At 43.2% G+C, this 72089-nt stretch overlaps 1 pseudogene across 1 annotated transcript; it reads left to right on the top strand.

Moving 5' to 3' along the window:
* The first annotated feature begins 48801 nt into the window (after positions 1-48801).
* On the top strand, positions 48802-49266 carry LOC310827621 (large ribosomal subunit protein eL32 pseudogene; annotated as a pseudogene). Its single transcript has one exon. The product of its transcript is annotated as a large ribosomal subunit protein eL32 pseudogene (transcript).
* Positions 49267-72089: the final 22823 nt, after the last annotated feature.

The following is a 72089-nucleotide window of genomic DNA, read 5'->3' as shown; positions in this document are numbered from 1 at the left end:
TTTTTTTGGAAGCCCAGCCAGATGGGCGGGGTATAAATAAATCATCATCGTCATCATCATCATCATCATTATCATCGTTATCATTATTCAAAGCCCACCAAAATATTAGGTTTGCCCCATAGATAGATGTCCCTTCAACAAGAACCCACATTCTGCTTCCCTAACACACATCCCACTGAGCCTAGGAGCCAGATCTCATTTCTTCTTGCAACCTTACTGATGTAAATTTTGATTTTGCCAAGAATAGGGTGGATGGAAAGAAATTGAATCCTTTTTTCTTTTACAGGGATTTTTTTTTTACAACAGTTGGTCTTAATGGACAAGGGGATTCACATAAGTGGACATAAGTGGCTTCAAATAGGATCCTTCCCAAGCTGTTTAGGGCTTTAAAGATAATAATCAGCACCTTGCATTGCATCCAGAAATGATCTGGAAGTCAGTGCAGCTGACACAATAATTGGGTCACATGATCTCAGCCCCAATTGAGTTTTTAGCAGGAGAATTCTGAGCCAATTGATGATAATTGGGTGATTTTTAGGGATGGCCTAATACCAAATAGGGGGACGCGGGTGGTGCTGTGGGTAAAACCTCAGCGCCTAGGACTTGCCGATCGCATGGTTGGCGGTTCGAATCCCCGCGGCGGGGTGCACTCCCGTCGTTCGGTCCCAGCGCCTGCCAACCTAGCAGTTCGAAAGCACCCCCGGGTGCAAGTAGATAAAAGTAGTGGGAAGGTAAATGGCGTTTCCGTGTGCTGTGCTGGCTCGCCAGATGCAGCTTGTCACGCTGGCCACGTGACCCGGAAGTGTCTGCAGACAGCGCTGGCTCCCGGCCTATAGAGTGAGATGAGCGCACAACCCTAGAGTCTGTTAAGACTGGCCCGTACGGGCAGGGGTACTGTCAGAGCCACCCGAGGTCCCAGCTCACAAGAGACCAAAATCCAGTCCAAGTTATATATAAAAGGTTTTATTGAAGAACATTGTTGTCGTTACATCCAAGCTCCGTGGCTCAGCATCTGTTACCCTTAGATGTTTGAAGTCCCCTCTGAGTCAGTCCCGCCCCTGCACCAGCTTAAGAGGCTTGTACTGCTCCACCTTTTCCTCTCCTTCCTTTTCCGCAGGGTCTTCCTGCCCCCCTGTGCTCCCTCCCTTCGGGACTCCCCCGAGGCTGAGTCTTCTGACGCCTGCTCCCCCCTCCTTCGTGCTTTGGGACCAGGCTCCTCCTCAGGGCTCTCCTCATTTCCGCGCGCCTCCACATTTGAACTTGGCGCGCGTACGTTGCCTCTGACCTTCCTTTCGACCGTTACGCTACTCTCGGTACTACACTCCTCCCCTTCCGGCAGGACATTCTGCTCCGAACTCCTTCCCCTCTCTGCTCCCTGTTCTGCTCCTTCTGACACACTGGTAACTCCACCCCCTTCACTCCGTTCCGACGGAGAGGCCGGTCCTGATCTCCAACCCCCACTGGGGATTCCCTCTTCGTTCCCCTGCTTCTGACTGCTTCCCTCTCTACTGCCCCTTGGCCTGACCAGGGGGGCTCCCTTTTGGGAATCCTCGGATTCACTTGACGGACTCACTGACAACCTCGGGTCATCGTCGTCCTCTTCCTCGTCACCCTGGGACCCCTCCCCCTCGCTCTCTGTCCCTGAAACCCTGACAGGTACCTTTACCTTTAATACCAAATAAGGACACGGGTGGCGTGGGACTTGCCGATCAGAAGGTCAGCGGTTCGAATCCCCGTGACGGGGTGAGCTCCCGTCGCTTGGTCCCATCTCCTGCCAACCTAGCAGTTCGAAAGCACGTCAAAGTGCAAGTAGATAAATAGGCACCGCTCCGGCGGGAAGGTAAACGGCGCTTCCGTGCGCTGCTCTGCTTTCACCAGAAGTGGCTTAGTCATGCTGGCCACATGACCCGGAAGCTGTACGCCGGCTCCCTCGGCCAATAAAGCGAGATGAGTGCCGCAACCCCAGAGTTGGCCACGACTGGACCTAATAGTCAGGGGTCCCTTTACCTTTACCTAATACCAAATAAGAGGAACTAATCTTACCATCTTATGAAATGGTACTTTGTCTTTAAAGTGATGCTGACTAAACCTTAACAGGCATGGTGAAGATGGGCCAGGTCTGTCTCATATCATCTTCAGAATAAAACAACTTTATGGAAGCCTGAGTTTCCACAGATCCATCAGTAAGTTTTAAATACTTAACAGCAGAAGCAGCTCTCTAAAGCTTAATGAAATTAACGTGCTAATGAGTTTTTAATTTGAACTCTATTTTTTCTCACTTCATTTCACAATATGCTTCTAATTATCTGCCATCAGTGACATCAGGAAATATTGAATGCAGAAATTGTTCGTAATGTCTTCTAACTTGGTAGTTAATACAGGCTGACTGACAATGAGAACATATGCTCAGGTCATTTTTTAGGGTGCATTCAGATGCAAGGAGCATTGTGTTAGTTTTCCTAATTATATGTCTGATGTAGAAAAATAGTTAAAGAAGCTGAAAACCAAGACCAAATAAACTAAATGAAGACAACATTTTCCTCACTTTTGCCTTTAGTATGCTCTCCTTTTAATTCACTTCTCCCATTATTCCCCTCCTTTAAATCCTCTTTTTCCTTTCTGTCAAATAAATCATTTTTCTTTCCTCCCTGCACTGTCCATTACCCTATTTCCTCAATTTATCCTATGTCTATTTTAATAATTGTAACCAAGTATCCTTTTGTAATTGTAAGCAAGTATTTTTATTTATTTATTTATATAGAGAGAGAGAGCGCGACGCAGGTTGCGCTGTGGTCTAAACCACTGAGCTGCTTGGGCTTGCCAGTCAGAAGGTTGGCAGTTCGAATCCCCGCGATGCGGTGAGATCCCGTTGCTCGGTCCCTGCTCCTCCCAACCTAGCAGTTCAAAAGCATACCAAAAAGTGCAAGTAGATAAATAGGTACCACTCCGGTAGGAAGGTAAACAGCGTTTCCGTGCACTTCTCTGGTTTTGCCAGAACTGGTTTAGTCCTGCTGGCCACATGACCCGGAAAAACAGTCTGTGGACAAACGTCAGCTCCCTTAGCCAGTAAAGCGACATGAGCGCCACAACCCCAGAGTCGTCTGTGACATTTACCTTTTTATTTATTTTTATATAATTGTATCCAGGTAATTTTAAATTGTATCTAGTTTTTGCTTTTTTCCTCTTGTAATTGTGTCTTTACTACTTGCAAATGTGAATCCTTACTGTGACCCTTATTGCAATTGTGACATGTGGTGTCTTTGCAAATGGAATCGACCCCTTTGTATCCTTGTGCCTTATCAGTGTTTGTTCAACTTCTCAATGATTGTAACTACTTTCAGGAGAATAAGAATTGGAACCCATGTATTCAGATTGCACCACTTTATTGTAACCATGAAAGTATAAATGTTATTTTTAGCCTCAACCAAATCACTTCCACTCAGCTCCCTTTCCATCTTTCGCAAAGTGCCAGACAACCAGATCCGTTTCCTTTGACCATACGGGGAGAGGAATTCAAATGTTAGATAAAACTCCAATTATTCTGGACAACAGCCATACGACAAATTTGTAAAATAACCAAGCTAATATTAGAAATCACCCCAGAATTGGCCCTACTAAACATTTTCCAAGACAACAATGCCCACTTACACCACAAAGAACTCATAACCCACCTACTCTCAGCAGCCAGAAACATCATAACCAGACACTGGAGAGACCTGTCAGGAATAAGCATGGACCAATGGTACCAAATAGTATGGGAAACAACCTTACTAGAAAAATTAACCAATAAACTGAAACTGACACGGGGACAAATAGAAGACGCCTTCATCTCGGTATGGCTCCTCTTTATCACATACACAACCCAACAGGACAATGACAATAATCCACCAACAGCATACAAATCAATATGGCTAACCTGATCCAAAACACCCACCCACCCCACTCACACATGAAAACAAAGACCACCACAGCCAGTCACAAACAAACAACCACACCCTAGGCCAACCCCAACCTCTCTCACCACCAAAGGAACACAAGCGAACAGCAGAGAACCAGCACAAGCAACGATGACACAAAACCCCACGTATATTAAGTAAAATAGAAACATCACCACCCGACCCCACCCCACTCATCTTTCCCTGCCTCCACCTCTTTTCCCCATTCTTCCTAATGTCTCAACAGATGAAACAGATTTGGGGAAAAAAGAAAAGTTGCATGGGGGAAAAATACAAGAGAGAGACATTGCACATACCTTTGTGAATCAAGAAAATCTTTAATAAAAATACATATTATTTTTTTTTAAAAAAACTCTTATCCAGGGGTAGGCAACCTAAGGCCCGGGGCCCGGATGTGGCCCAATCGCCTTCTCAATCTGTCCCGCGGACGGTCTGGGAATCAGTGTGTTTTTACATGAGTAGAATGTGCCCTTTTATTTAAAATGCATCTCTGGGTTATCTGTGGGGCATAGGAATTCGTTCATCCCCCCCCCCCAAAAAATAGTCTGGCCCACAAAATATAGTCTGAGGGATAAAAATCTAGGATCCTGAAATATTTTTGGCCTCACGTCTTGAACAAACTCTGTCTTGTAATGTTCCACTTCTTTTCATTTCTGAAGCATAGCAAATGAACTGAAGCACAGCTCTGAAGTATCCTTTGGTAAATGATTTGTTGTTTTAGATGACTGCATGAGGATATTGAACCACAATATGAGCTTACTGAGTTAACACTGTTAAAGGTTTATTCTTCTTAATGAAGGGCTATAAAAATGAACGTGGTCTTTCTTGAGTGCTGTATGCACATTTCTTTTCTCTCTTTTTTAAAGAAAGGGCAAGACTGCTCTTGGATTTAATCAAGAAATAAGTGGTCTCTGAAAAGCTAACCCTGTTAAGTTTAATTACCAAAGTGTTTTTTTCAGCTGTAGAAAATTGAGCTACGGGTGTTTGCTCTTTGGCGTGGTGTTAACGTGGTTTGGAATTTTAACTTATCAAAGAAAAGAAATTCAAGGGGCGGGAAGTGACATTATTCAAGAAAGTGACAGATGCACACTTCATAAAAATGCCATGAAATGCAAATCGTGTCCTCCCTCAAAAAGGGCACCTGTTGCGGTGCAACCTAGCAACCAAACCCTGTGTTGTGGGTGGGTGCGATTGGATAGCCACAACACCCTATTGGTAGGTCCCCCGATGCTGGGTTTAATCAGGCCAATGGGACGCTAGCCAAGTGGATTGAGAGACCTATATATGCTCATGCATGTGACCCTGAGCTTCCTCTTTGGGCCAGTGCATCAGAACACCTGCCCACCTCTCCCTATACTGTATTTAGGGCTTGTGCTTGACCTTGCTATACCGTCGTGTGTCGTTGGTCGTTGGGACAGGGGCACGGCAGGAATTTCCCCCACTTGGCTGATTGGCTATTGCCATTTGGGTTTTGCCTGCCGTGTAGCAAATCGTCACAACTTGTAAGGTTGTGGATAGGCTCTGGTTCAGGTGATAGGGATGGGAGAACGCTCTTGCCATCCCTATGTGAAGGGTATTCCGTTAAAGGAATCCAGGGACTCAATGGTTTGGTCAACCCTGAGTGGGGTTGTGCCCATGTCTCAGTCCAGGGGGACTTCTGGGTGGTGGACTAGCCTGTTCCCGACTTTCCGCTGTTCCAGGTCTTCACCCTTGGCTGACCTATGCTGGAACCCTGGGTCAGCGCTACCTGCCATGGTGCAGGGAGTTAGTCGAACCAGAGCCTATGCAACCACTCACTTGCTGTAATCAATGAAGTTGTCACGTAAATTGTGCCAAAAAACCAAACCAAAATTTGAGTCTTGTCTGAATTTATTTAAGGGGGAGGTTAAAAGGTCTAAACACACAACTCCAGGGCATCTGCAGTTTTTTTGCTCAGCCTCTCAGCAATCATCAGCTATCTTACTTTCATAGCTGTTATCTTGAGCCTAAAATAGATATCTGCCTATAACGATCAAGGAGGAGGCTTGACCTTTCACAGGATGGGAGAAAGCCTACACAATGTGGATGAGTCATTCCCAGATTTAGATACTTTTTTTGGCATTTCTTTTCACACCAGTTACAGATAGGTAGCCGTGTTGGTCTGCCATAGTCAAAACAAAAAAAATTCCTTCCAGTAGCACCTTAAAGACCAACTAAGTTAGTTCTTGGTATGAGCTTTCGTGTGCATGCACACTTCTTCAGATACACTGAAGAAGTGTGCATGCACACAAAAGCTCATACCAAGAACTAACTTAGTTGGTCTTTAAGGTGCTACTGGAAGGATTTTTTTTTCTTTTCACACCAGTGAGGTTGGGCCATTCTGTCATTGCCTTCATGGCAGCTTTGCAGAGCTCCATTGAAACTGTGCTCAAGAAGTATTGTTTATTGCCTCTTACCTACAATTAGAGGGAACTCGGGTGCGAATTAGGCATAATAAATTAAGAAACATTTCAAAATTTGGTTTTGAAAATTGGTTTGATGAATAACTTGGAAAAGACCCTCTGGATCTTAAGAATAATGGTATATCAGTTTGATAAAGTTAAGAATTTTGCACTGCACTTATTATAAGAGCATTGGAAAAACCTCACACTAGAAATAATAATAATAATATCCAGGAGTTACATGGTCCAGGTTGCATATAGCCTCTCACATGCTTTTTGATGCTTTGGCTCTCAGTTAAAAGAGTTTACAAGACTCGTGATAAAATAAAACTTTAAACAGGTTGATAGGCTCAAAAAGTTGACATTAACTCAATAAAATTTCTCACACAAAATTTCTAATATGATCCCGGGGTGGGGTACTAATACAGGATAAACAATGAAAAAAGCAGATAAAAGCCTTACATGTAAAAAAAGTTCATTTTAAAATTAAGAACAGAAAAGGTTGTATGAATTGGTCCTTGATATATAAGTTCCAAGGAGCTTTATGTTCAGTAAATAACAACCACAACTGAAAATGCTTTGGAATATTTTTGCCATCCTTTTCTTTACCGTTTACCAGTAATCCCAGGATGAAGATGCTAATTCCTTCAAATTCACTTATAATGGAACATCTGGTTTCCCTAAATAACATGTGCTCACGGCTCGTCCTTTGAGATGTTTGCATTGTGTGACTGATGAAAGCTGAGCTGAAATGTCTTCTGCTGCTCCCTCTGCACCCTTTTTTCTCATTTAATTGAAGCGCTTATCGTGTAGAACGGACATACATAGAAATTTAGTAATTTTGCATTACTAATGCTGTAAGCCCAAGAGAGTATTGGATACTGAAACAAGTAGTAATAATGAAGCAGTGTATATATTCACATATACGCTCATCGACCTGGTGTGATACAGCTGTGAAAAAGTTGCTAAAGATCATAAGGAAAGGAATTTCATATTTTTTAACAAACAACAACAACAATTTATTCATACCCTGCCCATCTGGCTGGGTTTCCCCAGCCACTCTGGGGAAAGATTAAGAATACATTGAAACATCAGTCATTAAAAACTTCCCTAAACAGGGCTGCCTTCAGGGCTGTCTTCTAAACATCAGATGGTTGTTTATTTCCTTGACATCTGATGGGAGGGCGTTCCACAATGAGGGCGCCACTACCGAGAAGGCCCTCTGCCTGGTTCCCTGTAACTTCACTTCTCACATTGAGGGAACCACCAGAAGGCCATCAGCGCTGGACCCCAAACGACAACTGCCAATGCCATAACTCAGTTATACAATTATGCAACTCTATGGTGAGGCTGCGTTTGGAATACTTCAAACCCCAAAAACACATAATTACATATTTCTGCCTTAAAATAGAAACACAGTAGCTTTTAAAGTGCGAGTAATAAGTATTTTGCTAATCTATTTGATGCTGGAACACAATCTGTGTATCCTGTGGGCCTAACAGAATCTCTCCTGAGGAACGTTTACTGAAACTATCTCCTCAGGAAGTCATTATAATCTATGCTGATTACCTAAGTCACGCACTGTTCATCATGGGGTCTACTTAAGACATTCATAAACAAACAAACAAACAAATAAATATCAACTGCCAATATGATTATTTTGTTGCTTTCGGAGGAGGGGGAAGATACCAAAAGGATATGAAAGCTTTGCCATTATTCTCCTACCAGAGAAGAATGGAAGATGATGGACTATGCTGAAATGGCTAAAATGACCGGAAGAGTCAGAAATCAGGAAGACCAAAATTTTAACAAGGAATGGGAAATTTTTTATAACTTATCTTAAAGAACATTGTAAACAGTTAAAATCATTGGTGGGATTGGAATATCACTTGTAGTTTAAGGATGAATTCTGGATATAATGGAGATGTAAAGGATTTGGATTGTCATAAAAGATGCGGGAGGAAATGATTAATAATAGGACCCACAAAGGGGGGGATGGAAGTCCAGGAGATTTCTTGGAATCTTGTTTTTATGATTTATGTTGGATATTTCTCTGAAAAGTTTTAAATTGAAAAACCAATATATATATATATATATAAAGGCTTTGCCATTATTTAATGGCTTCATCTAAAGAAATAATGGAAGCATGTTCAGGTCTTGGAATTTCAATGGTGTGGTTCCAGCTTTGCGTCCTGTACTAGAGTAATGACACATCCCATCATGAACGATTTTCAGGGATGATGAGACGTGTAGTGCAAAAATAATGGAAGCCCCACAGGTTTCCACAACTATGGCCCTATAAAGCAGGTCATGGGAATAGTGCATGCATATTAAGTGATTGTGTTGAGAATATAACGAGGTGTGCTACAACATTTTCCACTGGCTTGGAAGTCCAGTTTCACCAGCTGAGACACATATTGAAATGTTGTGTCAGAATGAATGGCATGCCACAAACTGCTCTGGTGGTAGAAAATGCTTCCTTCTCTGTGTATTTTTGGTCTTTGTGGAAGCCGCCCAGAGTGGCTGGGGAAACCCAGCCAGATGGGTGGGGTACAAATAAATTATTATTATTATTATTATTATTATTATTATTAACCCTCACCAATCTGCGAGGACTCTAGGTATGAGAGGGATCGCACGGTATATTAAGAAGTACTCCTGGTTTCTTTTACAAATGTAAAAAAACCAGAAGCATTTTTGTTAGGGATTGTAGGACAAGACCTGCCAAGGAAAATAAAGAACTTATTTATCTATGCCACAACAGCAGCACAAGGATGGAAGAATGAGGAAACCCCGACAAAAGAATAGTGGCAAGAGAAATTGATGAACTATGTAGAACTGGCGAAACTGACATACAAACTGCGAGACAAGGACAACTGTGACTTCAAGGAGGAATGGGAACTTTACACAAATTATTTAAAAACACATCAAAATGAACTGAACTCCTTGGCAGATTTCGAATAAACATACACAATTTTTTTGTTGATAACATAATGGACAGATATGAAAGGATAGATACAATTTTATAATATGCAGAGAAAATATGTGCAGAGAAATCAGGGAGAGGAGCTGAGGGAAGTCCTTGGGGAGGGGGGAAGGAAAAAAAAATATGTAGGTGATTATATGGTTTGATAATTTGTTATGTGGAAATTGAGCAATTTTTTTTTTTAAGAAGAAGTACTCCTGGGTTGTAAGCTGTGCGCCTAATTCTTTTTTTAAAAAAATAATTTTTATTATTTTCCAACACAAATATACAATTATGCCAAATTTTCACAAATTTTCACAAATTTGATTCTTTTTAGACTTCCTTCGGCTTCTCTGACAATCATCCATAATTACTTCTCAGTTATGCATTTCTCTGTATTGCCATTCAACTTCCCTCCCACTCCTATTTGTTTTTAACAATATATCTGTGCTTTCACAGTGCTTCTTGGAATCCCACCAGTGTTGTTTGCATATCACATGTTCTTTTCAGATATTCAACAAATTTCCCCCAGTCCTCAATGAACTTTTGGTCTTGAAGATATCTAATTTTTCCGGTTAATCTGTCCAACTCTGCATAATCAGTCAGCTTCAGTCTCCAATCTTCTATTGTCGGTATCTCCTCTTGTTTCCATTTCTGGGCCAGTAGAATTCTTGCTGCTGTGGCTGCATATTGAAAAAGTTTACAGTCTTTTCTTCTAATTTCATTCCCTGTAATTCCTAAAAGAAAGATCTCTCGCGGTAAAATCCCCGCTTGCGGGACAGTCGTGCTCCACCGGAAGTCCCCAGCTGTGGGCCTAATTCAGTCCAGAAGGGGTTATATTTAACATCTGATGTAGCTCCCAGCTGAAAATGGCCCTCGCAGACACTGCCAATCAAATGACAATCAGGTCCCAATGACAAGAAAAAGAATTTAGACCAAACATTAGGAAGAATGTCTTTGCTGCTAGTAATTGTTCAACAGTGAACAGGCTGCCTCTTAAGGTGATAGACTTTTTCATCAGAGGATGTGAAGCAGAGGCCTAACAATGACAGGGGCAGATGGAGTCAGACTAAGTGACTTTGGGGGCACCTTCCAATTATAAGATTCTATTTTTGTTACATGAATCTGTTGAAGTCGGGTCTCCTTAGCAGGTTCATGTCTAAAAAAAGTCCACGCCGCACGACTCTTCGGTCTCTTTCTCTTCCTCCTCCCCCATCCCTTTATTTTATCATCCTCTTTTATTTTATAAAGGAAGATGTGACGAAATGCAGCACCATTTCCTGAACGCCGTGACAGTGCCTTTGCTAAATTCACTGTTTCTTTCTCCTCTGTAAATGAACTTGTAATTTACATTATAGCATGCAGTTCTGCATTGGTGCTGAACGATGAGTTCTGGCAGCTTTAATGAAAAAACATGGAGGTGGCCGTATTATCTATTCAATGTTAAGGCCTTAAAAATCCAGCCTGTGATATATTTGCTAGATAATTTAAGTAAAAAGAGGTGGTTGAATTTGACCCTAATCTGGCTAAATTTTGTTACAGCTAACAGCACAATCCTTCGCATGTTTACTCAAATGTAATCCCTATTGAGTTCAGTGGTTTCTACAGAGTTGTTGTTGTTATATTTCTCACCCTTGCTCACAAAGCATTGCAACTGTAGTTTCATTAGAGGCCAACAGAACAGGTTAATTGTAAATAACTTGTTTATTTCCATGCACACTTTTGCGAGAGTGAGTCCCATTTAGTCAATGGGACTTCTGAATAAAATTGCGTCAGATCTCACTGATAGCCGTGAATTAACTTTAACTGAACTGAAGCCCTTTCATCATGTCTCTAGCAGTGCTAAAACTGCACAGACAACAACAGACTGGGGAAATGTAAAGTAATGGAATGTAATTGTGTGCATCTCAATTCATACACTTGCACATAAAAAGGTTTCTGGAACAATGTATTTTGTGGATTATCAAGAATGAATACCTTCCCAAATACATGGCTAAAATATTTATTTTTGTAGATGGAAAAATTCATCATAATCAGTATTCAGAATTACATGCTGTGGGCTTTTGGAGAGAGGTACTCGGAATAAATAGCACATTTTCTCTGTTGTTTTAAGGCATACTTCAGAATAATGCAGCCTGATTTTTGCCAATAGTTCTAAAATATATTGTGTCTGTTGGGGTTTGTGAATATTTTCAGCGTATCTATCTTAAAAATCAACATCAGGCTGTAGCTCCACACTGACAATGTCAATGGTGACATTTTTTTTCCATTCTCTGTGTTGGCTAAATGCACATAACTTGCCTTTAACAGGCACACAAGGACTGTAGGTCAGTGAAAGGATGTATGTTGCATGCAGGATATATGTTTATGATGTCAGGCAGCTCCAAGATGAGATGCATTGAACCACTTATTAGATGCATAAATGGGCCATTAGCTAATGACACTCAACTCTATTTCATAAGAAGAACATAATTGTGTCCTCCCTAAAAGAGGGCACGTGTTGAGGTGAGACCTGGAGACTGACCTCCTGGTTGTGGGTGGGTCTATTGGATAGCCACAACACCCAATTGGTAGGTCCCTCATTGCTGTGTTTCATCTGGCCAATGGGGTGCAGTCTAAATGGATCAAGGGACCTATATAAACCCATGCACGTGTCCCAGAGCTTCCTCTATTGGCTCGTGCATCGGAACACCCGCCCACCTCTCCCTAATTTTAGGGCATTTTGCGATTGACCTTGCTATGCCATTGTGTGTCGTCTGTCATTGGGACAGGGGCACGCCAGGGATTTTCCCCACATGGCTGATTGGGTGTTGCCATTTGGGTTTTGCCTGCCGCGTAACACTTCATCACAACTTGTAAGATTGCGGATAGGCACTGGTTCAGGTGATAGGGATGGGAAAATGGTCTCGCCATCCCTCTGTGAAGGGAATTCTGTTAATGGAATCCAGGGACTCAACTTGGTTTGGTCAACCCCTGAAAGGGGGTTGTTCCCGTTCCTGAGTCCAGTGGAGCATCTGGGGGAGTGAACAGAGTCTGTCCCCAGGCTTTTTGCTTGCCTCAGGTGTTCACCCTCGGCTGACCTATGCTGGTGCCCTGGGTCAGCACTACCTGCAAGGGTGCAGGGAGCTAGTCAAACCAGAGCCTATGCAACCGCTCACTTTTCTGTAATCAATAAAGTTGTGGCCTAAACTCTGCCAAAAACCAAAACTAAAATTTGAGTCAAATGTGTCTTTATTTAGGGGGGAGGTCTCTGGGTCTCAACATGCAACAACTTGTACCCTGTCCATCCTGACTGGGCTTTTGGTTTCCAAAAGAATGTAAAGAACACACAATACATTAGACATTAAAAGCATCCTGATACAGGGCTACCTTCAGATGTCTATGGTAAGTCGTATAAATGTCTATCTCTTTGACATCTGAGAGGAGGGTGTTCCACAGGGTGCCACTACCAGGAAGGCCTTCTGCCTGGTTTCCTGTAACTTTACTTCTTGCAAGAACGGAACCACCAGAAGGCCCTTGAAGCTGGACCTTAGAGTCCAGGCTGAACAACAACCCAGGTGTCCGAACACTCACCCCTAAACCACTTTCTGAACACAGCCCAGAAGGAAGGAGTGGAACCATGGCATAAACAGAGCCCCCAACTCCTAGGCGGTCCATAACATCTGAATCAGAAGAGGCCATGCAGGGCTTGGTTGTGAGATGGATGGAGAAAAATGAGCTGAGCCAGAATCCTGGCAAGACGGAGACACTGTGGGCGAGTAGCTCCCGTGTCTGAGAAACTGGTCAATTGCCTACGCTGGATGGAGTTGCATTCCCCGTGAAGGAGGAAGTTTGCAGTTTGAGGGTGCTTCTAGATCCAGTTTTGGAGGGTCAAGTAGTCTCAGAAGCACCCGTTTCCATCTGCAGTTGGTTTGACAACTATGACCATTCCTGGATTGGGAGAGCTTGGCTTTTAATTCAGAATGCAAATAGCCTTGCAAAGAAGTGTTGCATTGAGCACTGAGGTGAAGTAAGTACTCCCATGAAAGAAAAAGGGAGAAAGCTACCTGCCTTTGCTGGACTATTTTTCCCATTCTTTGACTTCCTTTATACAAATTTGTGATGAACTTGAAAGCTTCATTATCACTCCTCATCCCCTTGGCAGTGTAAGGAGTGTCCATCAGTTACCCTTGTGTTTTGGCACGTGACATGGAATCAAAGAAATGTAGAGTTGGAAAGGACCATGGGGGTCATCTAGTCCAACCCCCTGTAATGCTGGAATCTTTTGCCCAACACAGGACTCAAACCCATGGCCCAGAGATTAAGAGTCTCATGCTCTACTGAGCTATCTATGGCTTAGAACACGGTCCCCCCCAACCCCCCCCCACATTCCAGACCTGCATTACTCTGTTACTTGTTTCCCCCTCCTCTTGCCGTCCACCTGAGATATTAAATTCCACTCTCAATCTGGCTTCTTAAAAATCAAGTCTCTTTCTAAATTTCCCACTTTACTGGAAGAGAACGAAGGTCATCGGCAGTTGTTTGATCGAATTCATTGAGATTGCTCAAGTATTTTAAGACTTCTTCTGTTTCATGCACATTTGAGTCCCTTTGCCTCCGTTCCTGTCAATATTGCTGGTTGAAACATTGCAGCAAACCTCATTCGCAAAGGTGAAAGCACAGCTGACACAGAGTCGTTCTGTTTTCTTGGCATCGCCTGTCACTGTGTTTCCCTCTGAGCTAAGCGGCTGACATTGTGTATCCCTCAATGCCCTCCTTAGCTTTGAACAAGTTTCTAAATCCCCCTCTTATTGTTCTACATCCCACACTCAGTGAGGTTCATACTGCGGTCATGTTACTTCGGTATGCTTGGCTTAGAAACATGCAACACTTCCCTTTGGGATTGCTGTCTTATGCAAATAATACGACACACTGGCTTGCTGGCATTGTTTTACGGCAGTATCATTTGGGTATATGCATAGGGTGATGGTCAATGCAAGCACTACTCAGAGTAGACCCACTGACATTAATGGGCATGATGTACGTTTCCGAGCACAATTCAAAGTGTTGGTGCTGACCTTTAAAGCCCTAAATGGCCTTGGACCAGTATACCTGAAGGAGCGTCTCCACCCCCATCGTTCTGCCCGGACACTGAGATCCAGCACCGAGGGCCTTCTGGTGGTTCCCTCGCTGTGAGAAGTGAGGTTACAGGGAACCAGGCAGAGGGCCTTCTCATTAGTGGCGCCCGTCCTGTGGAACGCCCTCCAACCAGATGTCAAAAAGATAAACATCTACCTGACATTTAGAAGACATCTGAAGGCAGCCCTGTTCAGGAAAGTTTTCAATGTGTGACATTTTAATGTATTTTTAATCTTTATTGGAAGCCACTCTGGGCGGTGTACATTATTATTATTATTATTATTATTATTATTATTATTATTATTATTACTGTACTCTTAGTAGGACTACGTTGAACACAACCCATAGACCAATATGTACAGCAACAATATACTGCCCATCTGACTGGATTGCCCCAGCCACTCTGGCCTGCTCCCAACAAAATACGAAAAACACAATAAAGCATCAACCATCACAAAGAGGGCTGCCTTCAGATGTCTTCTAAAAGTCACATAGTTGCTCATCTCCTTGACATCTGATGGGAGGGTGTTCTACAGAGTGGGTGCCACTACCAAGAAGGCCCTCTGCCTGGTTCCCCGTAGTTTAATGTCTTGCAGTGAGGGAACCACCAGAAATGCCTCAGAGCAGATAGTAGATATATATGCCTTTTACAACCAGATGGATGTTCCTGAGAGCCACTGTTTGATTTATACCTTTTTTTAGTTATTTCACTTATCTCCTGCCCTTTCAATGGAGCCCAGGACAGCAGGTGCAATAGTAATAAAACAGTAAAATAACAGCAGCAACTAAAAACAGTTTTTTAAAAAGAAAATGTCAAAATGACAGTCGATCCTAAGACTGAATGTGGAACTCACTTTCGCAGCCAGCCCAAAAACGGGGAATGCACTATAAGACTCCCAGATGCACCAACAGCCACATCTCCACCTGCCCCAACCCTGATGTTGCCTATGACTTCAAAGGTGAAACAGGTCGGAATGGTTTAAGGATATTGGCCAAATTTGAAGTTTCCCCACCCCTGACGTAAGCTGCCCTGAGCCAACTGGAGGAAGGGTGGGATTACAAAGGCAAAAAATTAGATACTGTACAGTATGTGATTAGGTGAGTGGTAACTTGCTTTCCCCAATAAATATATCCAGAGTAGACTCTTTTGACAGGTGAAAAGAAATCTGAGAAATTAGGGAAAAGTCAGATAAGATGAGCTTGGTGAAGTCAGTTGAACCAATCCAGTTATTTCCTTTCAACTGAACCACACTGTCATATTGTTCAGATGTACTTTTTTTTCTATATCTTTCCTTTTCATATCAAAGGCTTCTCTCTTTCTCTTTTACTCCCTCTCTGCATTTTAGGCTTCACAGTGAATTCATTTAATATGTATTACTTTACTTTCATTTGCTTATTTGGCTTCAGTGAAGCCTATGTTGTTACACTGCTTTCTAGCAAGGCCTGTTTCCCAGCCCACAAACATCCCAATTCGCATCATTTTTCTTTTTTTCTTTTGAAAACAATAATTTTTCCACACTTTGGGATGTGGACCATTCCTTTCCCATGATTCCTGCCACAACTCTTTTAAAAATGTAACTTGAAACATCTGATTTCATTTGAATGTGTTTCTTTCGGTTAGATTAGGAGCACAGATCAAATGATGTATCTGTTTTGAGTGCTAGTGAAAAATGCAGTGAACAGGATGTGCCTTTTGATGAAATTTCTCTTAAAAATAACATGTGCTAATAGCATCTTACATCTCTCCCTTCAAACATAATCTTCTAATAAGGACTCATATGCTCTTATATTTTGCCCCCTACTTCCAAGACACAGGTTCGTGCTCTAAAGGCACGAGAGGTTCGGAGGCTGGCAATACGAGAACGGAGCCTTCTCTGCAGTGGCTCCCCATCTGTGGAATGCTCTTCCCAGGGAAGTTCGCCTGGCGCCTTCATTATACACCTTTGCTCCAGGCAAAAACCAGGCCTTTGGTTGATCTGATTTACATCCTATGCCATTTTAAAAAAATGGGGGGGGGCTATTAGGTTGCTGTTTTATTTTTATTAGGTATTTTGTGGTTTTATGTCTTGATTTTATTCTGTGAACTGCCTTGAGACCCCCGGGTATAGGGTGGTATATAAATAATAATAATAATAATGTTGTGCTGTATCCAAGCATCCCTGTCCCCCCTTTATGCTCCTGTGCTTTCCCTGTGAAAACCCACTCTTTAACTTTGAATTGCAACAAACAGCATTTTTTTAATTTCTGTGGATTGCCACTCACTCCAATTCAGTGGTAAACAGTGGATTTTTACAAGGAAAACGCCAGGGCAACAACAGAAACAACAACAACAACAAAAGCGCTCAGACATGACACCTTAAATTGTGAACCTGTGCCTAGAACATGAGCCACAAAAGAAAGCCTGGATGAGTCCTAATTCTGTGCAAAGAAGCTTTCAGTTTTCTTTATAATGGAAATATGCAGTCAGAAGGAAAAAGTATATGTTCTTTGAACTTAATCTGCGGCATTTGAGTGAGATGGCTGCAGACGATTCAGGCCCCCTATTTTAAACATCCCAAAAGCAATGCTCTCACTCTGAAATGGCTTTATGACAAGTCCATACTATTCTGCCAATCAGATTTGGCTATGCAACATCAGCAGAAAACTAATCAGTAAAGGCTTCTTTCGCTTACTCTGAAATCAAGAGCAGAAGAGTGAGTTGTGGACCAGGGCTCTTGTAAAATCTTTTGCTTCCTGAAAATCCCTCTCTTGGAGCTGAAAATGTTTGTGAAATATGACATACAGCTCTACCCTAATTTTAAGCTTTGTCTCTGAAGTGTTATGTATTTTGTACTTTGCTATGAGTATCCAAGAAGAGGAAGGGGGGAAATCATTAAAAACACTCTAAAGCTGTCGGAATGGCCTTCTAACATGTCTTTGGTGTGGCGCAACTTTAGAAAGCAGAATGTTTTTACATGGTTTGCTGAGGGTGAAGGTTATTTTTATGATCTCAGCATTTTCATTTAGGTATAAGTTAATGTATTTTTAATAGGCTTTTGTTTTGTCTGATTATACCCAAAGACTTCAGAATGTAGACTCAAACACATTTCTTATTAGAGAATAAAACTCTGCATATACAGTAGCATTCTTCATGAAGAACAATCAACAGAATAGTTGCACAGGTTTTGCAAGAAGGTGTTTGTCGGCCTGCTTTTTATTTCTCCTTACTCACTCGGTATTTCGTACAAAACAAGTCAGGGAACTTCAGGGAGCGAAGTAATTTCCCCTTAACATTCTGATCTTCAACATTCATTTTGCCCGCATTCTTCTCTTCTGCCCCAGGGCTATAAAACTTAAAACCATCTCCTCTCTTTTTAGCAATGTATTTGACACTAAAATGGGGATAAAGATCTGGTTTTGAAAGTGGCGTTGCTTTTGACCACTTCGTGATGAGCTCACAAAATAGCAGAGGTAAACAGTCACCAGCACATGCCTTGGAAAAGCCTTTCTCACATGTTTAATGTCTACCCCCTCCCTCACATAAAATGAGGATAACCATCGAGAGAAAGATGCAGCCATCCTGAGGGCATGCCATTTTCTGCCCACCCTCCGTCTTACTCAAACACATTCAGGTCACAAAGTACAGTTAATTAAGCGGTCTATTTTCCATGCTGGAAGCACAGCTGAATATTCTAGTCATTTTAATTTGTTTCACTTCCAGAGCTCGAAGGGGAGAAAACAATTATATACTGTACAGCGATCCAATTGCTTGGCAATTATCTATGTTATTATCCCATTGGCTCGTTCTGAATGCTGGTAATGGCCAGCAAAGCTGAGATATATTAGTAGGGGACAACTTTTATTCAAATTGATGAGGCTCAACTTCACACGGCAGTGTTGCAAAATTTATACCACATTGTTATCTCAGGGGATTGAATAAATCGGACATTTTAAGGAGCTTATTGGCGGGGCTATCCCATGAAAGGAGATCTCATTGAATCACATCCTTCCCCCACAATAGATTCTGATGCCAATAAGAATGCTGTCTCCCATCCAAGTCTGTTTGCTCGGAAAGGAGGCGGGGAAAGGAGGCCAGATTACAATTTGATTCAGTGTGCAGTAGGCCTTATAAACACTGAGGTGAACATTGCGCTTAATAATAATATAATAAAATAATAATAAAATTTATTATTTATAATCCACCCATCTGGCTGGGTTTCCCCAGCCACTCTGGGCAGTTTCCAACAGAATATTAAAAACACAATTAAACACCAAACATTAAAAATCTTCACAAACAGGGCTGCCTTCAGATGTCTTCTAAAAGTCAGATAGCTGTTTATTTCCTTGACATCTTGACAGGGTGGGCGCCACTACCAAGAAGGCCCTCTGCCTGGTTCCCTGTAACCTCCCTTCTCGCCATGAGGGAACCACCAGAAGGCCCTCAGAGCTGGACCTCAGTGTCCAGGCTGAACAATGGGGGTGGAGATGCTCCTTCAGGTATACTGGGCCAAGGCAACTTCATACGCATCCCTTCCCTTCGATGCATGTAGTAGAAGCAATACAGGTATAGGCCAAAGCCTATACATGTTTTTATAATAAAACAAAGGAACAGATGAATCCGTCAATAGCACCTGCAACCTTAAATACAGCAGAGGGTTTGCCAACTTCAAGCTATGTCGATCAATGAAAACTTGCTAATGCCCATGAAGACAGAGTCAGGTCCTAATCTATAAAACAGAAGCAGGCTTAGTGTCAGCCAGGCCGAACTCTAGGAGGACCTTCCAAAATTGGGTTGTGTGTCAAGGCCGCAAAGCCACCCCCTCGTTGAAAAATAACACACACAAGAACACGGATATTAGGTTAATGTTATTGGGCAAATTTGGTCCCAACTTTATTGATTACAGAATGTGAGCGGCATTGGCTTAGGCATTGAATGGACCCGACTAAATCTGACTCCTGCCCGATGCGCAGGAAGTCCAGTAAGGGTAAACCACTGGAAGGGAGAGCCCTGTCGATGCAGACCAACTCGAGCTCCCCCTGGTGTTCCCATCGGGGTCGTGTCATGGCCCTAGCCCCCAACCTGGGCTTTGGACAACACCCCTGGATTCCTTTAATGGAATACCCTTAAGCTTGGAGGGGCAGGTGATGGCCACACCTCCCCTCCCCCATCACAAGGTCAAACAATGCCTAACCACAACCCTAACAAAGTTGTGACGATTGCTATGAGGTAGGCAAAAACCAAATGGCCAGTGCCAATTTGCCAAGTGGAAAAATTCCTACCAGGCCCCTCAACGGCGACCAAGTGAGGTCCATAGCAAGGCCAGTGCCTAAAACCTGCAAAATAGGGAGGGAGGGCGGGTGATTGAGGAAGCAAGCCAAAGAGGAAGCCCTCCGGCTCGCGCCTCTGTTTAAATGGTCCCGGACACACCCCCTGGCCAGCGGATTGGCCGGGCAGGCTCTGACATGGCCAGGATCCCCTGGGCAACGGGGGACTAAGTCCCCTGCCCCCGGAGGGGAATGGATGGCCACGCAGTCCACCACAACTCCTCCCCACTGAGAAGTGGAGTGGATATGCCAACATGGAGAAGCCAGGAAGACATAATACTTCGTGAGATTCAGAAAGGCATCTTAACTGCTTTATTTATCATGTATTTCCCTCTCCACAGGATTATGAATAAAAACCGATATTTATTTGCTTACTTACGTAAATTGTACTATCAGTGTACATCTCAATGCCTTTGTTTCCCTACATCCCTCTTTCTTTCACAATAACTTGCAAGAATATAACACATTGTAAAGAGGAAGTTAAGTGTATGCAGATCTATATAATTTTGTTGTATTCAGTTTTTCCTGCCACGAAATTGTATTATTTTTAGCCCAGAGATTATTTTAACTCCTGCCGCAGCTGTTTTTGCACATCTTCAGCTAAGCACAACATAGAAAGCAGCCTTCATTGTCAATTTAAATGTCACAGGAGTTGACATTCCTCCTCTGATCAGCACCATTAATGGATTATGGCTCATTGTTGATCAGACACTTTCACACTCCCCAATAATCATAAATCATGGTTTGTTGACAAAGGGTTGTATCTAACGCTGTTGTTGCATGAGAGGAACAGGCCCACCTATGCAATAGGACTTCCTCTTCTCTCCTCTTCCTCCCCCTGCAGTCCTGTGCACCCTCAGAAACTTTTGTGGAGGGTTGAAGGAAGGTCTGGAACAGATTTGGGGGCACGGGGGTGTCTGCAGGCGAGGAAAGCAAGGAGAAGTCCCATTCCATGAGTGAACTCCATTCATGCAGTGTGTGGTATGTACAACCCTGTGCAGGTATGCTTTCGTTCTTCTATTGTGGTCTTGATATATGGTACCAGAAACCTTCCTAACATGTCATAGTGTAGGGTGGTGCTGTGGTCTAAACCACTGAGCCTCTTGGGTATTTTTGTACTTTCATGGGAGTGGGATGAAGAAAAGTCAAGGAGGAATTATTTATGGACATCCTTTGCTATGGTTCAGTAATGCTATTATCCCCACAAGCATTCAGGAGACTAGTCAAGTTTATGCTCCCTTTCATATGGAGAGAGGAGGAGAATGGAAAAATCCTGTCTACAGCTCCAGTTATGGTGGGAGCTTTTCCTGCATAATGAGTCATGATCCACTATGGCACTATGGTCTAAACCACTGAGCCTCTTGGGCTTGGCAGTCAGAAGGTCAGCAGTTCAAATCCCCATGACGGGATGAGTTCCCATTGCTCCGTCTCAGCTCCTGCCAACCTAGCAGGTCGAAAGCATGCCAGTGCAAGTAGATAAATAGGTACAGCTGTGGCGGGAAGGTAAATGGCGTTTCTGTGCGCCCTCTGGCTTCCATCACAGTGTCATGTTGTGCCGGTTTAGTCATGCTGGCCACATGACCCGGAAAGCTGTCTGTGGACAAGCGCTGGTTCCCTCAGCCTGAAGCGAGATGAGCACTGCACCCCATAGTCACCTTTGATTGGACTTAACTGTCCAGGGGATTCATAACTTTTACCTTACTTTAGTGTCACGTTGGAAAATGTTGATCACTTCTCCTACCTGAGCAATTATCTTTCCAAAAGGACTGACATTGATGCCGAAATCTAGCATCACCTGAGCTCGGGGACTGGGACATTTGCAGGGAAACGAAAATGATTGTTTACAAAGCTATTGTAATTCCAACTTTACTGTATGCTTTTTAAACATGGACCACTTATAAACACCATCTCCAACTCCTCAAAAGAGTCCATCAACGGTGTCTCCGAAAAAAATTTACACATCACTTGGGAAGACAGGCGAACTAATGCCAGTGTACTGGAAGAAGCAAAGATCACCAGTGTCAAAGCAATGATTCTTCAACATCAACTTCGTTGGACTGGTCATGTTGTGCAGATGCCTGATTATTGTCCTCCAAAGCAACTACTCTACTCCGAACTTAAAAATGGAAAGCATAATGCTGGTGATCAACAAAAGAGGTTTAAAGACTCTCTCAAGGTAAATCGAAAAAAATGTAGTATAAACACTGACAACTGGGAAACACTGGCCTGCGAGCGCTCCAATTGGAGAACAGCCTTTACCAAAGGTGTCATGGGCTTTCAAGATGCTTGAACTGCAAGGCACAGATCAACTCCTGCCGGGAAACACATGTCCCTACTGTGGAAGGACGTGTGAATCCAGAATCGGCCTCCACCGTCACTTACAGACCTACTGTTAGAACTGCGTTCATGGAAGACAATCTTACTCGGCTATGACTGATCGCCAGAGAAGAAAGACTTTAGTGTAAAACACCTGTTAGGCACACACTCTTCATTAGAGCATTTTGGACATATTTATGCTTGTGACATTTACGATGTAGAGCAATAAGTGTCCTGTGGGAATAATCATCTTGGCAGCTTGACTCACAGGCCAGTATTAACAGCGTTGAGAATAAACAGATAAAATATAACCCACTATACGAGAAACAATCATTTTCGCTTGCTAAGATGGGAACAGATATTGGTCCCTATGATAACAATGAAAAGATATGTTTGGAAAAACAGCCTTTTATTAGTATGATTTTAAGAAACACTCTGAAATCCACTGCAAATTGGCTTACAATTGAATCAAAACAAAACAAACAATTTTCCACGGAAGTCAGTGATTGCTAGCAGCACATAACTGAAAGCAGGATTAATGTAAGAAGACAAAGTTTGGGGCTGAGAAATTTCAGATAACTTGAAATGTTTTTAAATTGAAATGTGTTTGACTGGTACACATTTCTTTCTCTTTTTTCTTTTTGGTTATATAATGGCCATTACTAAAAACTGAAATGTGTAGTAGCAAGGTGTTCCCCATACAATATACAAAGCAAGCAACAAATAAATATCAGGAGGAAGAAATTGTAACACGCCAATAGAAATCCAGACACCCATATTTCCAGAAACATTTTCTATGTGTCAAAGCAAGAATCACATTTTTGTGGCACCTTGAAGACTATCCTATTGTGACAATAGGTTACAGCTCTGTTAATTGCATGAAATGTTATCCACGATTGGCAGATGAACATATACATATATACATGGGAACAGGAGGAGGTGGCGAACTAAATTTAGGTGTTTGACTAGGTGTGAAGTCTGTTGGACAAAAGGTAAAAAAGGTAAAAAAGGACAGTTAAGTCCAGTCAAAGGCAACTATGGGGTTGGGGCACTCATCTCGCTTTCATGCCGAGGGGACCGGCGTTTGTCCACATACAACTTTCCGGGTCATGTGGCCAGTATGACTAAACTGCTTCTGGCACAATGGGACACCGTGACGGAAATCAGAGCGCACGGAAATGCAGTTCATCTTCCTGCCACAGTGGTACCTATTTATCTACTCTGAAGTAGTGCTTTTGAACTGCTAGGTTGGCAGAAGCTGGGACCGAGCAACGGGAGCTCACCCCGTCATGGGGATTTGAACTGTCAACCTTCTGATTGGCAAGCCCAAGAGGCTCAGTGGTTTAGACCACAGTGCCACCCGCACACACACACACCCCACTGTTGGACAAGCAGCTACTGTCCTCTCTGTCCCTGTGGTATGTGTTGCAATAGTCCAGCAATATCTGAAGGTCCACTGCTATATGCTGAACAATGATGGGGACCGGGCTAGACTGGGCTATGCAAATACTGTCCCTGTTCAATGCCAGAAGTTCTTGCTTGTCCTGACACAACAGGACAATGTTTCTCCCAACCTGCATAGGTTCTGACTGGTACAAGGCATAGTCAGTGGCGTAGTGTGGGGGGTGCAGGGGGGGCCGGCCGCACCGGGCACCGGGCGCAACATCTGGTGGGGCGTGCTCGCACTCGCAGCTCTCTGCCCCTACCTGGCTCACTCACTCTCTCTCACTGCAGTGCTGGCTGTGCGAATCCGATCCGAGCTGCTGGGTCGCCACCCACTGGGGGGGGGGGTGCCAGGCGTGCGGGCGCAAATTACTTGCCTTGCCCCGGGTGCTGACAACCCACGCTATGCCACTGGGCATAGTGTAGCTTTTTAGATTGCGTCAGGGTGTTTATTTCGATAATATTCTGTATAGGCACTTCAGATTTTGGTGATGGTTTCCATTTCCATGCACGTAGCTGTGGTTTGAATCACCCTTTCATTGCAATTTGTTTCCAGAGTGCTACCCTCCCTTGAACGCCTTGATTTATTCTCTGTCTTCAGAATAGAGAAAGATAACGATGAAGTGTTGTATACTTCTGAATTCAAAGCATTTGGACATTTTCCAAATATTTTCAGTAACATCAAGCCAAAAATGCTCCATTAGAATCATAATCCTTCCCTTTTGATTATTTTTCCTTGTGAAGGGGGTGAGAAAGTGTAGCTTTCTAAATTTATCCCTGATTGCCCATGAAGCATTATCGCACTCTGAGGGCTTGCATTTGCCCTTAATATCCTCACAATATAGCTGAATCCAATTGGCTCATGGTGTTCTGACAATGTCCAATCCCGTACCTAAACCATTATTACTTGAGGAGGAATACAACAGTCAATATTGCAGCTGATTAGTAGAATGGAGGAAAAACAGTGTCAGAAAACAGTTCAATACGACTGTTCAGCAACTGCAAACAGCCACAGAAAAGGCTATTGGGAGAGGGAGTGTCAGTTATCCTTGAAATCACTACTTTTGTGGTAAAAATCAAACCCAGACAGCATTTGGCATGGTGCTAATTTTCAAGCCTTTCTGCTGAATTGAATTCAATACACCACCAGGGCAATGAGCTCACTAAACAGAAGTCTAACAATACTAACACTGATGTTAGAGAAGAGACACTTGGCTAAAACATAATGTAATTGCCAATTTCTTTAATGTGCATTTGTAATGAGTTTTATCAGAAGCCTGATTCACATGAACATGCACAATTAGCTCTGACCAAGGCGAATGCGCCACTCTTGCCACATTAGCCGCAGTTTCATTACTGTTCGGAAGTGTGTTTTCCAATGCGTAACTGGGCTGTGTAGCAACCCTCTCGAGTCTTCCTTAATACACTGTGCAGTCTTGAAGGGCACCCGCCTTTCAAGTAGAGATGCTCAGCATGCCCAGTTGGGCAGATAATTTCTTGGGGGGGGGGGAAATGAGGGCGTAGTTGCCTCATCACTGTCTGGCTTCAGAAGCAGGTAGCAGGATGAGACACTGCTGTTGAGCCAGCCTTCCAGCAGCACCATCATGACCACTAACTGTGATGGTGCAAAGGTGGGACTGGATAAGTGGTGAGAGTGCAGCGGTAGCTCTAGCACTCTTACCTGTTCACCACAAACCATTTACATTGAAGGAGACTCCTTTGAAATGGGGTCCCCATTGTGCCTTGCAAGGAAACCAGATCTTCTGCTTTGGGTACACCATTTCCTTAAGGGCCAATAAACTAATTTTTGGTTGTACCAATTTAGCTACAGACCCTATAAACAGAAAATCATCTACAGTCATACCTCGAGTTGCGAACGTGATCTGTGCGGGAGGCATGTTCGCAACCCGCAGCACCGCGCCTGAGCACACCCGTGATGCGATTTGGTGCTTCTGCGCATGTGCGTGATGTCATTTTGCGCTTCTGCACATGCACAAGCTCTGAAACCCGGAAGTAACCCGTTCCGGTGCTTCCAGGTGCGGCGCAGTCCGCAACCCAAAAACGTTCTTCTGTTCTGAGCAAAGACGTAGCCTTTGATCCAATGGAACCTTGTTCATTTGGATTTAAATTTCTAAAATCCTTCCACTCCTCAAGGCTTGGTTGTTTCAGTATTGACAAAGTAGATGTCCTAATGAGGTGCACCACCAACTGTCAGTTCTAAATCAACTACCTTTATAAGAGAATGAATGACTAGGTGGCATCAACTAGGTGAAGTCAAGCCCTGAAGTTGGGAGCTTACTCTCTAGAGTTCATCATCTATGCAAAATTGCTTTCTGCTGGAGAGATAGCTGAGGGTTCAAAGCTATGGTAATACTTTCCAATATTGCTTGTAATTGCCAACTCCAGTTTCAAGCTTGTACAGAGGAGTTTGCTCATCACCAAATGAGAGCTTCTATATGCGTGGCACTGTGTTGCTGCCCTCCTGACAGGTCTTGAATGATGGGGAACAGTTGCAGGCAGAATCAAAGAAGAAATAATATTTATTTATTATTTATTATTTATTATTTATTATTTATTATTTATTATTTATTATTTATTATTTATTATTTATTATTTATTATTTATTATTTATTATTTATTATTTATTATTTATACCCCACCCATCTGGCTGGGTTTCCCAGCCACTTTGGGCGGCTTCCAACAAAATATTAAAATACAGTAGTCCGCCAAACATTAAAAGCTTCCCTAAACAGGGCTGCCTTCAGATGTCTTCTAAAAGTCTGGTAGTTGTTCTCTTTGACATCTGCTGGGAGGGCATTCCCACAGGGTGGGTGCCACTACTGAGAAGGCCCTCTGCCTGGTTCCCTGTAACTCCTTCAGGTATACTGGGCCGAGGCCGTTTAGGGCTTTAAAGGTCAACACCAACACTTTGAATTGTGCTCGGAAATGTACTGGGAGCCAATGTATGTCTTTCAGGACTGGTGTTATGTGGTCTTAGTGGCCGCTCCCAGTCACCAGTCTAGCTGCCGCATTCTGGATTAGTTGTAGTTTCCGGGTCACCTTCAAAAGTAGCCTCACATAGAGCACATTGCAGTAGTCCAAGTGACAGATAACCCATGGTCTTAAGTAGAAATGAAGGGTTTAAAATGTGATTTTGTAGGAGTACACTGTCAACTGATTAAATGATTCTCAAGATACCTCCTAATTCTATGATTAGTTAGACTAGTTTTAGTAAGAAAGCAGTGAATGGATCCAGATGGATCAATAGGCTTTGGCCAGACAGGGGTTGTTGCTGAGCTCATGCTCCCAGCTGCAATCCTGTTGTCCACATGGTCAGAACTATCTTACTGTTTCCCACCCAGGGTCTGGTCCTCTAGCGGGAAGAATAGTAGCTAGTGCAATGGGGCAGTGTTGCTCTGCCATCCTCCTGAGGATGCTGTTCCCTCTACAAAATAATTTTCTCTGGAGGGACATGGCAGGGGGTTGCTGGGGAGTGAGAGAACTTGAGAAAATTGACCTTCTACCCATTCTGCAGATGGATGCCTTCTCTCAGCAAAGGAACACAAGAATGTGTGTTTTACTTCTCCTGTTCCTCTTCCCTTGTCCACTCTCACTAAACTCTAATGGTTCACATAGCCAATCTGATTAAAAGCCTAGATTTCCCTCTCTTGGTTTTTCTTTTGTACATTGTCCTACATCACAACCTTTTCGTTTGTTTTAAATCACTTTATATACTGCAATTAGTCATATATGGTAAAGTAGCAGATTATCTATAAAACCGTTCTGTAATGGTATATTATACAGTTTCATGGGATGCACTTTTATTTTACAATTTGCTGTCTTGCATCTTATCAACCAAGGAAATATTTCCTCTTTTATTGTCCTCAGAATTTACAGCAAGCCGTATACAGAACTTTGGAAACCCTCAAAGTTGATCTCTTTTTTTGAAATAAGTTATGCTGAAGAAAGTCCCTTTGAAATTCTGATAGAAACTATTTTCTCCTGTTGATAATGAGGAATGAGAATCTATTAACACTGATTATTTTCATGACGCCAATTCATTACTTTTTGTGGATAATCAAATCAAAATTCATCATATAAATTGACTACCCTTTTTCATCTGGCAATGATCCATTTTTCTTTCTAATTACTGTCTTAATTCTCTCCAAGCTGTGCACCAAACTATTCAGAGTCCCTCCCCCACAACTTCCTGACAAGTACTATTAGAACTAAAAGCCTTTCAGAAGAGAGAATTTCAGGGAAACGGAAAACAGCTCCTCCAAAACAAGCCCAGAGTTACCGTATTTTTCGTCCTATAGGGCGCACCGGCCCATAGGACGCACCTCGGTTTTTTTTGGGGGGGGGAAATGAATAAAAAAAAATATTTCCCCCCCCCAGCCGCGGCTGCCGCCCCAAGCCTTGCGCACACCTGCCCGAAGCACAGGGCACCCTCCGGAGGGCTCCCTGTGCTTCAGGCGGCGGACTGCCACCCCAAGCCTCGCGTGCTCGGCGGGACCTCCCGCCGGGCGCACAAGGCTTGCGGACACTCACCGGGGCTGCAGGCTGCTGCCCGCAAGTCTTGTGAGCCAGTGGGAACTCCCGCTGGGCTCGCAAGGCTTGCGGATAGCTTCCTGAAGCCTGGAGAGCGAGAGGGGTCGGTGCGCACCGATGCCTCTCGCTCTCCAGGTTCAGCGAAAGCCTGCATTTGCTCCATAGGACGCACACACATTTCCCCTTCATTTTTGGAGGGGAAAAAGTGCGTCCTATGGGGCGAAAAATACAGTATTATGGCAGGCATCAATAAGCAATAATCTATAATCACTGCATTGCCAAATGGATGCAAAAGGACCCTTATATCTTTCTAAAATAAGCTGTTGTGTGAGCTAGTTAGATTTAATGGTCAATAAGCAAATTCAGATTCGGAATATTTATTTGTGCTAAGATGACATATCTTTGGAAACCTCCATTACGATCAAGGGCAACAGATGGGAAAACAAAGTGATTATTTTCAGGTTATGTAATATTGCACCAATTTATTGCCAAGCTGTCCTTTTAAAAGCATAGCCCCCCCCCCTGCCTGCATTAAGACAGAAACATCTGCCCCTCGGATCTGGCGCTTGGGTCATCCTTGCAAGTTAGCCAGCATAAACCAGCCTGACTTGGCGGTGTTTGTGAGCAGAGAGCAGGGATATGCAGAGCAAATCAATACAGATGACTCCAGCCAAAAGAGCAAGAGGCAGCCAAGGGACCAAGGTCTTTAGCCAATAAAATCCAAAATGAATCCCATATATCCCCAGTTGCAGAAGGGGGAAAAGAATGAAACACTGGGGACACAGACACTGCATCTAGACACATCACAAAACCGTTTCAGTTAAAAGCGTTGTAAATTTAAACAGGGAAAACAGGTAGGGGAAAAAAGGTGGCAAGTGGGAAGAGGGCAGGTGATCATGACTTTGAGCAGAAAAGTTATGTCTCTGGTTGCAGAGCTCAGTCGCTGTTATAGGAAAATCTTTGGGCTCACTTGGATTGCCAGACAAAGACATCAGCCAAGAATATTGGAGCAAAACAGCAGCCTGTAGGCCTGATCTTTATTCAAGGAACTGTTGCAACAGGACTTCTAGCCACCACATGGGAGAAGCCCAGAACAAAGGATAGCTCCAACTTTTATAAGTTTTCCTTTTTACCCACAACACCCTTAGTGAAGCATCACACACACATCATTTGTACATCACAGCTATGTCATAATCTGGGAGGGGTCTTCTGGCAGAAACCTGAGTATCAGGTTTCCCCCAATCCCTCCCTTGACCTCCACCTCACACTCATTAACTAAAACAAAAGGTAAGTATCAAGTTAATCGCACCCCTTTGTCTTGACCAAGGTCCTAATCAACTGAAGTTGGGTTTACCATTGTCTCTGGAAGAGCTCTCCCTGTCTGGCGCTCAGGGGCCAGGATGTCAGAGATTATCTCCCGTGCAAGAGGCTGCTGAGTACGTGATCTCAGGCTTGAGGGATTATGGCTGCCCACATCCCAGGCTTCCCCCTGGGTAGCCATTCCTTTCCTGAACAGAACAAAGTTGGCTCAGCACAGATCTAATACTGGAGTGACTTTTTATGACTTTGCGGGTCAAGGTCCCCAAGCCACCCCTAAATAAACACAATTCACACAGAATTTTTGTTTAAGGTTTTTGGCATAATTTTTGGCCACAACTTTATTAAAATACAAAATGTGAGTGGTTGCTTAGGCATTGGTTGCGACTATCTGTCCCCGCCCAGGGGCAGAACTGACATCCGCAAGCCTGCGAAAGTTAGCAAGGGAAAACATCTTGGGGAGAGAATGGAGCTGGGTGCCAGGCCCTCACCTCTCCCCAAATACTCCCAGGGGCTCTTGTGTGGCCCTAGCCCCTTGACAGGGGTTTGGACAAAAGCATGGCGAGCCCCTGGGTTCCTTTAACGGAAAACCCTTGCAGCAGCAGCAGCATTGGAGGGGCAGGCACAGCCAATCCATGCCCCTCCACCAACCAATACATTAAAACCAATGCCTAACAGCAAACCTTACAAGTTGTGACGATTTGCTACGCAGTAGGCAAAAACCAAATGGCAGCAGCCAATCAGCCAGATGGACAAAATTCCTACCAGGCCCCTGCCCCAAAGGCAGACGACCCCACGACAGGCATAGCAAGGTCAAAGCAAACAACCCTAAATATAGGGAGCGTGGGCAGGTAATCTGATGCACGCAGCGAAAAGAGGAAGCTCAACGCTGCGCACAGGGAATGTAAAGCTTCTAGGTTGTCAATCAAAATTAGCAACATTAAAATCTCTCCAACAACATAGAAGAGCCCAATCGCATTTGTGGCCATCTAAACTTACCCGCCCAGCAACAGAGGGACGACTTGTTAGACTCCACTGCAACACACGCTCTTCATGAAGGAGAACACGCCTTCTAAAGTTTTCCCATTGAGCCTGTATGTAGACACATTTATCAGTGAATTTTTACGCTTGGTAATGTGCAATGGAGGTTCTTTGAATAGAGATGGGGGCAAAAACCTGTGTGATAAAGTGTTTTGTGGGGACGCTTGCAGGAGTGATTGTGGTTTTGGTAGTCAAGGGGTGTGTGTGTGTATGATGTCTGCTGGAGGGGCAAACCTCCCACCCCCCAACCTTTCTCCAATTTCTGGTAACAGTCATGGATCAAACGCTTTGCTTCAAGCAGATCCTGGATTCAGTCCTCAGCATCATGAGTTGAAAGGCTGAGGGAACAGGTGTTTTGAAAGACCTCAGCTAGAGAAATCCTGAAAATCAGAGTGTGTTGTGAGCCCTGTGGAGATGTCATGGAGGGAGGGAGTGGATCCTGAGAAAGGGTGGGGGAGAGAGATCATGGAGTTGGAGATGATCCAGGGGAGGATGAAATAGGGGCTTCAAGAAATGTCTGAGTTGAAAGAGAAGGTCAGTGATGAAGACAGTGGACGCAGGGACCATATAACACCAGTCCTAAAGGATCTTCATTGGCTCCCAGTACATAGCCAAGCACAATTCAAAGTGTTGGTGCTGACCTTTAAAGCCCTAAACGGCCTCCGTCCAGTATATCTGAAGGAGTGTCTCCACCCCCATCATTCTGCCCGGACACTGAGGTCCAGCTCCGAAGGCCTTCTGGTGGTTCCCTCACTGCAAGGTTACAGGGAACCAGGCAGAGGGCCTTCTTGGTGGTGGTGCCCACCCTGTGGAACACCCTCGCATCAGATGTCAAGGAAATAAACAACTGACTTTGGGAAGACATCTGAAGGCAGTCCTGTTTAGGGAAGTTTTTAATGTTTGATGTTTTATCATGTTTTTAATATTCTGTTGGGAGCCACACAGAGTGGCTGGGGAAACCCAGCCAGATGGGCGGGGAATGAATGAATAAATGAATGAATGAATGAATGAATGAATGAATGAATAAAGCATGCCCCAAATAACCCCTGTTACTATCATTTGCCCCTCACAGAGCTATCATTTCCAGTGCCTTTAAACTACAATTCCCAGGATTATCATGTGTGTGTGTGTGTGTGTGTGTGTGTGTGTGTGTGTGTGCAATTTAAATTTATGTTGTGTATGCAGCCTATAATTCTTCTTCCCAAGTTTGTTTTAAATGAAACATTGTGGGGGGGGAGCACAGAAATCTAGAGCAGAGGATCTGTAGGGGGTGGAAAGCCTGTTTAATGTTTTATCTGCTTGCTGCTCATACAATTCACCTCCTGTCCCAGCTGCTTTCCCACCCGTATCTCTGTCCCCACCCCCAGGGCAAACTGCAGCTCAGGTGCATGTGAAGCTGAGCAGTCAAACAGCAGGCTGGGAAACAGTTATGTTGCCCCTTACCCCCGGGGGGGGGGGTTATTCTTCACTCCTGTTTTCAGCCAGGATTCAGGAGGAAAAAACCATGGGAATGCTCATCACACAAAGTTTTGTCTTTGGTGTTAACGTTTGCCTTGGGCAAGCTGAACCGCCAAATTGAATTTCTTTACCCACTGAGCTCCAGCTAAAGGGGAAGAAAAAGTTTTCTTAAATTAAGTATTATACACCTTTGTGTATTATTTGGAATGATAACGACACATGGATTTCCTAAGCCTCTGCCGTTTCCCGGGAGGACTGCAAGAAGACAATCAGTATATTTGCTAGAAGAGAGACCAACTTTTGCTGTTGAGAGTCTGACCACTTTTCAGGCTTCGTGGATCTCTAATTGGTAGTGAATATCTGGTTAAAAGCTGCAGGAGAAGGAATCTGAACGGACTGATTAAAATAACAAAAAAAGTTAATAGCTAATCTATTCTTTCCTGTGACATTACTTTGTTAATCCATTTAATCAGATCCAATAATTAGCCCTTGCTGAAAGAGTGAACATTTCATTTGAGAGCAGTATGAGGCCAGGAGGAGGTAGGATTTAAAAACCTGTCCCTGTGCTCCTGTTCTTCAGTCATCTCTGTGAGAGATCCATTATTATTTTTTCCCCTGAGAACAGCATCCAAGAAGGGGAATGAGCCAGCTTTTCCTTTGTGAACTGAGGAATTAACTCCACACAGAAATATATATTAATTAGAGAACCAGCATGGTTAAATGAAAAAAACAACAACAACACTTATCGGAAATAAATTTAGCAGAATCATTGGACCTCTATTAATCTCGAGTAGTTCATTGCACTGAAAAGGGTTGTGAAATGGATAACATTGGGAAGAGGATGCTAGAGGAATAAAGTAATAAGGGGGGCGGGAATGGGAATGCAGCCTGGAAAAGCAATGGAAGTTCATCTAAAGCAGGGATGGTTAACCTGGCGTCCTCCAGATGTTGTTGAACTCCCATTTCCATCAGCTCTAGCTGGCAAGGCCAATGGTCAGGGATGATGGCAGTCATCCAGCAACATCTGGAGGGTACATTGTTGGTTTTGCTTGTATGCAGATACAACTACAATGCCTCAGTTCTTGATGCTAGGGTGGTTTGTCCCAACATTTCTGAGTACAGGGACCCCTCATTCATTCATTCATTCATTCATTGCAGGATTCCCCCCCCCCCAATAATAATTATTGTAATTTTAGGCCATCTTGTCCGAGAGAACAAATAATCTAAATCTATAGTGTTTTATTGTTGTTGTTTAGTTGTTTAGTCGTGTCCGACTCTTTGTGACCCCATGGACCAGAGCACGCCAGGCACTCCTGTCTTCCACTGCCTCCCGCAGTTTGGTCAAACTCATGCTGGTAGCTTCGAGAACACTGTCCAACTATTTCGTCCTCTGTTGTCCCCTTCTCCTTGTGCCCTCCATCTTTCCCAACACCAGGGTCTTTTCCAGGGAGTCTTCTCTTGTCATGAGGTGGCCAAAGTATTGGAGCCTCAGCTTCAGGACCTGTCCTTCCAGTGAGCACTCAGGGCTGATTTCCCTCAGAATGGAAAGTTTTGATCTTCTTGCAGTCCATGGGACTCTCAAGAGTCTCCTCCAGCACCATAATTCAAAAGCATCAATTCTTCGGCAATCAGCCTTCTTTATGGTCCAGCTCTCACTTCCATACATCACTAGTCTATTTCCGGCTTCCTCAACTTTGGCCCTTCTAGATGTTTTGAGACTATAGTTCCCATCATCCCTGACCACTGGTCCTGCTAGCTAGGGATCATGGGAGTTCTAGGCCAAAAACATCTGGAGGGCCGAGGTTGAGGAAGCCTGGCTTATTTCATCATTTTTGTTTCCAGATTTGCATGGATGATGCAAATACCTTTCATTTATTATCATATTTTTGCATGCATGTATCTGATCACAATCTCTCAAGGTCACTCAGAGATTGTTTGTTGAATGGGCACCACCAGTGTTGTAAATTTCTGCGCAAATCATTGCAGGTCAGTGTGTTTGCAAGTGAAGACAAACTGTTTTCACTATTTGTTTCAGCTGCAGAGTGCATAGTTTAGTAAATAGCCCTTGAAATACATTCTGCAAGCCTTATGCCTCATGCTTTCAGTTTGATATCTTACCCTCTTCTCCTAGCTGGGACACTTGGCTATGGATGTGACACTACCATTTTGAGGTAGGAAATAAGTGTTTCTGTGGAACTGTACCTGCAGTAGAGCAATTCATAATGTTTTGGATATGACTTAATGCAATACTGAGGTGGGAAGTGGTGCAAGGTGATTCTAGATGAAGCTATAAATCTGGAAATAAAAGTTGTTACACAAGTTTGTCAACTGCAGAATCCAAAAGGCACATTGCATCAACGCCTAACCAAGAGTAGCTCTGTGTTTTCTAAAAAGTATTTGCAGTTACAGGGAGAGGGCAGAGAAAGGTCCACATTAATACTTTTCACAATTGTTTGCTTTGTTCCAGGATGAATACTGGTGAAATTATACAGATGAAAGAGAACAACTTTCTCCCCAGCATTGATCAAATGGCATGGAAGACAGGAGAACCCAAATTATCACTTGCTGATTTACTGTAAGCGAAATTGAAATGTCACATCGTTTTGAAAGGAATATGCAAACCTTAAAAGCAAACAAGAAACCTATAATCTATGGTTCAGTTGATGGAATATTAAAAATAAGGGGAAAAAATTGGGAAGAACTTTACCACAAATTGCAGCCAAAGAGTCACACACACCCTTTCCAGCAACTACTCAGAGTTTATTTGCTGAACCTGCATTTAAGTAAAAAGCACTTGTGTTTCCCTCATTACAATTCCCATGCTGTGCTTTTCTATATATATGCTGATCTTAATATTTGACAAGAGATGGTTTTATTTTGGGGTGGGGTTAAGAGAGATCTCAGCAGGGACTTCAGTTCTCTTCGGCAGCTCTTCCTCTGAGTAGGGACAATTTCCCCCCTCGGAGACGTGATACACAGACCTTTGCTCGCGGTGCAAATCCTAGATCAGCAACAGAGCGAATTGCAAAGCATTTCGAGGTGCTTCTGATGCAGTAGTGCTGTGCTCTTCTTAGTGCCAATTTATAGTGCACTAAATGAACCATGGCTCCTTATTCTGCGGAATTACGATGTTTCCTCTCATCCTTTCTGTTGCATGGGTACCACTTTTTCCACCATACTAATATAAATAACCGTATTGTTCGGTCTAAAAGACCGAATGTCCCTATGTATAAGACAATTGGGGGGAAATGCCCCCATGTATAAGATGGCCCCTAATTTTTGACATTTTTTAAAGGAAAGAAACCTAGTCTTATACATGGAAAAATACGGTATATTGTATTACCGGGGAAGTGTAACAATGATCACATCCCATTCAATATCAAGTACTGTGTGAATGTCAGAGGCACCAATTGGATTATGCCAGTAATGTCTCAAATACGTGAAATTTATGTCTTCAGCTGCTTTATGCTCCCCCATAGCATGGCCATAAGATTTGAGTGCCCATGGAAGAACTAGTTTTTGTTTTTATTTATTGTGTTTTAAATCTAAAGCTTGGAAAGAGGAGGGCAACCAAAATGGTCAAAGGCCTGGAAATGATGCCTTATGAGGAACGGCTAAGGGAGCTGGGCATGTTTAGCCTGGAGAAGAGGAGGTTAAGGGGTGATATGATAGCCATGTTCAAATATATAAAAGGATGTCACATAGAGGAGGGAGAAAGGTTGTTTTCTGCTGCTCCAGAGAAGCGGACATGGAGCAATGGATCCAAACTACAAGAAAGAAGATTCCACCTAAACATTAGGAAGAACTTCCTGACAGCAAGAGCTGTTCGACAGTGGAATTTGCTGCCAAGGAGTATGGTGGAGTCTCCTTCTTTGGAGGTCTTTAAGCAGAGGCTTGACAACCATATGTCAGGAGTGCTCTGATGGTGTTTCCTGCTTGGCAGGGGGTTGGACTCGATGGCCCTTGTGGTCTCTTCCAATTCTATGATTCTATGATTCTATGATTCTATGATTCTATGAAAGCAACCAAGGTGTTTTCCTTTCTCCTTGTGACCATCCAAGGAATTTGTAGGGTGGGAACAGGTCAGATCTAGCTTGAATGCATTTTATTTTGCTGCTTCTTCTTTGGCGATCACTTGCAGCCGAGTGAGATAAACATGGTTTTAACAGTGAGTCCGTAAGTAACTGTGGAGGCCATTTTTGGATCCACACGTCCTTCCACAGTGGGGACATAGGTTTCTGGGTGGGAGTTGATCACGGTCTGGATTTGCCAAGGGTGCCTTCCTCTTAGCACATTTCTCCCTACTGGCAGAACCTATTTGGTGTTTTGCAACTTTCTGACTAGTTGCAGGACCTTAGCTAGACCTAGCAGAGTACATGCAGAATCCACGGAAGCAAGTGGCAACTTGGCTGCAGACAGGATAGACGAAGCAGGAACCAGGAACTTGTAGTTAGGTATTTATTATATGTTGTTGTTGTTGTTTAGTCGTTTAGTCATGTCCGACTCTTCGTGACCCCATGGACCAGAGAACGCCAGGCACTTCTGTCTTCCACTGCCTCCCGCAGTTTGGTCAAACTCATGCTGGTAGCTTCGAGAACTCTGTCCAACCATCTCCTCCTCTGTTGTCCCCTTCTCCTTGTGCCCTCCATCTTTCCCAACATCAGGGTCTTTTCCAGGGAGTCTTCTCTTCTCATGAGGTGGCCAAAGTATTGAAGCCTCAGCTTCACGATCTGTCCTTCCAGTGAGCACTCAGGGCTGATTTCCTTAAGAATGGATAGGTTTGATCTTCTTGCAATCCATGGGACTCTCAAGAGTCTCCGCCAGCACCAGAATTCACAAGCATCAATTCTTCAGCAATCAGCCTTCTTTATGGTCCAGCTTTCACTTCCATACATCACTACTGGGAAAACCATAGCTTTTACTATACGGACCTTTGTTGGCAAGGTGATGTCTCTACTTTTTATTATATACAGTGGACTATTTACAGGAACAGAACACAGATCTTTTGCTAGCTCTCTCATGACACAACTCACAACTCCTACACTGACACAGAACTCTGAACTCACAAACTCTGAACTAACACATTCCAGTTAGTAGGCCATTAATTATCACTCCCTTGAGAGAGCTTGACCAATCAGGGAGCTGTCTCCATGTCTCTGTTATCACCAGGCAGACGTACTCCTTCACATGACCTTCTGGCTCTCTGCCAAACCTTAATTGACTCTGTGTGAGTAGCTGCACATACACAGTTTCCCAACATTCCTCTTAGCACATTTCTCGCTTTCGTCCTGAGTTTGAGTGTCTTCAAAGTCCATGACACCTTTGGTAAAGGTTGTTCTCCAACTGGAGCGCTCACAGGCCAGTGTTTCCCAGTTGTTGGTGTTTATACTACATTTTTCAAGATTTGCCTTGAGAGAGTCTGTGAACCTCTTTTGTTGACCACCAGCATTACGCTTTCCATTTTTAAGTTCCATTTTGTAGTGCAACAGGATGTTGATAAATCTGAAGGAAGAAAACTCGGAATGAGTGAAGTGACATCTCCAACTGGTTACAGCTTTTCAAGCATGTAGGGTTTTCAACGTGCAGGGAACTTTACGTGTTGTATAAAACCTCCTGAGGGGAATTAATTCTCCTTGCCCCTCAAACTATTGTCTTTGATGACTGTAATTTGGTCCTTTCTCTACTATCATAATGATGATCATTTGCTGAGCCTTTTCACGGCTTCATAGGTATTTAGAATGCAAATACGAGACATTACTGATTATTGCTGTTTACACCATAGGCTCTGCATAGCTTGGGTGCTGTGGCTGAGGTTTTTGACAGTCTAGGTGTGACAGCATTGCACATAACAGCAAAGCAAATATATATATATTACATTCGATCCTGTTCCCACCAGCCCTTTGCATTCAGAATTTGGCCATCTCTAATTCTGGAGTGCCCTGATTTTTGTCACAATTATTTGAACTCCTAACCATTTCCCTATATATATATATCTTTTATAGTGAGAGGGTAATGCAAATCTGTTGTTGTTGTTCTAAAAAAAGCATTAGCATCCCACTCTAATCAGCCTACTGCTTTTTATCTGTGGGTTCAGAAAGACTGCATGAGCAACATATGTCGCTTCAAACTATAATAGGCGGGGGAAGGAGAGAAGGTTCTTGTTTTGGTTGTGGGTTTGTGTGTTATTGTGAGGGGGGAGCTGCAATTTCTAGCGAATGCTCAAAGTGCAGCTAACGGCACTCTTGTGTTATTAATTAATTGGGGAACTCTAAAGATGTTTGCTATGAAAAGGACCAAATGAAAGCAATTTAAAAAACAATTATTGCATTTGTTATGAGCCTCTAAAAGATAAATCTGCTAATATCCCTCTTGTTTCAACCAGCCTAAAATATCACATCTTAAAATGTCATGATACACAATGAAGAACTTTCTATGGGCTCTTTTGGACATAATGCTGAACCATAGTTTAGAGTTACAAGAATAAACCTAGGTGAGCTTTGAGCTTGTGTGCGCCACTCATCTTCCTTTTCTGAAATGGCTATAGGGAGGATTTTGGAGATTTCCATTTCCATTTTGGATGAACCTTAGCTTGCCTTGTCATGTGAGCCTGGACAAAGTCTGTTTAAACTTCACTATGGTTCAGTGAAATAAAGAAACTTCAAATCACAGTTAATGAAGCAGTTTTGTTTTCACTAACTGTAGTTAAGATTCACCATAGTTTGGGTTTCAGATGTACTAAATTGAGATGGAAAGAAGATAAAGTCCCTACCGGGGGAAAATGGCAGATCAAGTTGATGGATTATGCCGAAATGGCAAAAATGACCAGAAGAATCAGAAATCAGGAAGACCAAAATTTTAATAAAGAATGGGGAAAATATATAATTTATCTTAAAAAACTGTTGCAAACACTTAAAATTGTTAGTGGGATTGGAATAACACTTGGTGAATACTGGATATAATAGAGATGTAAAATTTATGGATTGTTATATAAAAAAAAAATGCAGAGGGAAATGGTTAAAAATAAGACCCACAAAGGGGAGGAGGGTAGTCCAGGAGATGCTTTGGAATCTTGTTTTAATGTTGTATGTTGTATGTGTGATTGTAAAACTGTAATTACACACACACACACACACACACACACACACATACAGTGGTACCTCGCAAGACGAAATTAATTCGTTCCGCGAGTTTTTTCTTCTTGCGAGTTTTTTGTCTTGCGAAGCACGGTTTCCTATAGGAATGCACTGAAAATCAATTAATGCGTTCCTATGGAAACTGCTTGCCGGGCTGGCGGTGCGGAGAAGGGCTTTTCTCTCCACCGCCAGCCTTCAGAACAGCCATCCGAAGGCTGGCGCGGGGAGAAGGGCTCTCCGCCCCACCGCCAGCCTTCGGAGGAGCCTTCCGAAGGCTGGCGGGGGGAGGAGGTCTCTCCGCCCCACCGCCAGCCTTCAGAGCAGCCTTCCGAAGGCTGGCGGGGGGAGAAGGTCTATGGGGAAGGGGAAGGTATGGGGAAGTCCGAGAAAAGAGGCTTATGAAAATTGTCTGGTGTTGTTTTGTTGTTAAAATTGGAAAATCAATAAAAATTATTATTAAAAAAAAGAGAAGGTCTCTGTGCCCCACCGCCAGCCTTCGGAGGAGGTCCGAGGACAGTGGGGAAGACGCGCTGCGCTTCCCCGCTGTTCCCGGAGATTTCCCTATGGGCTTTCGACTTGCGAAGGAAGCCCATAGGGAAATTCGTCTGGCGAAGCACCTCGAAAAACGGAAAACTCTTTCTTCTTGCGAGTTTTCCATCTTGCGAGGCATTCGTCTTGCGAGGTACCACTGTATATATAATGTTGCTAATCTAAAATTAAATCAAATCAGCTCCTCATGACCACACTGGAGGGAGTGGCAAGCAAACGCTGTGGGGCTCATCCTCATCATGCAAAACCATGATTTGTGCAATCCACTGAAGCAAATTCGTTGACAAAATTCACCGACATTTCAGTGGGCTCTCTTTACAATTGTGATTGAATATATGGGCACGCTGCCTAATTTTTCATGGGAAAGTAAGACGGCAGTTGCTGTCCTAAGAAAAGAAAGAAGACCAATCAAGGCCTCCGATTTTCACTTTGATGAATGCTAAAGAAGGAGCTCATATGGCAGGACAGTGCTGGAGCACTTCTTCCTGTCCTTCGCCAGCAGTGACACTTCCACATATAATATATTTAACCACATCATGAGCATCACTTACACAGAAAGTTGCAGAGCTAATTTTCTGAAGCCTCCATGAGCTCTGCGATGTCACCTGAAGTATGTGCTGTGTGCTAGGATGCTTTAGAAAGCCAGGTTGCTTCGTGTGAGAATAGCTCTAGCTAACAAATCAACGCAATTCATTTGCATAAGAAGAGCATGATAATCCGAGCAAGATGACATCTTGGAGGAGACAATGCAAAAGCAAAATAGCATTAATAGAAGAAGCCAATAAATTGCTGCTGTGCTTTTAATCCTGAGGTGTTGTGTGCTACCAAATGTCTTCATATAATTCTTTGGCAGAGACCCTCTCCAACACAAACAACCTCACATTGAATGTATAAATAGCAAATGTACTTCAAGTAACATATTTCCTTCCCTAATGACTTTTGAGTTGTAGAGACATAATTGTTCCCCTACACACAAAGCGAAGCAATTTGATAATCTAGTAGTGAGCATTTCAGTTTGAAGTATAACTCTGCTTTACCAAATAATGAAAGCATTAAATCCTGAGCACTCAACAGAAGTTCTGTAGATAAATAGCTATCTCATCATGTCCTCTTTTCTCAGAAGGGCTGCTTTTCATTTAAAACAACCAAATGAAGAATCTCTCTGGCTGTGACAAACAGCATTTTGATGTCCTGGGCGCAATATGCCCATGGAGCCTGTCTGGTTTCAGGTACAAACATTTTTGTTCAGTGGCTCTGGCATAGCCTCCAACATTTCTCCGATGAAAATAGGGACGTCCCATTCCACAATGATCGGGAGGCGGGTGGCATTGTGGGTTAAACCACAGAGCCTAGGACTTGCTGATCAGAAGGTCGGCGGTTCGAATCCCCGTGACGGGGTGAGCTCCCATTGCTCGGTCCCAGCTCCTGCCAACCTAGCAGTTCAAAAGCACGTCAAAGTGCAAGTAGATAAATAGGTACCGCTCCAGTGGGAAGGTAAACAGCGTTTCCGTGCGCTGCTCTGGTTCGCCAGAAGTGGTTTAGTCATGCTGGCCACATGACCCGGAAGCTGTACGCCAGCTCCCTCGGCCAATAAAGTGAGATGAGCACCGCAACCCCAGAGTCGGCCACGACTGGACCTAATGGTCAGGGTTCCCTTTACCTTTATTCCACAATGATAATTTTCCTATTTATATCCCACACATCTGACTGGGCTGCCCCAGCCACTCTGATCAACTTCCAACATATATAAAAACAAAATAAAACGTTAAACATTTTTTAAAAAACACCCTTCCGTATACAGTATTGCCTTCAGACAGCTCAGGGCTCAGATAACTCCATACCCCCCAACATTTCTTCAATGAAAATAGGGACATCCTTAAGGAAAAGTGGGACATTCTGGGATCAAATCAGAAACCGGGATGGCTTCTCTAAATTAGGGATGTCCCTGGGAAATAGGGACAACTTGGAGTGTCTGCTCTGGGGTTCAACTGCATTCCAGTTCAGCCCAGGCAATGCATTTGTCGGTGTCCCAATGTCATTAGCATAAAATGGCTGCCTGTATTCCTGCCCCCACCCATTGTAAACTGGATTGTTCCTTTCTGTAGAAGATCTGATTTATTTATTTATTAAAAATTAATAGCAACACAACAACACTGTTGCCAATGACCCCTTTACAGTATCTGAATGATCAATTTGAGGTATTAAATTCCCATCTTGGAAGCACCCTCTGAAAGAGGGGCAGGGAACTTCATGTGTGAACCGTTGATACACGAGTGGTTCTTGACTGAATGAAGCTTCTGAGGCTGTGCTTAAAGTCCCTGCCTCTAGAGTGGGAACTTCAAATTCATCCCCAGTCAAAAAGGTCTGAGCCCACCCTGACAAAAGCAATCTTGTTCAGGGCTAGGGCGACTGAATATTCTGATTTGCAGCAGCTCTCCAGCTTCTCAAGCTGAGGACTTTCCAGTCCCCCGACATCCTTAACTGTACATACCACTGAATCAGTCTTGGACCTTCTGCATGCCAAGCATGTGTTCTATCACCAAGCTATGGTCCCAGTTGGAGATAGGTATGTGCTGGTGTCTGCAACTTTGCTGGATTTTGATGGTGAATGAAGTTCTGGTGACTGCCTGTTCTTCAGCAGTTCTTAACATAATGTTGAACTCCCACTCTCATAAGACTCAGCCAGAAAGGTTGCTCAGCATTTGGGGATAATGAGAGTTTAAGTCCAACAACATCTGAAGATTCCCTATCCCTGGTGCATGCAAAAGCTATCCCATTTTTTCCCCTAGGCTGCTGCATGTGAACAATCCCAGGAAGAGATCTGCAGATCATTTTATGACATTGTTGAAAACTGGACAAGGAAGCGCTTATTCTGATGATGATGATGATGATAATTATATTTCTTTTTTGGTGATCACTTGTAACCAAGATTGTCTTCCATGAACACAGTCTTAAAAGTGAGTCCGTAAGTGACTGTGGAGGCCAATTCTGGATCCAAACATCCTTCCACAGTGGGGACATAGGTTTCCGGGTGGGAGTTGATATGGTGAGGATTTGCCAAGCGTGCCTTCCTCTTAACACATTTCTCCCTTTCGTCCTGAGTTTGAGTGTGTTCAAAGCCCATGACACCTTTGGTAAAGGCTGTTCTCCAACTGGAGCGCTCGCAGGCCAGTGTTTCCCAGTTGTCAGTGTTTATACTACATTTTTTTAGATGTGCCTTGAGAGAGTCTTTAAACCTCTTTTGTTGACCATCTGCATTACGCTTACCATTTTTAAGTTCAGAATAGAGTAGTTGCTTTGGAAGACATCCGGACAACATGACCAGTCCAACGAAATTGATGTTGAAGAATCATTGCTTCAACACTGGTGATCTTTGCTTTTTCTTTATTATTTATACCCTGCCCATCTGACTGGATTTCCCTAGCCATTCTGGGTGGCTTATAGCATATATTACAAATGTTCATTACTATTTCTTTCCGGTCTATAGTTTTATTTTGTTTTTGTTTTGTTCTGTGGTGTGTTTTTTTAAAGACAGTGTTCCACTCGTTCCTGACTTTTTAAAAAAGGCTGAGATTTCTTTTATAGCTATTTTTATTGACTCCTTTTGTAAGCTGCTTTAAAAAAATCAGTTTAAAGGCAGAATATATTTGCTTTCAGCAAACAAACAAAGAATAATGATTCCCTGTGGGGCATGGATGACTTGATGTGTCTGCAGTTCGTTCACCCACAAGGGCTTACCCCTTCCACTTCAGAGAAAAACACCAAGGCAAGGAGGCAGGCAGGCATGGAGCTGCCCTGTCCATTGACATGAATGGGTAAGCCTACTCAGAAGAAAACATCTGAATGGAAACAAAGGATTTCAATCAGATGCCAGAGTGTATATGACATTTGCTCCTCAGCTAAAATAATATAACCCTTCTAAATCCATAAGTCCCTGAAGGCTTGAAAGAGCTGGAATTAGTTTAGCCTGGGTTACACCCCTAATTGCCTGATGTCGCAAAACATGTCAAGAAAGAGGCAAACACACATTTTAGGAGGACAATAAAAATGGCAGTCATTTTCCTGCCATTGCACTAGCCTCACCCCCTTTTGCTCCCTAATGGAGAAAGATGATCAAAGCTGAAGTCTCCACTGCCCATCACCGGCAATAGAAAGAACATTTCATCTTGAAACAGGGCATCAATTTCCACTGAGCAGTGACAGCAGCAGTACGGTGGCTTGACCAGTTGGAAAAGTTTATTCTCTGTTCTGCACAGCTTTTCCGCCCCACACCCGCAATGCGAAGCATCCATCTGGAATGAAATGGACCACAAGCTAGAAATGTTTCTCAAGCATCTCCAAATGTGCAACAAGGTAATTTAATCTTTGAAAGACTGGAAACATTCTGTTTTTGTTTGCTTGACATTACAAGAGGAAAATACTTTCTTTTTTCCCCCTCATAAAGGTCTGTGCAGAGGGATGAGTTCCAGTTTCTCCCAATTTATCATTTTTACAATCTTACATTCAGTTCTCCACCTTTCCACATCAATTTGTGGGTTGTTGTTGTTGTTTAAAAAAGCACTCATGAAAATTCACTACGAAATTTCTCAAAATACCGTATTTTTTGCTCTATAAGACTCACTTTCCCCCTCCTAAAAAGCAAGGGAAAATGTGTGTGTGTCTTATGGAGCGAATGTAGGCTGTGCAGCTATCACAGAAGCCAGAACAGCAAGAGGGATTGCTGCTTTCACTGCGCAGCGATCCCGCTTGCTGTTCTGGCTTTTGAGATTCAGAATTTTTTTTTGCTTGTTTTCCTCCTCCAAAAACTAGGTGCGTCTTGTGGTCTGGTGCATCTTATAGAGCGAAAAATACGGTATATTGTTTTCTGTATGCAGTTTTGTCTAAAGTAGTTTTTTGCAAATATCCCCCCCCCCCCCATGTGATGGATTTTTCCTGTTATTTTCACTATATACATTTTAATGCAAACTTCACCCTAGTATCTGCATTTTTTGTACACATTACTTGGCTGTAGAACTGTGGTGCAGCATTCAGAGAACTGAAAAATTTGAAGGATGTCTGGGTTTCATTTCTTGTATAGTTTCAGAAAGTGATATTTAGCCTTGTAAGTGTGCCCTAAATCAAATTTCTTCTCCTTCCCTACAGGAGACCAATTGCTAAGGGCAAACTTGCAGAAATCAGAAGTTGAGGTTCCCCCAAAATGTGTTTGTACATTGTATAGTAATAATAAAACAAAATTATATATGACAATAATCAGTTGAACCACAGCCCAGTCTACCTGTGCTGTCTCTTAAACCATATAGCACTGAGCTCTTACATAAAACTGATTATAACACTGCTCCTGTAACAAAGGCATGCTCCCTTAACAAGCGCCTTATTTTTAGGAAATCATCAATCTGCATTACTAATATGAAAGCTTAATGAAATGATCTTTGTTTAGTCAAATTATTCCTATACCACAGAACTGTGTTTTGCTGGAATGCTTCTAATACTAAAATTATGTGTGCTGAACTTCCTAGCATGGCAGGCTTGAGATTGTGTGTGTGTGTGTCTGTGTGTGTGTGTGTGTGTGTGTCCTTTTCACATTATATCATGCTTAGATCCTCTGAACTAGCAAGAAAGATCCATGTGCAGAAACAACCTTCTGTATGTAAGGATAATGTGGCCATATGTAGGTGTACTGGAAGAAGCAAAGATCACCAGTGTGATTCTTCAACATCAACTTCGTTGGACTGGTCATGTTGTGTGGATGCCTAATGATCATCTTCCAAAGCTCTATTCGCAACTCAGTAATGGAAAGCGAAATACCTGTGGACAACAAAAGAGGCTTAAAGACTCTCTCAAGGCAAATCTTTAAAAAATGTAGTATAAACAGCAACAACTGGGAAACACTGGCCTGCGAGCGCTCCAGTTGGAGAACAGCCTTCACCAAAGGTGTCATGGACTTTGAAGAAGCACAAACTCAGGACGAAAAGGAGAAATGTGTTAAGAGGAAGGCACACTTGGCAAACCCTCACCGTGATCAACTCCCGCCTGGAAACCTATGTCCCCACTGTGGAAGGATGTGCAGATCCAGAATTGGCCTCCACAGTCACTTACGGACTCACTTTTAAGACCGTGTTCATGGAAGACAATCTTACTCGGCTTTGAGTGATCACCAAAGAAGAAGATGTAGGGTCATAGATCCTCTCCTGCATCACAATGGTTGAGGATAGGTTTTAACCAGATGGATGGATATTAACTTTCCACCGAGAGTCACAAATTAATTGTATGCCTCTGCTGTGGGTTAAACCACAGAGCCTAGAACTTGCCGATCAGAAGGTTGGCGGTTCGAATCCCCGCGACGGGGTGAGCTCCCGTTGCTCAGTACCTGCTCCTGCCAACCTAGCAATTTGAAAGCACGTCAAAGTGGCGGGAAGGTAAACGGCATTTCCATGTGCTGCTCTGGTTCGTCAGAAGCGGCTTAGTCATGCTGGCCACTTGACCCGGAAGTTGTACGCTGGCTCCCTTGGCCAATAAAGCGAGATGAGCGCCGCAACCCCAGAGTTGGTCACGATTGGACCTAATGGTCAGGGGTCCCTTTACCCTTTACCTTTATCCTTTTAGTAAATCGTAGCACAACCCTACCCTCGTCTACTCAAAAGCAAGTCCGATTGAACTCCGTGATCCCACTTCACCTGGGTTTAGGATTGTGCTCTTAGTTGATCATCTTAACCCCCTGAATCAAAGGGGTTCAATTCAAGCCTAAGGATTGGCTTGAATGCACACGATAAAACGACTTCCTTAAAAGCGATGCAGGTCTGAGTCTGGATGAGTCAAGATGTGGATGGGAGATTGATGGAGAACCTGTAAGCAACACCTTGACCTCCCCAGAGGAGAGGTGGGATAGAAATGTCAGAAGTTCACAGCTCGACTTGTAAATACGTCTAGAAACAGTTGAGCTCTTTAAAATCCAGAATGTATTCATGTTATGTCTTAGCAACCTCCAGGAATCAGCAACAATTATCATCCACGTTGCTTAGTTTTGTGAACTGTGAATAATCCAATCCTCACCCTCTGTCTGCATCTTTGCTCTTATTTTCTATGCACAGCATTGCTCAACTGATGTTAAAAATACTCAACGTTGGTATCATTCTGCACCCAGTTTTCAACAGCATTTGTTGCCTTGACAGATCCCCTTCAGTATGCAGCTGCCAAAGCAGCTTTCTTTTGTTCGTTTATTACATTTTCTGTGCTTCCCGCTTGTTCTTAGCATTTGCGCTAAATCTCCATCGGTATTTATCTATTGCATCTAATACAAGTGATTATGTGTGGGGACGGAGGAAAAAATAAAATAAAACTTGCAGGCTTAGCATTATTAGTTTAATTAAACTGGTCTAGATTTGTATTTCCAGTTACTTTAAGTCCTTAGGAAACGGTTACCTTTGAAGTTAATTACTGATTGTCTTGCTGGTGGGGGGGCTAAGACCATCGCTTTTGATTTGGTCATGTTGGCATACTTCTAAAGGCTTGCTCGAGGCACTGAAAAAGCTCTGTTGTTTTCACTGAGACAAAGTAAGAACCATTTGACAGTGGATTGTGGCACCTTGAGGAAGTTTTCTGTGGGATATAAAATGCTCGCATTTTCTTTTACTTAGTTCATTAACCCTCTGAAACAATTCTTAGACTTCTCTTGTACAGTCAGCAGGGAAGACTGCATGTCCCCCTCAACTGGGTATATGATATTTGCATTGTTTGGGGCTCCATGCGGTATTTGTAAGCTAAAAACAGAAAGTGGATGAAGTTTCGGATGAGGATTGCAAATTGTTGTGCAGGGTACCTACAACTATCGTTGGGTACCTACAACTATAGTTGCTACTATAGTTGACATGGTGGTTCTCATGCCCCTGCCCCACTTGAATAGTACAGAGGTACCCAACCTTTTAGAGTCCAGGGGCACATTTTTGAAATCAAACCAGCAGTCATGGGCAGATCCTTAGTCTTGCGCCCAATACTGAGGGGGCATAGCATCACGCACCTGTGATTTCATGCATGCAATGCACACGCATTGTTGGGTGGAGGCCAAGGGCAGAGTGCAACACTGCATACCTTCAATGACCAGGGGTTTCTCGTCTCGCACGCTCAGGAGCAGCTGGCCAAAGATGCTGCACCACGCTTGGTCTCCTCCATTCCCTCAACATTGGGGGGCTCAGCCCCCTGCCAACAAATATTGAGGGGGCCAAATACACCTGCACCCCTAGGAATTGGTGCCTATGGTCATAACATTATATATAGGGGACAGATGAATAATCAGAATTTATTTATTATCTTAACTTTCTTTCTTTCTTTCTTTCTTTCTTTCTTTCTTTCTTTCTTTCTTTCTTTCTTTCTCTCTCTCTCTCTCTCTCTACTTCTTTCTTTCCTTCTTCATTTTTCTTTCATTATCTCCTCTCTTTCTCTCCTCTTCTCTCTTTTATCCCTTCTCTATAGTTCTCCATCCTTCTCTCTCTCTCTCTCTCTCTTTTCCTTTCTTTCTTTCCTTTTTAAATTTTTTTCTTTCTGGTCTGTGTTTTTATTTAGATTAATGTCTTAGAGTTTTTATAAAAAGATAGTAGATGATGATCTTGATCCCTTTTTCCAAATTCTAATAAAATTATTAGGAGGAAAAAAGAAAAAAAGAACAGACAAGACTAGGAGATAGTCTGATCTGGCATAAGGCAATTTCCTGTGCCTCAGGGTTCTAAGTAGCACAATATCAGTATATAACCCCTGACATCTGGCTCTTCCTCTTATGTAGATTTTAGGTTGCTGAACACTATGGTGACAAACTGACCGTTTAGATAAGATACATTTTGTGTGTATGAAATAGCACATTGACATGGATATATCTTTCCACACCCCAGTGCCCCCATGATATCAAATGCATTATTCAGAACAGTGGTTTGCATGAGCAACTAAGGAAGATAATAACACAATACAATTCAAAACAGTAACCATGGATTGCACATTTATTAAAAATCCAATTAAAACTATTTCTTGCAATTAATTCAACAAATTTGTTGATCTTGATCTAGTGATATTAGCTTTTCAAAGTCTGATAGTTATTTTCACTTCCAGTGACACTCCCCGCACGCCACTCCCTTGCTTCTTAGCACCCCGGGGGTGTATGTGCTCACTTTCGGAACCACTACGCTAAACGAAATACAGCTCTGTGGCATGTTAAGATTTTGTCAATAGTAGGAGGTGGTGCTTTTCTCTCCCTCTCTACACTCCCGCTCTGCGCAGGTGCCGCCATTCTCCAGCAGACACTATGCCGGCCCTCAGACCCCTCATCAAGCCTAAGATTGTCAAAAAGAGGACGAAGAAGTTCATCCGCCATCCTTCTGACCACTATGTCAAAATTAAGCGTAACTGGTGGAAGCCCAGCTGTATTGACAACAGAGTTCTCAGAAGGTTCAAGGGCCAAATATTGATGCCCAACAATTGGGTACGGTAGCAGTAAGAAGACAAAGCACATGTTGCCTTCAGCATTCAGAAAGTTCCGTTGATACAACATCAAAGAGCTGGAGGTGCGGCTGCTGAGCAACAAGTCCTATTGTGCAGAGATTGCTCACAAGGTTTCATCTAAGAATCGGAAGATAATTGTGGAAAGAGCAGCTCAGCTTGCTATCAAAGTCACCAATCCAAATGCCAGGCTTCGCAGTGAGGAAAATGAATAGTTGCTCTTGTCCAACTGTACTATATTTAATAAAAAGTCAAAAAGTGAAAAAAGTGAAGAAGAAAAACCAGTAGGATGTGGCTACATCCTGGGGCTTATTCTTTCTTTCTTTGGTGATATTTGCATATTGCAAAGTCAAAAGCATCTTTCACAGCATCATCCAAAGCAGATGGTTAATGAATCAACAGAAAACACACATTTTATAAAACAGAATGCAGCCTTGAAGCAGGAATTTGCAATTGTGAAAAGGCACTCCTTAGAAAGGAATGCTCAAAGTGATGCCGTGTTCGGGTTTTTTTAAATACGTTTTGCATATTATTGGTGTGTGCAAAATCAGAAATCTTTCTCAACCCGGGTGAGGCACTGAACCCTCTAACATGAGTGTTTGGATGATGATGTATTCATAATGGGAACACCAGTTTACAGAGAAAGTTGCTTTTTAACAAAAACCGTGTTGTAGGTATGATGGGAATAAGCAAAAATGCTGAATGAAAGAGCTTTTCCGGGAGATCAAAGAAGAGTGCTTGCCTTTAATTATTTAAAACATACAAAACTGAGTTGTTTGTTGACAGTAATTACTCTGAACTAAGGTTAAAAACAATATAATGGCATGTCTTCCTCATCTGTCATCAGCAGAAACTTGGAGAGCACTTATCACAATGCATAAGCTTGTGGAAGAATGGTAACACTGTATTTTTTAAGCAACCTGGCTTTTAAAGGATCCTGGGTTTCTTAACTGAAGGATTGAGAAACGTGTTTCTCTACATTGGTGTTAAACCTTAAAAGCAAGGATTTTTAGGGTGCATTCGGGGCACTTTGTGGCACGATGCAAAGGGCAAGATACTACTGCATCCCCATTCCTGTCCCCAGGAGACTTAGGAGGAACAGCCAGATTATTGGGTGGCGCTGTGGGTTAAACCACAGAGCCTAGGGCTTGCTGATCAGAAGGTCAGTGGTTCGAATCCCCGCGATGGGGTGAGCTCCCGTTACTCAGTCCCTGCTCCTACCAATCTAGCAGTTCGAAAGCACACAGTGCAAGTAGATAAATAGGTACCACTCTGGCGGGAAGGTAAACGGTGTTTCCGTGCGCTGCTCTGGTTCGCCAGCAGCGGCTTAGTCATGCTGGCCACATGATCCGGAAGCTGTACGCTGGCTCCCTCGGCCAGTATAGTGAGATGAGCGCCGCAACCCCAGAGTCGTCTGCGAATGGAACTATCGGCCAGGGGTCCCTTTACCTTTACCTTTAACTCAGTATTATTTACACTGTTTAGCAGAAGATCTACAGGGTTTCAGTCTCTCCTAGCCCTGTCATGAACCTGGGACCACGTTTTCTTGCTGTTGCAGGCTGACATTCTTGCTTAAGGTAATTTTGTCTATCATGAGTGTTCAACAACGGGTGTAAACCTGCTATTATGCAAATAAAAAATAAAAAATAATGAAACAATATGCTATAGTTATTTTCAGGGACACTGCTTCAGAAACTGGCACCGGCATTGCTTAATTTCATTTGCATGCAAGTTACGGTAATAGCACAGCAAATTAAATTCTGGTCCAGCTTGGGCTCCAGGTTTGTAAATTTCCTCTCCTAGTGAAAGACTGCCTGCTCCAGTCCTAGGCAAAGTTGTGATGGTAGTTGTGCTACCTGGACCTATAAAAACATCATGCTGAGCTCCCATTTTGTTAGCCCTGCAGGCTCATACATAATTAGAGCTTTAATGGGAAGAGCCAGTGGTAAGTGAGAAGTTCCAACATCTCTGTAGAGGGAGATAGTTAAAAGAAATAGCCTATTTAGAAAGTGTCAGCAAGATGGGCCCAGTGGCCTTTACATGTTCCAAGAATATCATCGTATACCTTCTGCAAGGTCCTGGTTCACTGGAGGATGACTCCCTGGGTCTGGTGGCTGCATCATTTTCTCTGTAATAGATTTTCCTTTTTCCAATCTGTTGCGTTCTCTGACAGCTGCTCACCAGGGTGACACAATTTGTGGTTTATCTGTCTGTTCTGAAGGCTTGGGACATGTGCAAGGAAAGTGTTGTGACAGTCACGTTCGGCCTGTATTGTACCATCTTCTCTTTAATCACGGATAAATATTGATTGAAATATTTTGCTTGGAATTAATACTCTCAACATTTCTGTGTTCCAAACAAAACGAGCAGATTGACAGGGTTGTTCCTTTTCCTTCCAAAATGACAGCAAATGGCCTTAGAGCCGCTGCAAAATGGAGTGCAGTGCAATTCATGGTCTCTTGCGACTGAAGAGCAAGACCTGGCTTCGTAAACAAGAGCTTACATTTTGTAAAGCCTTCTAAGGCTAGTAGAACACAATGATAGGTTTTCAATAATAATTACTTCTTACTGGGTTAATTGTGCTCCCATTCCACCTCTGGTTTTATTTTGCTGTGCAAGAAATGCAAGGAAGCACACATGAGAAACTGTGATCACCTGTCTCGCCTGCTAATTGATTTATCTATTAAACTCACATAAATTTGTACATGGATGAAACGATAGCTCTGAAGCAAGAAGCATTATGTTTCTGTTCTTAAACGACACAGGCGGTCTCGTAACAGGTGTCATGTTAGAAGAAGCAGTCCCTTCTACAGGGTGAGAAGAGGAAAAATATGTCTTTGCCACCTGCAGCTATCTGGCTCTGCCTGCAGCCTTATTAGGCTGAGTTTATTTATCTCTGGATTAATTGAAAGGGGGAGCAGGGTCGAGATTATTATTATTATTTTAAAGCTTTATGCATCTTCATCTAATCTTGCCACTTTCTAAAAATTATTTATTAGTGTGTGTTTTGCTTTTTCTAATCAAAGAGTAAAATAAAATCTGGATTAAAGGGTTTTCTCAGAATGGTGGAGGTGGTGTGTGCTGTCTTGGGCTTCCTGATCAGAAGGTTAGCAGTTCGAATTCGCTTGTCGAGGTGAGCTCCCGTTGCTCTGTCCCAGCTTCCTGCCAACATAGCAGTTCGAAAGCACGCCAGTGCAAGTAGACAAAAAGGTACCACTGCGTCGGGAAGGGAGATGGCATTTCTGTGTGCTCTGGTTTCTGTCATGGTGTCCTGTTGTGCCAGAAACGGTTTAGTCCTGCTGGCCACATGACCCGGAAAGCTGTCTGTGGACAAATGCCGGCTCCCTCAGCCTGAAAACAAGATGAGCACTTCAACCCCAGAGTCACCTTTGCCTGGACTTAACCGTCCAGGGGTCCTTTACCTTTTACTTAGTGGTGGAGTCACTTGTCCTTCTTCTTATAGGAAATGCTCAGCAATGTGGGAGGGGGCAAAAATGGCAGGGTCAATGATGATCCTTTGGGAGGAGTGAAAAATTTCCCTATCTTGATCCGAGGAATATTGGAGGGACTGCTGCTTCTGAGCTATGTGACCCATCTAGGCTCTGTGGTAGTCTGTTTCATGCTATAATTCAGGCCTGAGATGTGGTAGCAGCGGCCGGGTTATCCAGCCTCCTCCTCTTCCTGAGCATAAACATTGCTTTAAAAAAAAAAAGAAAAAAAGGACAGTGCTTGCAGGCCTGGCTACTTGAAAGCAAGCAACAACCCATTTGCACATGGGATTCCGTCTCAAGCAGAGGCCAGCTTCAGTGTTATGTTAAATGAGTGTACATTAGTATTTGTATTGTGTGTGTTTCAAACAGAAGCTGTCTGAAGGCTCCCAATGTGGATCAGGACCGTGGCATGTGGGGAGTGGGGTTTTAACCCTTTCACCCATACTGCATATTGTTGTTTAGTCGTTTAGTCATGTCCGACTCTTCGTGACCCCATGAACCAGAGTACGCCAGGCACCTCTGTCCTCCACTGCCACCCGCAGTTTGGTCCAACTCATGCTGGTAGCTTCAAGAACACTATCCAACCATCTTGTCCTCTGTCGTCCTCTTCTCCTTGTGCCCTCCATCTTTCCCAACATCAGGGTCTTTTCCAGGGAGTCTTCTCTTCTCATGAGGTGGCCAAAGTATGGGAGCCTCAGCTGTCCTTCCAGTGAGCACTCAGGGCTGATTTCCTTCAGAATGGATAGGTTTGATCTTCTTGCAGTCCATGGGACTCTCAAGAGTCTCCTCCGCACCAGAATTCAAAAGCACCAATTCTTCAGCAATCAGCCTTCTTTATGGACAGCTCTCACTTCCATACATCACTACTGGGAAAACCATAGCTTTTACTATACATACCTTTGTCGGCAAAGTAATGTCTCTACTTTTTAAGATGACGTCTAGGTTTGTCATTGCTTTTCTCCCAAGAAGCAGGCATCTTTTAATTTTGTGGCTGCTGTCACCATCTGCAGTGATCATGGAGCCCAAGAAAGTAAAATTTCTCACTGCCTCCATTTCTTCCCCTTGTATTTGCCAGGAGGTGATGGGACCAGTGGCCATGATCTTCGTTTTTTTGATATTGAGCTTCAGACCATACTGCATATTACAGTGTTGCATTTTTTAAAGAAGGCACAGGTAAATAGGAGGAAGCAACAACCCCAGAAGTCTTGCACTTTTGAGTTATTTTTTCCTTTGTCTTTTAGTTGTCTGTCTTGCCACCAAGAACTGACACATAGTTTGACAAATTTGTCTTGTTCCTAAATTTCCAGAGGCACAACATGAAAGCATACAGGGGGGGGGAAACAGCCAAGGAAGAATAAATGAAACGTCTTTCCTAGCTCAAGGTCTTGGATCAAGTTTGTAATCTTTCTAGTATTCTTTATAAACCAAGAAATCAAAGTTGCTTTTTCCTTTCCTACTGACCATAGATAACGGATTCTTTCTAGGGGATAAACGGCTTGCTCTCACAAAACGTTTTGCTTCTTTCATTGTTTACACTGCCTCCTTGCACTCTCTGCTTCTCCTTCCAATGCTAGTCAAGGTATTTCATCCACTTTTTATATATATGACAGTCTAAAGCAATCAGGAAAGAAAATGACACTTTGTGCTTGTTTTCGAGGTCCCCTGCACCTGGACTGCCAATCCTGTAGCTGAACAAAACAAAAGTTTTGGACAGTTCAGACACCATCTCTTGTGATATGCGAGCAGTTCCACTTACTCTTTGACACAGGGTAACATGGAGAAATGGAGGACTGAGTATTTATTTGACAGAGTATATCGGAGTAGCATGCAGTGCTCTTTTTCTAGAAAAATAGGTGCTTTTTAAAATGACGATGGCACCCACCTGAGAGGTGCCAGAACTGAGTTCTGGCTGAAAAAAAAAGCTCTGGGTAGGAAGTCCCTATTTTCACTGGAGAAAAGTTGGAAGTTATGGAGTTATGCAACCTCTGAGCCAAGTAGAGAAGTAACTATGCAACCTTTAGAAGACATCTGAAGGCAACCCTCTACAGGGAAGTTTAAAAAAGAAACATTTAATGCTTTATTATGCTATATATGTTGGAAGCTGCCCAGAGTGGCTGGGGCAACCCAGTAAGATGGACAAGGTATAAATAATGGGATAGGACATCCCTATTTTCATCAGAAAAATGTTGGAGGGTATGGAGCAAAAGGTGTGACTTTTGAAAGTAAAAGTCACTGTGTGGAAAGGCTCTATGTGTAACCCAAATTTTGAGGTGATTAAGGGAAGTTACTGAGATTTCTGGGTTGGATCACACCATTAACAAAAGCATCTTGAGGTGGATCAGGCAGTTATTCCATTTTTGTGTCTTTTCGAGAACTGTTAATTAGGGATTTACATTAGGTGAGTGTCCATATGATGTAAAAGTCACTTCTGATACTATAGTGGAATATAATGCAAGCTTAGCACTCATTTCTATGTTATTTGGAGTGGCTGGGTAATCCCAGCCAGATGGGCGGGGTATAAACAAACAAACAAACAAACTCCCCCCGCAAGTTAACAACACAGAAATAAGCACTCAACTTGTACTATAATTTCACCATAATTCCAGAAATGGCTTGAAAGCTCAACTGTAGTGCAGAACCTAACAGTTCAGTTAGGGGAAAGGCATGAAAAGAGAATAAACTGCATTTTGAATGTAGCCAGGGACTCCCTGCATTTGAAATGGCTCCGTGACCTTGGCTGTTCAAAAAAGCAAAGGGTCACTCCCCCCCCCCTTGAGAAATGAAACCAAGTCAGCTGGGGAATGTCAAGAGCATGAGAGGGTGGCTCTATTATTAGGCAATGACACAGTCCAAGGACATGATCCAGCCAGGCCAAAGCACTCAATGAGGACACAGAATAGGGCCATTGAATCACGTAGTTTAGGGATGGGGTGTGCCCTGGGAAAAGTACCTCGAGTTGGGTGCAGATCCTTGAGGGCCATATTTGACAAACACCAATGAGGCTCGCAATCCGTGTTTATATTGCATTTCAGCCATTTTGCTTTTTGACACTGCTGGCACACAAAGGTATTTCATTAGTTATAGTTAAACAATACACATTTTACAATGAGACTTGGGCCTCAGAGGTATGTGACAGTGATATGAGAAGTAAGTAAAAGTAAAGTAAAGGACCACTGGATGGTTATGTCCAGTCAAAGGTGACTATGGGGTAGCAGCACTCATCTTATTTTCCGGCTGAAGGGGCCAGCGTTTGTCCACAGATAGCTTTCTGGGTCATGTGGCCAGCATGACTAAACTGCTTCTGGCACAACAGGACACCTTAAGATAAGCTAAAGCGCACAGAAACACTGTTTACCTTCCCACAGCAGCAGTACCTGTTTATCTACTTGCACTGGCGTGCTTTCGAACTGCTAGGTTGGCAGAAGCTGGAACAGAGCAATGGGAGCTCACCTTGTCAAGGGATTCAAATTGCTGACCTTCCGATTGGCAAGCCCAAGAGGTTCAGTGGTTTAGACCATAGCGCCACCCACATCCCGAATAAATAATCACACAATCACTGATAGGTCCACCTGCCATTGTGAGGCTCAAAGCAATGAAGATGATGCCTCCCCAGCTGTTGCCATTGACTGAGTTTCTTGTGATGTCACAAAAGCACTTGGCAACTGAGTGGATATAAAGGCAGGCCAAGGGGAAAGCCCTTTTCTATTTCCAGCAGGACACACCTGGCAATGGATGTGACATTCAGCCCTGCCCAGGTTTCTTCCATTTGGAGGAGGCAAAGTGATGAATGGAAGGAGGCAATCCTCTGGCAGTGGGATGCTAGAGAGTGATAATAAGGCAAGTTTGCTTGCTTGAAGGCTGCTGGTATCTGTGGTTGGAAGCTGGTGGATGTCTCATGATGGACCTAAGGGAAGCTGGCAGATGTTCGTGAAAACATTATCTGGAGAGTTCATCTCAGACTGCAGCAAGCAGAAGAAGGGTAAAGGTAAAGGACCCCTGGGCGGTTAAGTCCAGTCAAAAGCGACTATGGAGTTGTGGCGCTCATCTTGCTTTCAGGTGAAGGGAGTGGACATTTGTCCACAGACAGCTTTTCAGGTCATGTGGCTGGCATGACTAAACTGCTTCTGGCTCAATGGAACACCATGGCAGAAACCTGAATTGATAGAAATGGCGTTTACCTTCCTGCCACAGTGGTACCTATTATCTACTTGCACTGGCATGCTTTCGAACTGCTTGGTTGGCAGGAGCTGGGACAGAGCAACAGGAGCTCACCCCGTCGGAGGAATTCGAACCACAGACCTTCCGATCAGCAAGCCCAAGAGGCTCAGTGGTTTAGACCACAGTTCCACCTGGTGTAATAAAATTAGCCTGTCCACTCTATGTGATTCTGTTACATGCTTCAGAAGTAACTAGGCCACATGGGGGTAATAATAATAATAATAATAATAATAATAATAATAATAATAATAATAATTTATTCCCCACCAATCTGGCTGGGTTTCCCCAGCCATTCTGGGTGTCTTTCAGCACACATAAAAACATTTGAAAACATCAAACATTAAAAACTTCCCAATACAGGATTCTGCACAGTTAGACATCCAAATCCAACCCTTAAGGGGTTGCTGCAGAAAGTGTGCTACTTCTGCGCTTCCATCTCCTCATCAAAAGTGTGCTGTCCACCTCTCTGTTCTCGGCTACCATCTCACAGAGTGTCTTTTCCTGCAGAAAAGAGAATGTTAGGTACATACATACATTTGCATTTGATGTGTATGTTTTGCCCTGAAGTCAAGAAATAAATGGGGGGGAACACAACTTGAACTAAATGACCCAGAGAGTTTTCATTTCATAAGAGTTAAGGACATTAGCGGAACACAAGCAACATTTTAAGAGAGCATGGGGAGAAGAGACAAACAGCAAGTTTTTGGCATTCATTCAATGTACACAAGTCTCCTCGCGGATTAAGTGAATACTTGAGGGTCGATTTCAAAATATTCCACTGGAAAAATGGTTATGTCCATGTGGAGATGGAGTCAGTGGCTCATGTGCTTTTGGCTTGCACTCTTTATAAAGTCAGACTAAACGTCTTTCATTCTGCAGTGTTGGATGGCAGGTTGAGAGGAGTTCCCTACCAGGACAGACTTTGCTTGTGTGCTCAAGACATCGATTCCATAAAGCGTGTTCTCCATCACGGAGAGCACGTGTTGTGGTTGGGGATTCCAAGACACCTTGCTGTTTCTGGGCAGATGGTTTGGCCAACTCGTAAGCAGGAGCGGGCTGTTACTGGGGAAAATTAGATGTTGCCATTTAGTGTTTGACAGCCCTATTTGTTAAATACAAGGCACGCAGCAACGGACATCCTCTTTCGCTGCGTGCTTCGGATCACCAGGAGCACTTGGACCATGGAGTTATCTTCTCATTGTCTGGTTACATTTTCTTTATCTTTAGTCCCTTAATTAATTTAATTCCACCCCTTTTCTTTTCCTCTTTGATTTCCCATCCCACCCCTTACCCTGCCCTTTGGGAAGATTCTCTGTGTACCTGTGAGCACTGCCTGTGCATAATCCTCCTTGGCTTGCCTTTCCCAATAGGGAGAGAGCCCCCATTAGGCGCTTTCTTTTGAAGAAAGGTTTCCCTCATTTTGCCTGTTTGTTAATTGTGGGGCTAATCAGGACTGTTCCCAGCTTAGCTGGAATCACTTTCGTTTATAGGATTGTAGGCCACAGCATTGTCCACTGGGCCGGCATCAGAGCTTGGGAGTCTGGATTCGGAGCAGCACTTGGTCTTCCCCATCATGTGCAGGTGTCTTGGCTGTCCAGACGTGGAATGCTGTGGACCGAATTGCTTCCAATGATACAAAAGCAGTTGAGTCTTATGGGGCCCCCTTCTGCTATTGTGCTCCAGCTGGGGGAGAATGATTTGCCTGCCACTGACTGCTGTGACTTGCGTAACGCAGTACGGAAGGACCTGGAGAAACTGGCTGCTATGTTGTCAGATGCAAAAATAATTTGGTCACAGTTGCTGCAACGCCGCTTCTGGCGTGGCAGTCAAAGTCCTGCTGCCACCGAGCAGGCCAGGAAGCGCGTTAACAAGGTGACGGTAAAGAAGGTCCTCGCCTTAGGTGGTTTTGTAATCATGCACCCTGCTGTTTCCTTCAAGGCTGTTGCCCTCTTTAGGGCAGATGGGGTACATCTTTCCCCTGTAGGGAACGATACCTGGTTGGCTGCGGTCGCTTTGGGTTTGAAGGAAGGGTTGTATTTGTGAGTGGTTTGGCGGTGAGCTTCAGTGCTCAGTTGGCGGTTAGGCATTGGTCTGGAATTGGTTGCTGGAGGGGTATGGATTCAGCTGTGCCTGCCCCCCAAAATGCTGTTGGTGGTGGAGGGGTATGGATTCAGCTGTGCCTGCCCCTCCAAAATGCTGCTGCTGAAGGGTTTTACCATTAAAGGAACCCAGGGGCTCCCTCATGCTTTTGTCCGAAACCCCCTGGCAAGGGGCTAGGGCCACGCAAGCCCCTGGGAGCATGCTGGGGAGAGGTGAGGCATGCTTCCCAGTCCCGTCTCTCTCCCCAGGTGACTTACCCTTCCTGACTTCGTGGGGGATGTGAATATCAGAGCTGTCCCCGTGCGGGGGCAGTTAGTGCTACCAATGCCTAAGCAACCACTCACATTGCTGTATTTGAATAAAGTTGTGGCCAAAATTATGCCAAAAAATTTAAACAAAAATTAAGTGTCAATTGTGTTTTCCTTTGTGGCGTACTGGGGACCTCGACACGCAAAACATATTTTTTTGCACTGTGCAAAATATGAGCAAGCCAGGGCTGAACTGATACTACCCTTGCTGGTACCTTTCCCGGGAAAATCAGAGGCTCACTATGTCAGGTTCCTATTGGAAGACCGGACAAATGCTAGAACATTAGCAGTGGCAAAGTTTGTATCGGTGGTTGCAAGAACCAATGATCCCTATATTCTGAACAAAATGCTTGTTTAACCTGGAGGTAGGCTATATGAATTGTGTATTGCTTTGTATCGATTTGTTGGGTCTCTGTACCGTAATAAAGATTGTTGTTGTTATAAAGATTTGAGGAGTGAGGTTATTACCCCTCTAGTATTGTCCATGCTACTACGTCCTTTCTTTTAGCAGATCAAGATGATCAGGTGACAGCAAAAACTGCAAGGTTTTTAGCGGGAGCAATTAGAATAAGATCTAATATTTGATTATTGATGTAAACCTCCAAAATATATTTTCTATAGTTTTTACCACAATCTTCAGTACATTTTATTTTATTGCTATGGCTAGTGGATGTTGCAAATGAGGATTCTTCTGATTCTGAATGCATGAGGAGAAAAATGTACGGGCTGCCTGCACATCTCCCTCCAACTCGCCACAAGACTTTCCCCCCATTTGACAAACCTTGGATTGCTTCAGGTGGAGACAAACTGACCTAGGACAATCCAGGACTGCCTCAATCCAATATGTCCAATTCTTGGATCAACCCAAATTACCCTGGTTAGGGATCGAGGATTTGGCCGGATATGGTGCACATTCCCAGTGAATGTAGACTTTGTGCTGAACAAATTCAGCAGGTCCTACAATAGAAGGCAGAGGGCCTTCTCGGCAATGGCGCCCTCCCTGTGGAATGCCCTTTATCAAGGAGATAAAGAACGACACAAGTTTTAGAAGGCATCTGACGTTTATTGTGTTTTTGTGTGTGTTGGAAGCCGCCCAGAGCGGTTGGGGCCACCCAGCCAGATGGACATGGTCTGGGACAGAGGGTGGCGCTTGGGGGGGGGAAAACTGTCATCACGCCACTCCTTGGTGTGTGGAGTGCCGCAGGGTGCGATACTCTTCCTGATGCTTTTTAACAGCTTTATGCACCCCCTCGCCCAGATTGTCCGGAGTTTTGGTTTGGGCTGCCATCAGTATGCTGATGACACCCAACTCTATCTGTTGATGGACGGCCATCCTGAATAGGCCCCAGACACACTGATCAGATGTTTGGAAGTTATGGCTGGATGGTTACGCGGGAGCCAGTTGAAGTTAAATCCTTCGAAGACAGAGGTCCTTTGGCTGGGTCAGGACGATATGGGGATGGGGGGGGCAACTCCCATCTCTTGTGGGGGCGCAATTAGTGCCAGCACCATCCGTTAAGAGTTTGGGTGTAATCTTCGACACCTCCCTTTCCATGGAGGCGCAGATTGCAGCTATAACAAAGGCGGCATTTTTTCATCTCCGCCAAGCTAAGCAGTTGGCTCCTTACCTCTCTCGCCCTGACCTAGCCACTGTGATCCACGTGACGGTCACCTCCAGACTGGATTATTGTAACTAGCTCTACATGGGGCTGCCCTTGAGACTGACCCAGAAACTCCAGCAGGTGCAGAATGCCGTGGCAAGACTCCTTACGGGGTCCTTGCCATGGGATCACATTCATCCAGTGCTATATCAGCTGCACTGGCTCCCGGTGGAGTACACGATCAGGTTCAAGGTGCTGGTTTTAACCTTTAAAGCCCTATACGGCTTAGGACCCTCGTACCTACGAGACTGCCTCTCCTGGTATGCCCCACAGAGGACCTTACGGTCTTTAAATAAAAACACCTTGAAAATCCCAGGCCATAGGGAGGTTAGGCTAGCCTTTTTTGGCCGTGGCCCCGATCTGTTGGAACACTCTGTCACAAGAGACTAGGGCCTTGTGGGACTTGACATCTTTCCGCAGGGCCTGCAAGACAGAGCTGTTCCACCAGGCCTTTGGCCAAGGCACAGTCTGACCCCCCTCCTTCAGTAATCCTCACAGAACTCTAGCCCAATGGTTGCCATTAATTTGATTTTGAATTGATTTTAGAATGAATTGGTTTTAGAATGCATTTCAATCAATTGATTGTGATTTTATGTAAATTGTGTTACTTTTATTGTCGTTAGCCGCTCTGAGCCCAGCTTTGGCTGGGGAGGGCAGGATATATATAAATAAATAAATACATACATGCATGCATACATAAATAAATATAATAATAATAATAATAATAATAATAATAATAATAATAATAATACCTGAAACTCCAACAAGGGATGTTCTGTTTTTCACAACTAAGTGAAACATTTGAAACAGAGGGAGAGGAGACTCATCGCCTCTTGTCAAAAAATTAAAAAGGCAAAATATGTTCCTGAATTGACAGTATTAAGAAGCAAATTGCCTCGTATTTCCATTATGCACTGGCTTTTTGTCTGTGTATGTGCTGTGGGTGTTAGCTAGAGAGACATTTTTCTGCTTCCTGACTTCCAAAATTAACACAGCATTTATTTTGGTGCCTATCTGAATGTGTTAATAATGCTGTTGCTGAAAGGCATGCAGAATGCTAACTAAAGAGAAATATGGATATTGCCCAAACTAATTGGTTTTACATTTTAAAACGAGTATGCATAGAAATTTTTCACTGCAGCTACCCGTTTTTGGGGTATTTTATTATATCCTTATTAATCATCAAATAGGCAGTAAGATTTGACCTACTTCCTTCCATCCTTCACTAGCGTAATAATTTAAGGAAAGGGTCGGATTCTAAGGACCAATTCCAGTATTATAAGCAGGAATGACTGATGTGAACAACACTTGTATTGCTGTATCTGCAGTAAAAAGAAAAGGAGAGAAAAAGCATTTGGTATCTGGTCAGAGCTTGGGATTTTGTGGGAATATATATTCATAACTTGATAATTTAGATATGCATTTAAATGCAGGATTTTTTTTTTAAAAAAAATCCCAATTAACGCAAAAAATGCGGAAATCACCTACACAATGGCTGGAATGCAAATACAAATACTATTTTTATTAATCTATTAATAACTTTTAATTTATTAATTTATATCCACCTTTTAATCAAGGTTCCAAAGGCAGCATACATAGGCATAAGATACTGCCCTGTCCCTGCAAAAGGTAACCTGGAAACTAAAACCAAAATTAAAAATCAAATTAGTGTAGACTAATATAGGAATTTGAACAGTCTAAACCAGGGGTAGCCACTGGGAGAGATCATCAGGAGGTTTGGGCTGGGTGTTCATCAGTATGCAGATGATACCCAGCTCTACCTCTCTTTTAAATCAGAACCAGTGAAGGCGGTGAAGGTCCTGTGTGAGTGTCTGGAAGCGGTTGGAGGATGGATGGCGGCTAACAGATTGAGGTTGAATCCTGACAAGACAGAAGTACTGTTTTTGGGGGGCAGGAGGCAGGCAGGTGTGGAGGATTCCCTGGTCCTGAATGGGGTAACTGTGCCCCTGAAGGACCAGGTGCGCAGCCTGGGAGTCATTTTGGACTCACGGCTGTCCATGGAGGCACAGGTCAAATCTGTATCCAGGGCAGCTGTTTACCAGCTCCATCTGGTACGTAGGCTGAGACCCTATCTGCCTGAGGACTGTCTCGCCAGAGTGGTACATGCTCTGGTTATCTCCCGCTTGGACTACTGCAATGCGCTCTACGTGGGGCTACATTTGAAGGTGACCCGGAAACTACAACTAATCCAGAATGCGGCAGCTAGACTGGTGACTGGGAGCGGCTGCCGAGACCATATAACACCGGTCTTGAAAGACCTACATTGGCTCCCAGTACGTTTCCGAGCACAATTCAAAGTGTTGGTGCTGACCTTTAAAGCCCTAAACGGCCTCGGTCCAGTATATCTGAAGGAGCGTTCTGCCCGGACACTGAGGTCCAGCTCCGAGGGCCTTCTGGCGGTTCCCTCACTGCGAGAGGACAAGTTACAGGGAACCAGGCAGAAGGCCTTCTCGGTAGTGGTGCCCGCCCTGTGGAACGCCCTCCCATCAGATGTCAAAGCGATAAACACCTACCTGACATTCAGAAGACATCTGAAGGCAGCCCTGTTCAGGGAAGTTTTTAATATGTGACATTTTAGTGTATCTTTCATCTTTGTTGGAAGCCGCCCAGAGTGGCTGGTGAGGCCCAGCCAGATGGGTGGGGTACAAATAATAAATTATTATTATTATTATTATTATTATTATTATTATTATTATTATTATTGTCAACCTTTTTATGCCTACCACCCACTAATGCATCTTTCTTGATGGTAAAATTTCCTTACCGCCCACCAGTGCTCAATGGAAGGAGGATTCATCTTGTACCGTAGAACTCCCTACTGCCCACCTAGAATCCTGAAATGCCCACTAGTGGGTAGTAGGGACCAGTTGACAACCCCTGGTCTAAACAGAGCAATATCAGATTTCTAAACAAGACTGCCTGTGTAAGATTCTTTTTCCTATTTGTCTGGAGTGAAGGGATCAGGTGAACTTTCCAAGTCCTGTGTGCCACTGAACAGCCTCTGCTAGATACCCATCTACTGTACAACATCTCTGTATCCATTTTTGGAAAAGTGAATGCTAAAAACACCTTCAGTTTTCAAGGAAAGCAGCCATTTCTCCTCCTAGAACTATTTCAGTTTTGACTTCCAAATGTAATATGAGAACCAGGCCTTTCAAGCTTGTGTAAGATGCCCAGTTGAGTTCGGTCGTTGGCTGAAAAGGTGAAGTATAACAGAATTTTATTTAGACAGTTTGGTCTTCTACGAGCTGAGAAGAAAGTGTGTAGGGTAAACTTGTGTTGCCGTAAGGCAAGAAAATGATTGATTGTGTGTGTTGAAAGGGACTCAACAAATGTGTGTCCTCATGTGTGTAATAGGTTGTGCCAGAAGCTTGTGTTGGGTGAGGAACTGGAAGAAAAGAAAATGGCAATCTATTTTTGAAAGGGACTTTTTGTTACTAGTTTTTTTCCCCCTCTCAGTATTAACAAAAGCTGAAATGCTTCCCAGGAAAACAGGTGTAGCTAAACAGAAACTTAAATACTTTTCTCACATTATAGTGCATATTTAATACCCTACTAAACTGAAGAAGCTTTTAAAACTTTAAAAATTCGTTTGGCTATTAAGTTTGTTGATATATTTTACCTAAAAGCACTTAGTTGCAAAGGAATAAAACTGCCTTCGAAACATTCATTCATAAGGTACTGCTTTTTGCCTTGCAATATGACCAAATAAATACTGTAGTCTACAGTAACTGAAATTTCCCCCTCAAAATAATAATAACTCTCAGTTATTATTTAAAATATTGAATTCCATGAATGCAATTAGTATTAGATGCAGGTAAGTGAATAAAGACAAGAATTCTGCCTTTTATACCAATCTATGCTTACCAGCGGGAAGGTAAACGGCGTTTCCGTGTGCGGCTCTGGCTCTGGCCAGAGCAGCGATGTCACGCTGGCCACGTGACCCGGAAGTGTCTCCGGACAGCGCTGGCCCCTGGCCTCTTGAGTGAGATGGGCGCACAACCCCAGAGTCTGTCAAGACTGGCCCGTACGGGCAGGGGTACCTTTACCTTTACCTTTTTATGCAAGTAAAACACAAGTTTATTTTTTATTGGAAATCTAGGGCACTTTTGCAGGGGAGATGTAAGTATTTTTGAGATTTTTTAAATCTTCACCACACAATAAATCTAGAGATGTTGATTTTTGTTGCCTAAAATGATCAACCTGGGGCATCACCAAGTCTTTTGCCTAAGGCAAAAATTCAAATTTTACTCTGCTGGGATAATGCAAGGCTCCAGGCAAGCTGCTTTTTAAATTTCTTATCCTACTTTTCCTATCTGTGAATCCTTCCTTCCCTCCACAGGTTAATTGGGATAATACAGAATAAACAGGATCAGCTAAGAAGTAAGTGTTGATTTTAAGCAAGGGCTTGCAAGCTGAATGATTAGAAATTCACTACAGGGTAGTTAGAACAGAAGAAGAAATATGTCTGTTACATGCATGATGAAATAAGATGAATACCAAGCCTGACTGCAGCTTATAGTTAGTGAGATCTGTTCAGTTTTTGTTAATTGATTCTCATGAAAACTTACAGATTCTGGCTTCACACAATCAACTCAAGGCAGTGTCAATTTACTCTTGGCAGAAAGCCAAGGTCTGCTTGACCTAGAAACTACTTACTCTGATTGGTTAACGACCAGCACTCAACTCTGTTATCTAGGAATGCTAGCACAGTTTGTATGGGGTGTGTTGGGTGTGTTAGGAGAAGGAGTGCTGTGTATGGTTAAGAGAGAGAGAGAAAGAAAGGATTTATTTTGCTTTGTTTTGTATGCAGAAACTCTGCTGGTTTTATTTTTCCTTTTAAGAAATCCTGTAAATAGTTATTCTGAGTCTAGCTGACTAGTCATTTCCACCTCAACTAGCTTCTTCGCTGTGCAGGAAAACTCTGCTACGTTTGGGTTAAAGCCATTAGAGCTATGCCTGACACTTCAAAGTTCCAAGTTTGAGCCTGGGTTGGGATGGCATGCTAAGCCAAGAATGGCACAGAAGCAAAAAGGACTGCACAACAAAGTGGCTGGGAGCACTTCTCTTAGGACTCAGCTACGTTGGCAAAGAAAAAGTGTTTTATATGCATTGTATATGCATTATACAATGCAGCACTCAGGGCTGAAGGCTGATCGCCGAAGAATTGATGCTTTTGAATTATGGTGTTGGAGGAGACTCTTGAGAATCCCATGGGCTGCAAGAAGATCAAACCTATCCATTCTTAAGGAAATCAGCCCTGAGTGCTCACTGGAAGGACAGATCCTGAAGCTGAGGTTCCAATACTTTGGCCACCTCGTGAGAAGAGAAGACTCCCTGGAAAAGACCCTGATGTTGGGAAAGATTGAGGGCACAAGGCGAAGGGGACGACAGAGGAGGAGATGGTTGGACAGTGTTCTCGAAGCTACCAGCATGAGTTTGACCAAACTGTGGGAGGCAGTGGAAGACAGGAGTGCCTGGCGTGCTCTGGTCCATGGGGTCATGAAGAGTAAGACACGACTAAATGACTAAACAACAACAACAATATGCATTATAACACTGTGGCACCAGAGGGCAATATGGAGTTCCGTTTTTGCTAACTCGATTTCTCATTCAAAGTTTGCAACACGTTTAACTGAAACACTTCTTTGATGGGTCTAGATCCAGTCTTAGTTTGGCTTCATGTATCATGCAAGGTAAAGGTAAAGGGACCCCTGACAGTAAGGTCCAGTCACGGATGACTCTGGGGTTGTGGCGCTCATCTTCTTATTTATTGCCACATGGGAGGAAGACAATTCTCTGAAGTCTGACACTACCCCACTGAAGAAGCAGGAATATGTAAACCAGCATTCACCAACTTGGAGTTCTCAAGATTCTTTGGTTTAGAAAACCACTAGCCCCAGCCAGGGTAGCCAGAACAGTTGGGCCTGATGGGAGTTGTGGCGCGACACCTCTGGAGGACACCTGTTTGAGGAAAGCTGAACTAACCAAACCTCCCATTTCATGCAAATCTGGATGTATCAAAGGAATGTGCCCTCTAACCTTCTTCTGAGAGGCTCTGTTAATCTCAAGACGTCACTTTTCCACAGGTGGCAGTGATGCATGCTTTGAAAAGCGCGGTGCTCGTCTCGTGCAAGGGCAGCGAGGAGAATAAAGGGCAATGACATACATGACCAAGTGTTTCAAAGCCAGTTAATGAGACACTCTGCATAAGAATGAGCTTCTTTGAAACAGACACCATCTCAACTTTAGTGGCTACGTGGAGAATAGATTCTCATTAAGTTCTGAAGATTAATGATCAAAATCAGAATTCTGAATGCCATATGTATGACAGGGATGTCAGAGTCAAAAGGATAAACACCCCACTTTCCCCCCTCAGCCTCTAGAATATGTGCCACATGATGCGATGCAAATTCAATTATGTGTCTTGTGAGGCCCCCTCATTCATTTGCTAGAATTTTTTTTTTAAAAAAAAATAATATATAGAAATCATGTCTTGTAAATCTGACCTTTTCAGTATTCTGTATTTTGACTAGCTACCTAATTCACCCCCCTTTCACAATTCACTCTGAAGCAGTAAACAAGGTAAGAACAGAAAAGGACCAGTGAATGGCATCATGGAGCTTTGAAAAGGCCACCATGAAAAGGCTTAAAAGGATCTGTCAAAAATCCAAGGTGCTATAAAGAGTTTGATACTGTTCTCAAGACAAAAGAAACACTGTACAGGCAGTCCCCATAAACCAGAGAGCAAACAAAGCCTAACTTCAATTTAATATTAGGTTCTACTGCAGGGGTCAGCAAACTTTTAAAGCAGGGGGCCGGTCCACTGTCCTTCAGACCTTGTGGGGGGCCGGACTATATTTTGAAAAAAATAATGAACGAATTCCTATTCTCCACAATTAACCCAGAGATGCGTTTTAAATAAAAGGACACATTCTACTCATGTAAAAACAGGCTGATTCCCGGACCGTCCGCAGACTGGATTTAGGTGGCGATTGGGCTGGATCTTGCCCCCGGGCCTTAGTTTGCCTACCTATGTTCTATAGGGTCTTGTGTAATGCAACTTTTGTCAATGTGGTCCCCCTCGTTTCTGGTTGACTGTAGCTCCCATCAACCCCCGTCAGGCATTATAGGAGATTGGCCCTTACGGGGGATCTATATCCATATCTATATCTATATCTATATCTATATCTATATCTATATCTATATCTATATCTATCTATTATATCTATATGGATATAATTTTCTTAATTTTCAATTACAGTCCAAAAGTAATTGAAAAAAAAAAAGTAAAAGAGTGTTTAAGAAGGACAGAACTTTTTTTATGTATGCCACTACAGCAGCAAGGATTCTGATTGCAAAATACTGGAAGACACAAGATTTACCCACACTGGAGGAATGGCACACGCAGTTGATGGATTATATGGAACTGGCTGAAATGACTGGCAGAATCCAAGACTTGGGAGAAGAAACATTCGAGGAAGATTGGAGAAAATTTAAAGACTATTTGGAAAAACATTATAAGTTGTATGAATGTTAAAAAATGCACCTTTTAGGAAATTCTAGCTTCAGTAATGTTAAATTCAAGAAATGGAAATTAAGGTACAAGGAGTCAGAGATAGAATAATGAAACAACTTTATTGTGTTAAAATGAAAATGTACATGATTTGGGTTATAATACATTTGAAATTGGGCAACATGATAAAAAGGAAGATACAATAAGTATTGAAATAAGTTAACAAATTGCAGACGTTATGTACCACAGAGAATGCAGGGTTGGGAGGATGTGGGGAAGTCCAACAGATTTGGAAAAAAGGGTAAGAAAAATTTGTAACTTTTCTTTTAGGCTTTTATAATACGTTCTTTATTCTTTTTTCTGTACTTTATAAAACTAATAAAAAATATTAAAAAAACAAAAAAACACAAAAGTTACCTCTTTATAACAATGCCAAATTACAATAGAATTACTAATACCAATCTTTCAAATACCAAATTATAAAATTTATGTGCCCCCCCCCACATGTTAGAATAGATGGCCATTATGGGAGACTGGCCAGAATGGCTGATGTATTTTGCACATCTGCACATAATGGTAAAAAAATGGGTTGTTAGCAGCTGTCTGGTAGAAGACTGAAGGTGTACAAAACTTAATAACTAAAGTTATTTCTTAGGTCACTTGTATATATTAATCTACCCCTTTAATCATACCATCCTTTTAACCTATAATAGGGCATTAGTGCATATTCACTTTGGCAGTTTTGAAGGCATATTGCTTTTCTTCACAACTGGTCAGTAGTACTGAAGAGGGGGGAGGGACACAGGTGGCGTTGTGGTCCAAACCACTGAGCCTCTTGGGCTTGCTGATCACAAGGTTGTCATTTCGAATCCCTGCGATGAGGTGAGCTCCTGTTGCTCGGTCCCAGCTACTGCCAACTAGCAGTTGGGTAACCCTGAGGTTCCCCAGATCCCCAGACGAGGACTGGGAGGGATAAATGCCCAATGCCTAAGCCAAGGGCTCCCTACATCTGAAAGTTTAATAAAGTTGTGGCCAATTTTAATCCCATAACACGTTGTCATGAGTCATTATTCCTCCTGGGGGTTGTCAGGGGGTCTCTGCCTGGCCACACAAATGGCACAGCTCACTTTCAGCAGTGTCCCACTGGGGACCTGAACTGGCAGCTGCGTGATGGACACAGTGCTTGCTTATCAGCCTGGAAATACTAGCTAATGATGATGAGTAGGAGGAGGACGACAACTACTACTAAACATAGAGGGGTGAAGGATGGGTGGATGGATTCAACATGTGGATTATTTGTTAATTACAGATGATAGAAAACATTGCGGTACGCGGGTGGCACTGTGGGTTAAACTACAGAGCCTAGGGCTTGCTGATCAGAATGTTGGCGGTTTGAATCCCTGTGACGGGGTGAGCTCTCATTGCTCGGTCCCTGCTCCTGCCAACCTAGCAGTTCGAAAGCATGTCAAAGTGCAAGTAGATAAATAGGTACCGCTCTGGCGGGAAGGTAAATAGCATTTCTGTGCGCTGCTCTGGTTCGCCGGAAGCAGCCTAGTCATGCTGGCCACATGACCCGGAAGCTGTATGCTGGTTCCCTTAGCCAATAAAGCGAGATGAGCGCCGCAACCCCAGAGTCGGCCACAACAGGACCTAATGGTCAGGGGTCCCTTTACCTTTACGTAGAGAACATTGCAGAAAGAAAGAAAGGAAGGAAATTTAAGCAAAATGGCAAAATGTTGGCCAATGCAACTACTGCTTTTGGTGTGCCGCACACAGACACCTTTAGGGTGCTTTGTGTAGTAGCAGTGCTTTTTTTTAGGGGGAATGTACCCCTAAATGTGTGGCTGTTAGGCATTGGCCTAATGAAGTGTGTGGGAGGGGAGGTGCGGCCATCACCTGCCCCTCCATAAATAAGAGTATTCCGGTGAAGGAATCTGGGGTTCCTGGATCTCGTCCAAAGTCCGCTTGAGGGGCTAGGGCCATGCCAGGACCACAGAAACCCCGGGGAAAGCTTCAGTTGATCTTCATCAATGTTGCATCTTCATTTGGTGTTTACCCTTTCAGACTACCAGCCAGAGAGGAAGGAGTCAGTTATGGTATGTTGCCAATGCCTAAGCCAATACTGCTCACTTTGCTGTAATCAATAAAGTTGTGGTCCAAATTTTGCCCTTTAACTTAAACCAAAATCACATGTCAGCGTGAAGTTATTTACTTGGGGAAGGGCTTGGGGGCCTCGGGGCGCAATTACAGATGATAGAGGACATTGAAGGAGGGAACCAATTTCATCAGGAAAAGGAATACTGGACATAGCAAACTTATCATTTGGATTGCAACCACCGACAGAAGAAGAACAACTACTTGGAGCAGTAGGAGGGAAAAGTAAATAATTCCATCATGGCTCTGCAACTTCTAAGCTGGAATTGTAACGGCTTAAACATACCCCGGAAGAGAAAAAGTGTTTTTCATATATTAAAGAAAGAACATTTGGACTTGATTTGTTTACAAGAGACTCATGTGATGAGGTCACACAGGAAAATACTTATTAATAAAAGATTGGGACAAGAATTCATTTCATCTGACAGAGTAAAAAAAAGAGGAGTGGTGATATATGCAAAGGAAAGATTGCTGCCGAAGTTAATTTTTAAAGATGAATAAGGAAGATTCTTGGCAATTGAAATTCAAGTTCAAGGAGAGAAATTTTTGATTGTAGGAATTTATGCACCGAATGAGGGGAAATCGAATGAGGGGAAAAGCAAAGTTAACTGTAAATAATGTGGTTACGGAAGAATTTAAGATAGAAAAAGGGACACGTCAGGGGTGCCCAATCTCCCCACTACTCTTTATATCAGTCCTGGAGGTTTTGCTGAACATGATTAGAAGGGACCAGCTGGTTAAAGGGGTACAGGTCGGAGCTAAACAGTACAAACTGAGAGCATTTGCAGATGATCTGCTACTTACATTACAAGAGCCAGAATCTAGTACTAAAAGGGTCTTAGAATTAATTCAAGAGTTTGGTCACGTAGCAGGATTTAAATTGAATAAGTCAAAAACTAAGGTATTAGAGAAAAACTTAACAGTTACTGAAAAAGAGAGGTTTCAGAATGAGACAGGTTTAACTGTGGTTAAGAAAGTGAAATATTTGGGGATAAATATGACAGCAAAAAATGTGAATTTATTTAAAGATAACCATGAGAAATGTTTCCTTGTCGGGTCGAATTGCGGTTATAAAGATGAATGTATTGCCTAAAATGTTGTTTTTGTTCCAAACATTGCAAATTGTGGACAAGATGGACTGTTTCAAGAAGTGGCAGAAAGATATCTCTAAATTTGTCTGGCAGGGCAAGAAACCCAGAATAAAATTTAAGATTTTAACTGATGCAAAGGAAAGAGGGGGATTTGCCCTGCCAGACTTTAAACTTTACTATGAATCAGCAGCTTTCTGCTGGTTGAAGGACTGGCTGCTTCTTGAAAACACAGACATTTTGGACTTAGAAGGTTTTAACAATATTTTTGGGTGGCATGCATATTTGTGGTATGACAAGGTTAAAGCTCATAAAACTTTTAAAAATCATATTGTCAGAAAGCATTATATAATGTCTGGATTAAATATAAAGACTTGCTGGAAAACAAAACCCCAAGGTGGCTGTCGCCAATGGAGGCGAAGGCTGTGAAAAGGCTAAATAGGGAGTCCAAATGGCCGAAATATTGGGAAATTTTGGAACA

The sequence above is a fragment of the Podarcis gaigeae genome, assembly GCF_964106915.1.
Source record: "Podarcis gaigeae genome assembly, chromosome: 11".
Classification (NCBI taxonomy): domain Eukaryota; kingdom Metazoa; phylum Chordata; class Lepidosauria; order Squamata; family Lacertidae; genus Podarcis; species Podarcis gaigeae.
This window is presented reverse-complemented; position numbering and strand designations above follow the sequence as displayed.